The 67,192-nt window shown below is 53.0% G+C and overlaps 1 protein-coding gene across 1 annotated transcript; it reads right to left on the reverse strand.

The window, feature by feature from the left end:
• Positions 1-17,349: 17,349 nt before the first annotated feature.
• ANGPT4 (angiopoietin 4) lies at positions 17,350-56,165 on the reverse strand. Its single transcript, XM_065414615.1, has 9 exons — positions 55,851-56,165; positions 30,649-30,804; positions 29,688-29,809; positions 26,625-26,857; positions 24,169-24,284; positions 23,685-23,786; positions 22,680-22,846; positions 19,884-20,014; positions 17,350-17,510 (listed from the first exon to the last, which is right to left on the reverse strand). Exons 1-9 carry the CDS (start codon positions 56,163-56,165, stop codon positions 17,350-17,352), a joined length of 1,503 nt encoding a protein of 500 aa, XP_065270687.1.
• Between the last annotated feature and the right edge of the window lie 11,027 nt (positions 56,166-67,192).

Here is a 67,192-nt window from a genome sequence, read left to right on the forward strand (position 1 = left end):
TAGTCGCTATTAGTGTTGTGTGATTTGGTCACCTGAGCCACATGGTGTGGGCTGCTGCTTCCTGTCTGGATGACTGAGCCATTTGAAATGGGAGGACGATGGAAAATCCAGCAAAGGGCTTCTGTGATGAGCCTTCCGGGGAATAATCCTCAGGATCAAATTGGGGAAACTTTCAGGATTCACAGTGTTGAAATTTTCCGAATTGTGACAGATTTCAAAGGCCAGCGAAAGGCAAAGCAAGCCCTGCTGGAAGCCGTTTGCCCGGGATGTTTCCTGTTTTCCATCAAGCTGTGGAACCCTTCACAGTTAGAACTTTTCCGTGACCAGATACAGCCGAATCTGGACTCCTGCTAATAGCAGCGTGGCCTCGTGAGCAGTGCTACGCACTTTGCTTGGGGCTTTGGCCGGGGCCGGCGGGCCCCAGGGGTCTAGCAAACTCACATGCTGAGGAGCAGCTGGGAAGGATCCAGCTATCCGGTGCTTGGCGTTCTGCCATGGTCACGTTGGGCCGGGGTGGGCCTGGACCAGGCCTGGGAGGGGGGGCTTTATGTGCTGCATAAGGCTGATAAGCATTGAGGGGATGGATAGCCTGGTCCCAGCCCCGCATCTCAGCTCCAACTGCAGAACCCGTCAGACCGCATTGCTGAGGTCACAGGACCTGCCTGGGGCCCCAGTTTATCAGCTAATCCGCAATTGGCAAAACAAGGGATGAGGGGAAATCCCCTCTGACCCCAGGCTCCTGGCTCCGTGGTTCATTTTGCTGACTTGCAACGTCCGTGCTCTCCCAGGCCCATGTTGTTCCCCCCCACACCAAGCTCAGCTATCACACCCCACCCTGCTAGGTCCCTGCCATTCCAGACCCACCCCGCAGTGCTCCTGCCCCAGGGTTGCCAGCTCTGGGTGGACGGAACCTGGGAGGTGTCGTCACATACCAGTCTTTAATTAAAGCTTAATCTTTAATCCCTGGAGACTCCTGGACGGGCGGCAACTTCACACAGCGCTGCCCATGCTCCTCTGACCTGGCTGCAACCTCCAGGCCTGTCCGCTGTGCTCAATACATGTCACTTCCGGCTGGCAGCGTCCCGGGCCACTATGTCCCCCTGGGCCTCTGCCAGGCCGCACGAGAACTCGGCGGTGAGAGTTGCAGGCCTGTGGGTGCCCAGTGCAGGGAGGGGGTGGGGAATGGCTGAGATCCAGACTGAGCAAAGAAAAGGAATTCTGCTGAGCCCATGTCTGTCCCTGATCCTCCCCTGGCATCACGCCCGTGAGACGGGGCAGTAGAGTTATTACGCGCAGCACGGGAAGCACAGAAGCCCCTGTTCCCTGCTGGGTCTTTCCACTTGCCCAGAAGCCCACAGACCCCGCAGCAAGTTCTCAGGGCTGTTTAGTTTCAGTCCCAAGGGCTGACAACGGGGAGATGAACTGGTAAAACTCGATCTCCGGAGAGATGGCTTCCCACTGCAGCAGCGCTGTTTCTCACAGGGTGATGTTGGGTATTGCCACGAGGGATCAGACCAGTGGGCCACCTCGTCCACTGTCCTGTCTCCAGCAGTGGCCAGCACCAGCTGCTTCAGAGGCAGGTGTAAAACACTTGTAATGGGCAATTATGCCATAGCATGTGCCCGAGGGTGCGCGGTTCCTACCCCCAGACAGCCAGTGCTTGGCGTAGGGCCTGCGGGGAGAGCTGTAGCCCTCATGGATTTTTATCCGCTCCCCTGGCTTTTCAGGCCTTATTGAGACTTGATCATGAATGAAGCCACCCAGCGGTCGTGATGCAGACACGTCTGCTGGGGTGGGAGTCTGCTCTGCACTTTGCAGCTAGAGATGGCCTGAGAGCTGCATCCATTCATCCAAATGTCCCTAAACTACGGATCAAACGGGACACAGGTCAGGATCATCCCCGGGGCTTGGGTGTTTTTTATTTTTTTGTGTGCAAAACTGACACGCAAGCAGTGAGATTTCCAGAGCCCCAAACCAGCCCCAATGTTGCCGTTTCCTGAATGTCGAGGTGATGATGAGCCTCAGATTCCCAAATCCTCAACAGATGGATTCTAACTTCCCACAGGCTGAGATTCAGCCCTGCCCCGTGAGTCTCATGGAACTCAGAGCCCAAAGAGGGAGAAATCCCCTTCTGATATCACCCTGCGATGCAACCATTGCTCATCACGCTGTTCACAACAACAGCAATGTTACCTTGCGCTCCCCTGTGTGTCTGGCTAGCTACACTTGTTGCCTCTTGTCTTAACTTAGATGTAAACCCTTCCGGGCAGAGACTACCTTTTGGTGTGTGAGTGTGTACAGCGCCTAACACAAAAGGGCCCTGATCCCTGCATGGAGCCCCTAGGTGCTACCACAATGCAAACAACAATAATACAGATTTTAAAATGTTATTAAAGTGAATGTTAAAATTATATAATACACAGGCTGAGAAAAGAGTGTCTGTACATCTGGGTAAAGTGCTTAGATTATCCACAAATACAGAGTTTGGTTTTAAAAGTCATATGATACATATAGTGCATAATCAGCAATAACCCATATTTAGGTGAATAAATTTAAGAATACAGTTTAGATATTAGCATCCAAGTATTCGGGTACATCACTCATGAGAAGTTGTACAGAGATTTGGTTGTGGAAAGCGAAATATATCAGTGAGTGAAGATTGTCCCTCAGGAATTGAGAATTTAGGGTAGGTTGTCCATTTAGAAAATACAGTCTATCAAGGAAGTATTTCAGTCAAATTATCTGTACGTCCCATGGGCATCACAACGGTGAAACTTTCTGCTGGGCCTCTGGGGCCCTCTAGTGGCAAGAGTTCAACCTTCACGTTTATAACAATGGTCTGAACATAATCCAGTGTGAAACCGCTGCTATCTAGTGCTCAGACAGGTTCATTGCATCTGCTCAAAGGGGTATCACTGGGATGGTCTTTAGCACTAATGTTTCAAGGCCAATGCAAAAGGGAGACGCTTGCAATATTTTAAATGAATTCAAAATAATTTGGCAGGGCTGCCCCACGCCTCGGAATTGAGGGGGAATTTAGGGATAACGTTTGGGTGGGGGGTGGGAGGGAAGATAGTTCACCTGGTCCAGAGCCCGCAGTGTGTGTGACTGACAGCACAGCTTTAGTTAGTCACCGATCACAAGTATATAAAGGAGGGTTTTTCCACAGTTGATGTGTCTTGTAGATTCATTTCAAACAGGAATAGGATGGATTGCGCTCCTATGAGTTTACTACCCTCTTAGATTCACATTAAGACACAGGATCAGACTCAGAGAGAGCAAACCAGAGCACATTTTGCCAGCTTTGGGAGTGAAAAGCTTGTACATTTTTAAAAATAGTTCTTCTGCGCTTGCTGCTGCCAGCCAGCACCCCAGGCCTGGAAAAGGGCTGTCACTGCTGCTATTCCGGCTCAGGAAGAGCTAGGGTGGGTTGGAAAGGGTTTTGTCCGGCCTGGTTTAACCCATTCCAAGTCACAAGCCAACAGTGCGTCAGATGGGCGTCAAATCCAGCGAGCAAATTAAATGACCCGGAGTCTCTCGGTCTGCAGCGGTCAAGCTGATGTGCATGTACATCCATGTGAATACACATACGGATGGACACGGACGCATGCAGCACCGTGCGCTACATGTGTTTGCCTTGCTACAGGCTAGTGGTGAGAAGAGGGGACTGGGAGCTGGGAAAGGTGGGTTCTGTTTCGGATTCACCACTGGCTGCCTGGGGAAATCTCTTCACTGGCCTAGTTTGCCCAGTAACATGTGAGTGCCAGAGCCACTTTTGTAATGCACTGTGAGCGCCGCCGATGTGCAATGTGTTGGTATTATTACAGGGGTAGGCAACCTATGGCACGCGTGCCAAAGGCAGCACGTGAGCCGATTTTCAGTGGCACTCACATTGCCCGGGTCCTGGCCACCGGTCCGGGGGACTCTGCATTTTAATTTAATTTTAAATGAAGCTTCTTAAACATTTTAAAAACCTTATTTACTTTACATACAACAATAGTTTAGTTCTATATTATAGACTTATAGAAAGAGACCTTCTAAAAACGTTAAAATGTATCACTGGCACGCGAAACCTTACATTAGAGTGACTAAATGAAGACTCGGCACATAACTTCTGAAAGGCTGCCGACCCCTGTATTATTATATTGTTCCTTTGTAGGGTTACCCATTGTTTTGACTTGGCATTAATCCATGAACCTACAGATGGGCAGGTGTGTGCGCGCGCGCACACACACACACGCACACACACACACACACATGCACACACACACTCTTAAAACCCACAGCAATCAGATGACTTTTTAATCTTTTAAGGGAGTAAAACCAACGTATGCCAGCAGAGGGCATCTTGGTCTATTCATTGTACTCAGCAAAAGCTCCACCACTGAGATGGTGCCCGGTTAACATAATGTGTACGCTCCTGTGGTTTCTGAGCATCTCCCAGGTATTAGGAACAGAAATAGCAATCTCTCCCCCTTCTTTCCTTCCCAGCCCGCAGGACAGCATTTCAGTCATTTCAGCATTTCAGTCATAGGCTGGTTGGCTGGTTAGTTGCTGTGTGTGTGTGTGTGTGTGTGTGGGGTGCGGGGGAGTGGGTATGGAGGTGAAGTGATTATTGACGGAAGCTAATGAGTTTTGTACTGAGTTCTAAGTTCAGTGAGGCTGTGATCTCTTATATCTAGTAGCAGTGAGTTCCAGAGTCCAGACCATGTTGAAATTCTGTCTCCCACACTCAAGCTCCTCCCCTATCATGGGAGGTTGTGGTCGCAGCGGGAGAGGAGTCTCTGAGGTACTGGGGCTGATCCTGAGGAGGGGTATCAGGGCACAGATCTTGAACAGGACTCTTTACTTCAGGAATCCAGTGCAGAGAGCGGCGCACCAGGGGATGAGCTCCCAGCTGTCTGTGTTGCTGAGCAGATGGGCAGCTGCTTTTTGCACCAGCTAGAGCTTGTTCAGGTCCCATGGCTTCATTCCTCCATACGATGAGTTGCAGTGAGGAAGTGTGGGACTCACGGACGCGTGATCACCGTGGCCAGGCCTGTACTGCTGGCGCAAGGCAGAGCCGGCTGGCCAGGTCCAGCTGGAAGTGGTGCATTTTGCTACCGTGGCAGCGAGGAGTCTGAAAAGGGCCCCAGACGGCAGGTCGACATTGCAGTTCCGGGGGCAGATGTTACAGAGGGAGCGAGTGCTGCAAAGAGGGAGGGAGACTGATTGCCAGGGCACAACCAGCAAAGGGGGGGGGGGGTAAGGGACCAGCACAAGTGTCCCCGCCCCCGCCTCTGAGAGTGAAGCCCTTGGAAGCAGCTGGATCAGAGAACAACTAACAGGCAACATTCGGAGTTACTCCCTGTATCTGCTGTGCTGATCTCCAGCCATTCTGGGAGCGGCTGAGGGCTTGCTGACGTTAGAGACAGGCTGTGTGGGCCGTGCGGGGCGTTCTCTTTTTCTTGGGCAAAGGGCCGTAGGAATTGTCAGCCCCCCTTTGCACCCCTGCCCTGGCTCCCTCTTCTCGATTGTATCAAACATAAGCTTCACTCGCCAGGCCCTCTCCCCATCTGCCCTCTCATTCCGTACAAAGGTCGACCCCCGTCTCCGGTCGGCCCATGCGCCAGCCTCCCTCGCCCACTTCTTCCATTTTCAAAGTAGCTGCTTCGTGCTTTCTCCCTGGCTGCCCCCCACGCTTGGGAGGCGCTCCCCACAAACACCCACAAAGCCCCCTCCTCCACCCTCAAATCACCCCCTTAAAACTCTCCTTCGCTGGGATGCCTACAAACATCTCGACACTGGCCAGGCTGCTGGTATGTTGAGCGCACTGCCCAGCGTGCTGTCCAACATTGTGTCCTGTCCTCCCCCCGCCATCTGTTTGATACGTCGCCTGTAAGCTCCTGGAGGCAGGGGCTGTCTGGCGGTGCAGTGCCCAGCACATGGGGCTCTGGTCTGCCACTGGGGCTCCTAGGTGCGATGATCATGCTGAATGATTAGAATACTGCTGAGCTGAGCTCTGCTGGGTCCCGGTTTGATTTTCTGTGCCAGCTGTCCTCGAGAAACGACTCCCTGGAAAGAGCTGGCAAGAGACGTTCCTTCTGCACCGACGTCCCGAGAGCATTCAGGACAGGAAGTCATTCCGCAATGGACTTAGTTAGCTAGCCTCTGTTCAGGCAAAATCAAGCGTGGACAATCCCTTTTCGCTATCACCCCCTAGCGCACATAGAAACATGTGTAACGATCATTCTGGGGATCAGGGTCACGCCCACAGGAGTGTGATGCGTGGCTCAGCGGAAACGGAGTGAAAATGCACCTGGAACAGGATGGCTCGTGCAGACACCCTGTATTGCTGGTGCGTGGAATAGCCAGTGGTTTGCTTCTTTAGTCTAGACAGCTCATAAGAGGAGACAGATGCTGCAAACTCCTTGGTGTCAGACGGTTTCTGTAGTGTGGCTGTGTTACCGCTCGAAGACCCGCAGAGAGTCTCTCTCCCAGCACACTTACTGGCAGACTAAGGGGCCAGCAGTCAAAAGAAATTTACTACCTGAAATTTACAAGCGACTCGAAGAGGCCAGAGGGACCAAAGCCTGGAGTGCTCTGTGGTGAGACAGGGTGTGCATGGGAGACAGCTTAATCTTGGACCCCAGCCTGCAGAATGATTCGATAGTGAATTTATGTTTCCTGGGAAGTTCCTGGACGCTTCCCCGTCTGGCTACTTTTCTTCCCCTAATAGGACGCTGAACTCTGCAAGCCCTGGAGACAGGTGGGAGATGCTTACTCCCTTTTCTGGCGATAATTCTGTTCAGGGTGCAAGTGAGCTACATCCCAGTGATCACACTGCGCACAAGTGACTGGCTGAAGCCGCACAGGCCGTTCTGAGATCAAGCCACCTGGGCTTCTGCCAGTGGGAGAAGATCACTATCCAGCACCCTCAGCCGTCTGGGGGAGTGGAAATGGGGGTAAATTGGGGCCTGTCATTTCTGTAACGCATTAAAAAGCACTAGCTGGCAAATCAAAACTTTTGCAAGCAACAGCAGCCAAAAGAGGCAGCGTGGGCTAGTGGTTGGAGCAGACAGTTGGGCGCCAGACCTACAGGCTGTCCCCAGCTCTGCTACGGATTCACTCTGGGCGGGTCTTGAAGTGAGTCACTGAACCTGTCCAGTTTCCCCATCCGTGCAGCAGGGCCGATAGAACCCATCTCTTCCCACCCCCAAGCGCTTTGAGAACAAAAACCGCCGGACAAGTGAAAATATGACTGCCAGTAAGGGTGACGTAGTCCCTTTTCTTACTGACGGATAACACCTGTGCACAGATCACCACTTAGCCTGGAGGCCTGAGCCTGCATTGGGCTGTCTGTGGCCGAGAACCAGTTACTTGGTCCTTTTTGCTATTTCTGGCAGAATCTGCCTTTGTTTTTTGTCCTGGAGTAATGCCAAACCGCACTGTGTCAGGGAGTCTTGGGGAGCGGGGATGTGTCCACAGCTCTGGACCTTCACAAGGATTTTGGCTCTTAGGAGAAGAGCTTTGTTCAGACATGGAGAATAAAAAACGAAAAGGCTGATTATATAATCCACGGAGCCCGTGGGACTGGGCTAGGCTGAAATGAGTTACAGACTGCTAAAGACCCCTTCGCTTTTTGTAATGCTGTGTGGTTGCTTATGCAACAGCAAGGCTAGCGAGACACCAGGAAGGCAGATCCCTGCAGTGTGCAGAAATGGGCAGCATCCTTTTAGCTCGTTTGTGAGCCCTGCAGTGGTGCTTGCTGTGTTGTGTCTTTGGGGCACCACCAGAACCTAGCAGGGTGCACGCAGCTAGGCTGGGGGGGAGGGGAGGGAGGAGGAGGCGTTGGCTGTTTGAAACCCAGTGTGCTCATGGGGTTGCTTCACATTATTGTTGGTGCGTAAGGAGCGAAAGACACAAGTTACCCCCTGGCCGTTCAATATTATCCCCTTGGCAACGCCAAGCTAGACACAACGTGTAAGCAGGACAGCCCCTCAGCTCCCAGTCAGAGGGAGAGATGATTACCACAGGTATCCGAGCAACCAGGGGTGGGGCGGCCCAGGGGGTTATCCCCATCTTAAGGCATTATTTACTCTTACTCCTTCCCGCTCAAACGTGGCTGTCACAAACACTCCCAGGTAGTCTATAGATTTAAGCTCTTTGGAACCAACTGGCTTGTAGTCTATGTCTGTAGAGTACCTAGCACATGGGGCCAGGGCCCAGGCCCAGCTGGGGTCTCTAGGCCCTATTGTAATACAAATTGTAACAAGCACACGGGGACTGACTGGTACATGGACCGGTGCTGTGTCTGCTCTCGCCTCCCTTTCTGCTAAGGTCAGGCACAGATTTGCCTCCTTGCAAGACTCTTGTTTTCGTTTCTGGTAACGTGAGGAACTCTTTCTCCTCGCGCTCTGAACTCAGGAGGGGGACACGTCTCTCCGTTTCTGCATTTCCCCTGCCCTACTGTTGCACAGTCGTTCTTCTCCGACTGTGTCTCTGCCACAGTCCATCTCGGGTTTACAGTCACTGACTCGGAATGTGGCGTGTGCTGTGGTTTTACACAGCTATTTGTCCATACAGCTTTTCCCATGCCCTGGTGAGTGATAGCCTTCTAGGCACAGAGCAATAGCAATCTCCCTTACTATTGTTTCTGACTTACATTGGTGTGTGTACGTGGCTAGTGGTGTGAGTCTCTCTAAGAGAGGCGTAGGCAGAAGCTGCAGCTTTTTATACTTAGGTGGCTATTTTGACCTTTGCCCTTAGGCTTGTGGCCTTCTGGGAGATGTAGTTTGGTAGGCAGGTGGCCATTTTGTTGCAGGCATTGTTGTGATTGGCTAAATTAACAAGCGAGGTTTTCCTAAGTGAATTTTTGTATCAAAGACGGGGAAGCGACTGGGTCTGTCTGCAGCATGAACCAGTTCAATGGATTTTTTATTGTTAATTGAGACGGCGATTTTAATTCTTGGGGGTGGGGCATTATGGGCAATTTCCTCCTCTTAAAAGGGCTGACCAGCCGGGGCGGGCCCCTGGTAACACAGCTGAGGTTCTGTTAGCAGTAGTGGGGTTGTGTTGGGATGTAGCAGTAGCCTCTACCGTAGAGGGTGGATTTTCTGTGATCTTCTTGTCACTTATATTAGTGCGAAGGGGGAGGTAAAATGCTCCCAAGGTGGGCAGTGGGGTTTGGCACACTTTGTGCTCGTGTTGCGCTGGGATAAATGACTACATGAGGTACAGGCTAATGGAGAGTTAGCCGTGAGGAGGGTCAGTGCTTCCTGGGATGGTACATTAGAAAAGAGCCCTGTAAGCCTTGTCTTGGGTTATTTAGTCTCACAAGCTTTGGTCACTCGCTCTCGTTTTATTTATTAAACAAAGAAAGTTGCTCTGCAGTTCTCCCCTGTGCTGGCTGTGTGATCTCCCCAGGGGCTGACCGCCTGGGTAGCAATTGACCAGGCTGCCTGAATGCAGCTCAGATCCACTTGCCCGGCTGTCTGGAAGTCTGAGTTCTTGGGGTAATTCCTAGAGCTAAGCCTGCGGCCAGGTGTGTGGCTTTGCACATTGGGTTCTGGGAGCCTTGCAGGAACCCAGCTGGGGTGCTGAGCAAACCTGGGCTGTTTTTCAGGGGCTGGGAAAGGATTTATGGTTTTGAATGGAAACTTGGTGACTTCATCCTGAAGCCAGGTTTTTCTTGTCCTAAGGGTTTTGCAAACAAGGCACATAGCTGGGAATCAGGAGACCTGGGGTTTGTTTCTGACTCTGCAACAGACTCACTGTGTGACCTTGAGCAGGTCACTCGATCCCTCAGTGTCTCCGTTTCCCTATCTGTAAAACAGAGAAAATACCCACCTCCGAGGGGGTCTGTGACCTTAAACGAAAATGCGTGTGGCACATATTGGCATCCTCCAATGAAAGGCGCTTCAATGCAGAGTTACAATTCCTGCTAAGGCAGAACTCAGGCTGTGCACACTCACTTGAACCAAAAAGAAAAAGTTTGCATCAGCCTCCTGCTAACTCAATCCATTATCTGGATGGGCTCATAACTTTATAAACTGCGAGAGCGCAAAGAGGGGAGAGTATGTCACTGACATGTCTCAGGAAATAGCCTGGCTGGGGCTGGAGGGCAGAGGTTATGGGACTAATGTTTTTAATACAGAAGAAATAGAAAGTGCTGTTTATTCTGGGAAAGAGAACTGTAAATCTGTGCTAAATACATTTTAGCAAGACAATGAGACTGGGGAGAGGGGAGGCCCCAGGCTGGGGTAGGGGTGATCCTGGGGATGTTTTGGGGATTCATGGAACCTCAATTTTTAAAAAACAAACACATTTTTTTTTTATTTCACAAAACTTTTTCAGGTTTCACCAAACCCATTTTCCTTTAATTTCATCCATTGCTTTTCTCGGAACATGTAATTAACCAGCTAGAGATGGGCTTGGACTCGAGCATCCAATCTGAACCCCCGTGCCTGAACTTTGGGGAAGTTCTGGTTCTGTTCTGGATCCAAACTACACAGCTTGGGCTTGTGTCTCTAATCCCAAACACGTGTGTGTTTCTACCGCCTGTGTCGTGCAAACGAGTGAGATGCTAGTTGGACAGTGATTCTGGCCCCGCTTCTAGAGGGACGTGGGGAATTCAAATAACAATGGGAAAAGCCCAGCAGTTTTGCTGGAGCTGAATGGACTTGAACCTCAGAAAGTGTGTTTGCTTCTAAATCTAGAACCCACGTGGCTTTTGACTCAATATTTGGCAAAGTAAGTTCTCTAAAGGAGATCGTTTTTATGTACAGATCTGATGGGGGGGGGGGCGCTGATATTTGACCACACCCCTAAACATGATGGACTAGCAGCCACTCTGTCAGCTGGGTTAGCATGTCTGAACTCTTCAGAGACTGCATTGCATTTGCATGGCTTCATTTCTGACAGTCAGGCCCTCTCTTACCGGACATCCATAAATATCCCCCTGCCCCGTCAGTCGGCCATGTCACCGGTAACTGTCCCGCCTCAATCAGTTAGCACGAGGATGAGGAGGCCGAGTGTCCGGCTCCCACTGCTCCTTCCCGTGGGTGAGCGGGGTTTGATTTCAAGGCTGCTGCGAGTCTGATGAGAGGACTAGAAGAAGAGGGGTTAAAATGGGTCTCAGAAGAACAGGATGGAGGGGCCAGAACATCTGCCTGCCGTCTCCTGTCTCTGCGCCCTGACACAGAGCACTGTGTGAGACTCTACCTGGGTGGGGTCCCCCAGCCCGGGGGAGGGAGGAGGAATCAAAGGGCGCTGTGCGAAGGCCCAAGTAAGGAACTGTCTGCAGTGAGGGGACAGAGAGCAGAAATGCAAGAAGGGAAGAGAGATTTGGAGGCAGAACGAGAGCAAGAATCCCGTATGCTGCTGTCTCCAAAGCCTTCGATTGCACTCTGTTTATTTCTCTTTCTTGGCTGCTGCAGGCCTGGGCTGGGGGAGTCTGTCCAAGGAGAAAGTCCCTGAGGGAAACCTCCCTGGTTCATGTATCGTGATGAAGTGCTGCAAAACCCTGTGCTCCAGTCCCCTGGATTCTCCCCTCCCCACGTTCCGATTCTGATTTGTACGATATTGTGTTTGGCTCTGCATCAAGCTGCCCTTTCCATCCAGGCCCTGCCCCTCTCTTCCCTGGGGCGCTTGGTAGGAATTAACAAAATAACCGGCTTCGGCGTATTTTCAATGACTGTCCATCTCTGGCAGAACTTCCCTCTGCCTCCCCTGCCCGCCCGCCCTTCATCCCCGGCTCCTCCAGGAAAGTGCCTAGAGTCACAGTTTCAATGGTTTATTTTGCAAGCTCCTAGTTAGATCTCCAGGTTTCATCTGGGCTGTTGCACACAATGAAAGGTGCAAGCTCTATCCAACACAGGTCAGCGATTCTCCCCCTCCCCTCCAACTCTCAGCAGCAGGGCTCTGGGCAAATGGAATGACTTGTGAGAGGCCGATTGGTCCTGGAGGGAAGGAAGCCCTAGTCTCCCTGTTTCTGGCTTTGTAGCTCTGTTCATCAACCCCCTGTATAACGAGCCCTTGAGGCGCAGAGTAGCTGCAAATTCTAGAGGAAGGATGCTCTGTAAGTTAAGCCACTGGACTGAGATTTGGGTTCAGTTCCTGGCAGTGCCACAGATTTCTTGTATGACCTTGGGCAAAGCACTCAATCTCCCTGTATCCTCAGTTCCCCGTCTGAGAAACGGGGCTGATAATACTTCCCTGCGTCACCAGGGGTGCTTTCAGGATCAATTCATTAACATTTCAGGTGCTCAGATGTTACAGTGACAGGGCTATTGAAGTGCCTAGTGGGCTGTAGCCCACGAAAGCTTATGCTCAAATAAATTTGTTAGTCTCTAAGGTCCCACAAGTACTCCTGTTCTTTTTTTAAGTTGATATTGACACCCTCTTGCTGATTGCTGGTAGATTTCATGGCCTTGGAAGGCGGCTCCCTGTTGGAGAAGAGATCAGTCATGTGGCGTCTGGGTATTTTCTTCGTTTATTTTCTGTATTTACACGAGATATACCAGTCCTAGAGTGTGTGTGTGTGTGTGTGTGTGTGTGTGTGTGTGTGTGTGTGTGTGTGTGTCACAAATGGTGCACACACCATTCCTCCAATGCTGTGTTGTCTGCAGCAAACTCTTTTTAGCCTCTAGTGAAAATTTTTGGTAACCCCCCTTAGCTGTTCCTTTGCTCCACATGTGTTCCTTAAGGGGATGTTCATGTCATTAAAATAAAATCTGTACCTGTATCATCTTCAGAAATTCCTTGGCCATGTTTTAATAGCAATGTTAGCTTATGAAATCTGAATATGAATTTGAAAGGTCAGATTTAGGTCATGCTGTGTATGCTCTGGTTACTTTTTGCCTCTCTCTGGGGCAATGGAAGCAGTCTGGTGGGTTTCACTTTTGTTTCTGGTCAGTTTCTGGTCAGTTTCACTCTAGGCTCTCCTGCACTAGCCCAGGGCTGCAATGTCTGAGCAGTGCTGCTGGGGAGACGATGGTTTCAAAAACCTGTTTCCATGGCATTGCCAAACGCACATTTCCTGGCAGCATTTCCATCGCGCTCCGCTTTTTCAGGAGCTTGTTCTGACACAAAGTTAAATCTGTGCCATTAATTAAGGTCAGTGGTGAAAGTGCCTCTCGGTCCTTTGCTGTGGCTGTCGGGCTATTCAGGGAAGTGCAGGTGCTGTCCCTGAAATGCTGCTGCGCTGTTGGAGTGCCCTACTGGGACATGCGCTGCACTGTCTGGGGCGCCAGCACAGCTGCGTCTGCTCGGATCCTGGGTCCGACCGACCTTTAACAGAATCAGGAAAATGAAACACGAGGGAACGCGGCCGTGTAAGAAATCTCTGACATCCTGTATTCCCAGGCAGGCTACAATTCTGTCAGGGAAGAGCTTGCCTCCCTTTGGCGGTTAATATCTACCATGTGAGGGATCTGAGCAAACATGAGGGAGGGTGGGGATGGGGGGGCGCATTAAAAAGGCTTGGGAGATAAATCATCCACTGAGGAGACATGAAATGTGATGGAATAACCAGCCAAGCTGAGGGCCACCTGGCATTTTATTGGACGAAGGCATCTCTAGGGCAAGGGAGACTTTGCAAAGCACTGCGTCTAACACTGCGACGTTGCTGTTGGGTGACGTCTCCTGTGCACTCGGAACGGGCAGAACCAGAACTGCTCTGACTCCACCGGGTCGACCGAAAGGGGAAGGGGAGATGTCAGAAATAGTTCCATTAAAGGATCAGAGAGTGCAGAGAACTGAGACAGCAGCTCCGTCTGACGCTTACTGATCCCGGTCTGCAAAGGGGACTCTGAAGGCGGAGGGGGGGGTACAGCTGGGAACTCCAGTCTGGCTGGGGGCAGCGAAGGGGGCAACGGAGAAGGGATCCGCGGTGCTGACCCTGCTGGGGAGGGTGGGAGCGAAGTGGGACGAGTCAGGCACCGCAGAATGCAGCATGGGTGCCAACAGCAGATGGATTCTGATTCTCCTCTCACACTGGCACGAGCCAGCTGTAACTCTGTTGAGTCTATGGGGAATGCTGTTTGTGGGTGTAAAGTCTCACGGGCCCTTCCCGTGCTAGAATCCCTAGTTTGTTAGGCCACAGCCAGAGAAAATGTGAGGACTGCAGGGGGCTACCCAGGGCCGAACTGCCAGTGGGCCCCATGCCTGCTGCTGAGTTTGGGTGCCCAGTTTTACAAGACTTCTATATGCAAACAGCTGGGAGTGGCATGAAAACACAGGGGCCTGGGCAGAAAACGTGGCCCACAATGGAGACGCCCTAGAGACCCTTCAAAAGACCGAGGGAAGTGGCCAAGCCAAAAGACCTTGTTGAGCTCTAAGGTCTCCACTAACCTCCGATAAACCTGCCCCCCTCTTCCTCCCTCTGGCTGTGCTTCCATCTCATGATGCAGGCAGAGGGGCTACGGAGGGTCCAGGGGGCGTGGGCCTGTCTCCCCTCCCGTCTTTTTGGGGTAGCAAAGCTGCCCTTTGGCTTCAGAACATTATTGCTCGGAAGCACTTGCCCTCCCACGTACGCTCAGCAGGTCCCAGGCTTCCCAACGAGCCGGAACTCGCCCAATCCACGGACTCAAAGGAGGGCAGACGAAAAGAAACCCTAGTGCCTTTCCGTGTCCCGTCCTCTCCCCACCCTGCCAGGGGGCTCGGGAGGGATGGAGCAGAGGCGGGAATAGGGTTGATCTGAGTCCTTACAGCTGCTTGATTAGAAATGACACTGCTTGAAAAGACACAGAGGCTGAAACAAAATAAACAGTCCTGGTAATGTAATAGTTGTAACCTTTAAAACTCAATTAACCAAGGGGAGTGTTTGTGTGTGTGTGGGGGGGGGTGAAGTGGAGGGGAAATGCCTCGATCGCTGAAATAGGACTGAGTGCGAGGGGACGAGCAAGCTTGCTGCCTTCATCCCGTGGCTCGCTCTGCTATCTGGGCTTGTTTGGGGCCAGAGTTTGATGCCGGTGCTGCGGGGTTTCTCCTGGAAGGACCCTGCTGCAGTGGTTTGAAGAGCCCATTTCTTGCCCTTTCTCACTCTCAAGTTTCTTCCTTTTCTGACAGGAGGAATCATCTGAGAAGTCAAGGGCCAAATTTGCCACTGCAATCGCCCGAGCTGGGTCTGCAGAAAATGTCCCTGCCGCTGTTGTGAGCACATGCCTGGCATTTGTTTGTGCAAATGGGAATTTGCTCAGGCAAACCAGGTAACTGTGAATAAGTCCCAATGTTTCATGTGGAGTGTCCCAGGCTGCATGCACAGCTGTGAGGCTGGCAAGCACAGATGGGTGCAGGAGCATATTTTATGGGGCATCTTAGTCCCTGGGTTTGAACATCTCAGCCCAAGAGTGGGCTTTGCACCCTTTTCTCAAGGGCAGTTTAAATGTCTGGCTCTGAAATGGGTCTGGCTAAAACAACATCTGGAAATGAAACAACATCCACCAAAACAGCCCCCAGAATCGGTACGTCGAGCTGGGGTGGGATTCCAGTTACCGGCCACTCTCCTCAAGACAGCTGATGTAGCGGCATCCCTGGTGCCCGCTGGGAGCTTCACTTGCCATTGGAACTATTGTGGGGATTCAAACGGAGATTTTCAAAGCCACCTCTGGGATTACTATACCAGTTTCCCATTTGCTCTAATGGGAATTAGGCGTCCAGTTCTCTTAGCAGCTTTGGAAAACAACCAGTCTAACAGGATCGGAGGGTCAGATGCCAGTTTAGCAAGAGACCACGTTTTCCTTATACCCACTTCATTCTTGGGATGGGATCTGCCTTCCTTGGAGTAAGATGGGATCTACTCATTCAATACGAGGCGTCTTTTTGCTGCTTCCTTGCTCAGACTGTAACTTTGAGCTTGGACCCAGATTAGTCTGAAAGGAGCGGGGGACTCAGCGACCATTCAGCTATCACCCACTTTTCCAGTCGACCTGTCGGAGACATGGAGCCTCCTACGGAGGGATGGAGAGTAAGGGAATAAGCAGGGCTTGTACTGCTGCTGGAGGCAACGCTGATCATAGTAAAACAGGACAACCGGGACAGTGGGTAATTCACCCAAAGACGAGCAAGAGGGTTATTGATGGTTACTATCAAATCCTTTATGTGGCGTTCAAACATACTACGTGCATTAGAATCCAGAGGCAAACCACCTCTCCCCTCGCATGGCAGCTCTTTAAACACCGTCAGCCCTTCGAATAAATCGGAATGTTACACCATGCTCTGGACTGCTCCCAAACCTTTTTTTTAATAACTTGTTAAACTGCTTATTGTATAATCAAAACCTGGATCTAAAAAGCCCAGCCCAGATACATGTACAAACTGTGCACTGCAACGGGCTGGCTGGAATGTCAGACCACTTGTCACCGGGGTGATTCAGCGGTCAGACTGAGATGGGGGACAGGGCTCGGGTGCTATTAATATGAGAAATTGATCTGAGAATGTCTGCATGTGAACTCAAGGAATTCTGCTTGCCCAGAGTGAGAGGGCATGGGGTGGATTCATCATCCATGCGGTGGGCTGGCGTCATGCTCAAGAGCAGCACAGTTTTCTGGGTTTAACGCGCCGTGTGCAGGACCAATTCCCAACTAAATCATCCCAGCCAGGGCTTTGTCAAGCCTGACCTTAAAAACCTCTAAGGAAGGAGATTCCACCACTTCCCTAGGGAACCCATTCCAGTGCTTCACCACCCTCCTAGTGACATAGTGTTTCCTAATATCCAGATGCTCACAGGGCTATCTCACCAGCCGGCTTTCTCCTCGTCAGCCAGCTTCTGCAGACAAGCGCCTGCCTTCAGGAGCCGGGTGGCCATGTGGCGGTTCAGAAGCAGGGGAAAACAAGGAAGGAAAAGAGTGGAGTGTTTCCTAGAAACATGCTAAAACCAATGAAAACCAGACCCCACTGCAATAACTCTGCATGCTCCGCACTATTCCCAGCTGCCGCTCGGAAGGTCCCACTGGCCCTGGGTGCAGCAGGCTCCCTTTGTGGTCTAGAGACGATTTCCCTGAAGATGATACAACATAGAAAAGAATCACACTGGTCTGGAACAAAAGCCCAATACTTGTAATTCACACCAATGGGACAGTTTAGTTTTTAGATTTTTTTTGCTGATTGTTCTTTCTTCTCCTCCTCCTTGGAGGCCCAAGAGTCCAGGCCCAGAGTCATCTCTCCGCTTAGCTCCAGGTCTGCCTCCTTTCCCTTCCTCTGGAGCCCCAGGCATTGGGTTACAAGAGCCTGCTCCTGCTAGGATGTGTCCCTGTTCCTTTGCCATCTGTGGCTGGTCTAATGGTCCTACCAGTTCCATGATGGATGGTTGCCTGCCAGTTCGGAGGCCTGGAGCCTGGCTTGCCCTCTGCCCCACCACGCTCTGGGGCGCTAGAAGTCTGAAGGTCTTATCATCATGCGTGTGCCTTTTAGAGAGTAGCTGGGCCCCTGGAAATAGTACCACCTGATCCCGTTGAGCTTCCGGACATTGTGCTTGGCGGGATAATAGATGCCGTTCAGGTTCGACAGACCACAGGCGTCAAACCACCAACCTGAGTGGGGGACATAGAGGGGAAAGGTTAGAGAACTCGCCAGACCGAGTCTGGCCTTCGGACAGAGCGTGAAACTTCTGGGCTCTGAGTTCAGATTGGTTCTAGCCAAAGGCTTGTTCTTGAGCGCGTGCCTGGTCGTCATTTCCCCGGTAGGCCTAGCCGTGAGGCATGAACAGTGTAAAACCAAATGCACAGGCTTCCACCTGGTTAGAAATACACAGCCCTGGGGACTTTTCAAATTCAATTGGAACTGGGTGATTTTAGGAAAAAAATGTTTCTTGATATTGGACAGAGAGTTTTTCAAAAATCAAACCATAAGAAAGTGGAAAAAAAGAAACCCAGCCCTGAGTTCTCCTGCCTGCAGCCAAGCCAGCTTTGCCGTTCCTCGGGCCGGCTGATCGGCAACTCGACCCTGCTCCCTCTGGCGTCAGTGGGGCAGGGTGAAGCCCTGTGTGAATTACAGCTGTGCTGAGAGGCCGTGGCTAAGATCACAACACCCTGGACGTAGGTGCTGTACACACACGGACAGGAGCAATGCAAATACGAGAACCCCAGGTATCAGGAGCTACTGTGCAAAAAGAAAGTCTAAGGCACTGGAAGGACAGGGTTGTCCCTGACAGTATCCTACCACTGGCAGAGTGTGGTAACCTCGTCCTGTGGATACCAACCCCTGGGGTATCCCGGACCATGTTCCAGCCGTTAAAGGGTGTAGTAATCGGCACATTTTTCCTGGCCCGGGAAGGTTATGCCTCATGGCTGTGATTATGCGTGTTCTTGCATCATAAGGGCAATGGCCTTCAGAGAACCGCCTGGCATCCGGACAGTACGCTCCTGGTGGGATTATTCTGGCTTTGAGATTGTCCAGACATGGGTTCTTCTTGTGCTGTCGCTGTGCCAGGGCAAGTCTGGTTGGAGCGGGAGGTCCTGGTTCTGGCCCATCTCCATCGTCTACAGAGAATTCAGTGCCCGCACGAGAGAGCAGCAGGAGACAAAGGGCCAGATCCGCCGCTGCTGTAAGTCTAATGCAGCCAGTGGGGCTCCGCTGATTTACACCAGCTCAGGATCTGGCCCATGGGGAACATTCTGACACGTGTGGATTTTCCGTGCCCCCGCGTCCCGCCTGGTGAGGATCCCAGGCTCTGCCATTGGACGGGCACGTACGTATCCATCCAAACGAATTCCTGGGGCTCATTTCAAGGGCCCCAGCTCTGCTCATGTCTTTAGTAACAGCCCCAGACAAACTAACCCGGATCCGGGCAATCGAACCCCTGGCTGAAACAATCGGAGCTAATTCCCTGATCCAGGATCCCCTCCCTGTCCCAGCACCGATGGCTGCCTTGAGCCCGGCACTCATTTGCTTGAAGAGTTGCCAGTTGGCCAGAAGCATCGGGCCTCTCTCTCTCTCTCTCCCCATTCCTAGTCCCAGTGTCGCCCTGGCATGTGTCTGATACACAGATCTGCTGGCCCAAGGCCACAGGGATTTGCCGCTGCAACGTGGGGGAGATCTGGTTGTACGGAGGGGGGGACCAGGTGGGACAGAAGGATGCAGATGAAGTTCCCAGCCCTTCTCAGACAGAGCCCTGGTGATCTGCAGCAAATGAACTTTCTTCAGGCTGTTTGGCTATTCCTCTCCCCCTGTCGTGTCATGCCCTCCTTGCTCGCCACCCTTCTGTCCCGGTCTCTCCCCATTCTGATCTTTCCCCCCTTATTTCTCTCCCCTCTGCTTCCTTGCCATTTCTGCTCCTGAAAGCAATCTTGGGACAGGGCTGCCCTGGCACCTGGGGGGACGGCAGCATTTTGGAGGCTAGTTGGGTGACAGGGAGTTTGTGGGTGTCTCTCTCCAAATGCGGGTGACTTGGCAGCCCTGCATAAAGCCAGGTGGGGAATGCTAACAACTACAGCCTTCGACTGCCTGCAGAAAGCACAAGCCCAAAGCTAGGGCTCCGCTGCTGGGAGGGGAGAGAGACAGACACTAGTCACGTCTCTTAAGGCACCTCTGGAGGGTTCTCAGATACTATGGGGATGGCCCAGCGTAAGAACCTGACTAGAACAGAGCGTGACAACAATTCGACCCTTGGCTGCAGCAGGCGATCAGACTCTTGGGCTCTGTGCATGTCTAGGAAAATTGGGTGAAGAGTGACGAGGGAGAGCTCTCGCTCCGACGTCCGTCTGTCTGTCTACATCCCTCCCTCCCTCCCTCATCACTACGGTGTATTTCTGAGACACTGAACGAAGAGATTCAATAAGAATGGAGCATTCCCAAGAACCCAGCCTCAGTTGCTCCACACACTCTGCCCCCACCAGTCCGCCACAGTACACAGGGCACGTGGGGAAGGCTGGTCCCAGCCCCCCCTGCACCCAGGGCCCGCTCACCTCCCGACAGCATCTGGGCGCACTTGCAGAGGCAGTTGTCGTTATCCGAGTCGCGGGTGCTGAAGTTGGTTCCCTGGAGGACCAGGCCGCTCTGCTGCCCAGCGGTGCCGCTGTAGCCCTTCAGGGAGATCCTGGAGGACCAAAGCAGAGAGAGGGCGAGACAGGAGGCAGAACGAGGAGAGGAGGCGGAAGAGGAGAAAACGAGGCAGAGGACGAGAATTACTTTTCAAACTCCTGTCAACGTTTCCTGGGATTTATTTAAGAAAACGGTCCCCTGTGTCCTTGCAAATAAAAACAAGCAGAGGCAGATACGGCAGCAATCCCACCCCAGAGTTTATCAGCAGTGCGGAGCGGTCCAAATGTTCGAAACCCCCGCAGGCTCCAGCCGGCCGCCAGATCGGGAGGTGCTGTCAGAGCTCACAAGCTAAGTGGGGGCGGGCTGGCTGGAACTTATGGCAAGGGTGCTGTCTGCAGCAGCGCTGAGGACTTGGTACCCAGCATTGTGCCTCTGGAGGGGCTGGCACAGAGAGGGCCTCCCCACTTGTGGTCCTTCTGTCCTATACAGAGTCCCATGAGTTCGTCAGGGCTCAGTCCCACAAGGTATCACGTGCTCTGGTCCCAGGCCAGCCAAACACTGAAGCACAGGAGAGGCTCCAACGGGACCAGGCGCTTTTTGAAGTGAAGCGTGTATTTTAGTGTCTTGCTGGGGCAGGGCCAGAGAGCCGAGCGCCTGGCAGGACTGAGGCCTGAAGATACTGTGATACTTTTAATGGTGCTTTTAATACTGGTCTCCTGGCCGAGTTTCAGCCTAGATTGTTGTGCTCTGCCTTGTGACTCCCTGCTCCGGCAGCTTCAGCTGGCTAGTTTGTACCTGTGATGCTAATGAACCACTGGAGCACTTGACCTAAGGCGGGGAGAGGGGGATTCTCTGTCCCTGGCAGATTGGATGTTTTCGGCAAGCTCTGCTCTGGGAGCGATTGTGGGGACATTGCCTGGCCCGTGCTATGCAGGAGGGCAGAGGAGATGCTCACGGCGTCCCCTTCTGGCCTTGGAATTTAGGAATCGTCGTCTTCACTCCCGGTCCTAACCTGCTGCGCAGGGTTTCAGGGGGTGGGGTTTGATGGTGGGCAAAGCAATTCCTCTGCATCCTACATCGCTCAGCTGCCTTGCCACTTGCCTTTGACCCCCTCTGGTGACAGGCGTTCTAGAATCACAAAGTACTGCTGTTCTAATAGGCAAGCTCAGGCGATTATTCTCTGCTGCTGATGTTTGCAGAAGTGGAGACAGCGTCAGTCACAAAGGAAGAGAGCTGATGGGCACATACAATCCCCCCGAGCTGCCCCCCACCCCCGTTTGTATCTTTAGTCGATTGTGTTTGGAATGTGCCTGCGCTGTGATCCAGGTACCCCGATGGACCCATCCATGACCAGAGCTGCATAGCCTGGGGCAACCCCTATCCCTCATTGCAGCTGGATATTATTGGGACAATTAAAGGCTTAGCCACCTGACTAGGAGTTACGCTAGGTAGGGTCACATTTTGAGGGAGGTTAGGACCCAGTCAGGGCTCAGCTCTGAAGCAGGGATCCCCAGAAACAAACCACAGACCCGGAGGCCCTCTTCAGCCGGGGCTGGGCTAGCTGGATTTGCGTCTCATCTTCACACTTACTAAAACTTTACTGTTCTGCTGGGGCCATTTTCATAATAGGGGGTTTGGAGAGAGGCAGCCAGGGGCTTGTCCTCAGTTTCCCCTAGACAGGGAGGGAAGTATGAGACTCCCAGAGTTGGTCAGCTCCCCACCAGGCCCGTCAAAGTGCACCTGCTCTCTTTCTCATTTTGCTTTTCCCACAACACTTCAGTGAAAACCCACAAAGCCTCAGCACTGTGTTGATTTATAAGCTGAGCTTTAAAGGTTGCCATTGTTTCATGACTTGATAATGGCTCTGGAGCAGCACGTCAGTTGTATTTCAGAGCACGTGGTGGAGCTTGCTTTCTTGCTGTCGTTAGATTTTCTCGCAGTGAGGCTTTTATTTTCGCACACACATTTGTTCTCTGTTGCAAGCGCAGTTACAACAATTGTGTGCACAAAACTGGCAGCTGCTTATGCAAACAGTCGCTTATTGCTTGATCCTGTGAGGTGCTCCGAGCACTTTGACGTCCGTTGAAGGCCATGGGAGTTTCAGGTACTCAGCACCTTGCAGGATTGAACTCTAAGACGCAGCTGTGCAAGTAGTGACCACAATTACACCTGGAAAAATACATGTGCAACTAACTGCACACCCAGCTCAGGCCTCGGTGTAGGCAAATGTGGCTTTTTGCAAAAAAGCAAGAAAAAGAATTTTTTTCCTAATGCAATTTTATGCATTTTTTTTCCTTCAAGAAAATTTATTTTGGTTTTCAAAAGGAGAAAAAATGACAACGTAGCAACATTTCTGACCACAAAGTTCACACAGAAAAATCACTGCAAAATTGCCACAAATTGGCAAAATAACAGTGAATGCACAAAATTTCATTCTGCAGCCACTTCGATTCAGAGGCTGCGGAGATGAACAGCTTGGTAAAGCGGGTGGAATGCAAAACCCTAGAAACATCACTCCCAATGTACTGATTCCTTGCCCAGCTGCGCTCTCTAGCCCAGCCTCTTCCACAAACGTTGGGGGACCACCAGCTGGTGCTGTGATTTCGGCTTGAGTAGGATTCACATCGATCCCAGGATGGCACTGGGGGAGTTTCCTTGTCTAAGTGGGGTTTGAAGAAAGACCCAAGGGAACGTTTCATTGGTCAAGGTCCATATCCCACCTGTAAAGATGACGCTCACTGCCCAGCTGGAACGTCTCATAATGGGCGTAGGCCTGGTTTCCTTCCCAGTCCAGGAGCTCCACTCTCAGCGAGTAGGAAGCCTGGCTTGTCAGGAGATGCACAGCTTCGTTCCCCAGCCAGTACTCCCCGGCAGGGTCTCCAAAGCCCTGGGGAAGAGGAGAGCCAACAGTGGGGAGGATTTAGACTGTCCCCCTGGGCTGTGCAATGTCCGTTGTGGTCAGCAAAGGGAGGAGGCAAAACTCCATCAGCTTTAGAAATACCGGAGCAAATTCTGCCCTCACTTACAGCCCTGCATCCCCAGTGAAGTCACAGGGCTGCATGGGAGTAATTGGCCTGTTTATCGACCCCTGCTAATCCAGGATGGAGCTGGGAGAAATGTTTCAAATTTCAACGTTTTGATGAAATTTCTGAATTCAGGGGGGAAATGTTGACATGTTTGCAAAATTCCCCTCTGTCATCCTGTCTAGAGCTGGAGTCTTCTCTCTCCTTTTACCCTGGCAGCCAGCTCTTTCCATTCACCTCTGCCCACCAGCTCTTCTCTGCCTGGCCCTGGGACTCCGATCTCCAAACCCGCCCCACAGAGGTCTGTGGTCCTTTCCTGCTATAGCTCTCTGGACTCTAGATGGCAGAGCCGCGAGACCTGACGTGGGTCATGGAGCTTGTCCCCCTGCAAGCTGCAGAACGCTGCCCTGCAACATCCGTCTCAACTACTGTCTTGTGTCCTCTCTTTGTGCATGTGCTCAGTGGTGAGGCCGCCTTCCCGGGAGTTTATTGCATTGCCTAATTGGTTACACGGTTAGGTTTTCTTCCCACTGGGTCTGTTCTTGCCTAAACGGAAGGGAGCTCTTTAGTTCCACCCAGTGCATGCCTGACGTCCAAGTGTCCCGTCACTGCACGACCCCCCCTCCCTCGCCCCCGGGGTTGTCAGTGGGTCAGTGATTGAACAAGCTGGGGAGTGGGGGGGGGGGCAGGATGAGGTCAGACCTGTTTGTATTCTTTCCACTTCCTCTGGAAATTCACGCTGCCATTGGCTCGGCGCTGTATCACCGTCCACCCGCCTCTGTCTGTCTCCATATCACAGAACACCTGCAGAGGACGCAAACCGCCAGTGCTGCAGGGAAGGGAGCCTGGGTGGAGCAGCACAGACGGGTTGTACTGTGCAGGGAGGGAGTCAGGCCAACACAGGTCTTGTGGCTACGGCATGGTGGGGCCACGTTCCCGTTGACAGGGGGTTTTGCGAGTCAGGACTGAGATGCATTGAGCAGACTTTGCGAGGACCAAGAAGTGGCCTTGCTTTGGAGAGCCCCAGTACTGACACACGAGGGCTGGCGTGGGAGAGGACTGAGGAGCAATGGCATGGTGGCAGGTAGGGAAGCTTGGCAGACTTGCCTTTGACAGGGCCCATCTCGCTCGTTCTTGGGCGCTCAGGTCCATTTCAGTGCAAGGCCTGAGCCTGTCAGTCACTCACCTTCCTGGGTTCCGTCATGTTGGCGACGTGGAGGGTGTAAACCCCACTGGCGTTAAACCCGGCTTGGCGGGTCTGAGCACAGTCCTGGGACACCTGCTCTTCCTTCGCGAGGGGAGCTGGCAAGGCAAACAAAAGCAGCAGCGAGTGAGCCGCAAGCGTCTGTGATGGGTTTTGATCTCCTGGGCTTAGGGTAAGGAACAGAGCAAGAGGGATTCTCTGTCTGTTTCATGCCCTGAGCACAAGCCCGGGAGCCAGGAACACCCCAGATGGTTCTTTTATTTGTATGTTAATCATTTGTCATCACTATTCTCTATTAATCGCCCCTTCAAAGCCTCCAGGGCCCCTCACAGTTACAACCCAAACCTTCTTAGTCACCAAACAGCTGCTACAAGAGTAAAAACACCTTTAAAAGGAGCCAAGATCCGATACAGGGGAAGGACAGGGGTTAGGAGGGTGTCTGTATAATACACAAGGAGCCGATGGCTTCATCCCCCACAGCATTGTACCCTGTGGGCCATTTGCACTCGGGGAAAGATGCTTCCAAATCCGACTGGTGGCATTTGACATTCCACGTCACCTCTGTGTGCGTGACAGCGCAGGGGGCAATGGGGAATCTGGCCTCAGCCAGGTGCAGACTAAAAACCAGCTTCAGGAAGAACCATTCAAAGGTGCTGTCTACATGCAGGGAGGTCGAAGGTCAAGAGAATGAACCTCTGCCCTGGGTTCCATTGCATCTAAGGTGCTATCCCCTGCTGCCCTACGATGCATCAGTGGGGTCTGGCTGGGTGGCATCTGAGCTACAAGCAGATGCTGCCTTCCTAGCGTCCGTCTCCGTGCTTGCAGCAGGCAGACTCCGAGCTGCGTTCCTCTGCCGCGCTGACTCCCCGGCCAAGACAAGGGCTGGAGTCAGACTCGGTTCACTTAGAGCGTTAGGAGCCAACGATCCCTCCCGGGGGAGCCAAGATAACGTGAAGTTATTTCTTTTGTAAAGACTGGAAAATAGAAAGTGTCGTTTGATTGCCTGGCTCCATCTCAGGAAAAGCCAGCGTGCTTCAAAAATAAATAGGATGAAATCTTAACAGCCCTTTCCCCATAAAACCATCTTATGGCATTAGCGTCTTGGCTGCGACGCTGTCAAAACACTGAAGCCCATTGGTGTAATTTTTACTGCCTCGCTGCAAAGGGGGCAGGAGCTACAAGCGTCGATCCTGCAAGCTGCAGAGTGCTCTTGCCGAGGGCAACGGGTGCTGAGTGTAGGCAGGATCTCCCCAGGGTGCTGAGCATCGTGCAGGAACAGGCTCTTGGAGACCAGATAAAAGAAGCATGAAAGCAAGTGTGTTAGAAGGAACGTTCATGGCCTTAAAGTGCGCATGCTTCCTTGAATGCCCCTTTGCACTGCCAGAGGGACTGGAGGGACAGGAGCCCTAGTGTAAGTGAGAATTGGGCCCCCTGTAGCACTGTGGATTTGCTCTGGGTGGTTGGTTGTTGCTCTTTTCTCCTTGGGTTAGATGTTTGTGGGTCTAATTGATTCTCTTTCTTTCTTTCGTGGTCTCTTTGTACATCTGGGTGAGCACAATGTCTGTGCCACCTCGGGGTCACAGATCCCCAGACTAAGCTTGAGGATTTAACGTGGGTGCGGAAAGGGACTACACAGAACAACGTGGATTAGTGCAAAAACTTTTTGCTGTTGGAATCTTGGGCACTGGATTGCTCTGTGCCACTTGTGGACATATTTAAAGCAAACCCTGATGGTTCAGAGCAGTTTTCTGTCTGTCTGTCTGATCGATCGATCGATCGATTGATTGATTGACATCTATGGCACTTCTAATGTAACCCTACAGTAATTATTAGAGAGGGCCCCTAACTCCACAGAAGTTGGGATCTAGATTCAGGTTTAAATCTGAGCATCTCAGCTTGCTTGCCCTGCTGTCATGGGATGAGCCAAAACCTTGGTCCCCGGCTTTTCCATCAGCCGCTGCCTGGGGTGCATTGTTCTGAGACCAGGCGGAAGGTGGTGCTGGACAGACAGAATGTCGAGCAAGGCAGGGGCAGGGGTAGCAGAGAGAGGACATTTTCCAGGTTTCTAACCCAGCTTCTCTGAACACCTACAGTCACTAAGCAGTTTGAATTGAGAGGTCTAGCCATCAGTTCTACTGGCACTCCTGGCACTGCTGTGGGGAAGCTCTCACTGCTGCATGAACGGGGCGCTGGTCAGAGGAACATCACAGGGCGAGGTCCCAGCTAACACAGGACGCTAGTGTGGGGAAGTTTGCACTCCGTGTTATAGCTCCTACTGACCGGGAACGGGGCCGGTATCAGCGGGGAGTTCCAAGGAGCGTTAGTTGCCCACAGACTCCGGGACGTGCTCTCTTCTCCAGTCAGTGACACCCTGGCTGAAGGCCAGGAGGTCTATGCAGCTCTGGCAAGCCCAGGGCACTCCTGTGGGATGAGCTCACCTTTGCCCTGCGAGACCAGCTGGACCAGGCTCTGGACTGACTCGAGGAGCTGCAGCTGCTGCCGCTGGAGCAGGCTGGTGTTGCTGTTGGCAGCGTGGAGGGACTTCTCCAGGTCCTCAATCGTGTGGCTCTGGTGGCTCACTAGGCGCTGCAGCTTCTCCTTCTCTGTGCGGATCCCGTCCAGCTCTGTCTGGTGCTTGGTCTCCATCTCCAGCACCCGCGCCGCTAGGACACTGCAAAGGGACAGGCCAAGAGAGGAAGGGTGAGGTGCTTGCCTGGGGGACCGCACGAGCCACACAACACCAAGGTTAATAGTCAGACAGCTGCTAGGGCCTGAGACAAAGCCCACTGACATTCATTGGAGGCTTTCATTGACTTCAAATGGTTTTGGCTCAAGCTGTTACTGAGGTTCTCTGTGTGGTTTGTGGGGCCCCCCAGAGGCTATGATGGTCTTTCATGAGCATGACCATGGGGGGCTGCTTTATCATGGGAGCTGGAGACAGTTCTTCATCCCACTAAACCATTCCCGATCTCCCGCTTAACTCAGCCAAGTGCCTCCCTCTTCCTAGATACAAATCTTTCCACTGTAAACCAGCTGAGAGAGGCTATTCAACTGAGCTTGTGCTACTAAAGAGAACTCCCGATCTCCATGGGTTGGGTGGACATGGAAATAGCTGCTGAACTTTCTGCTAGCCAAGGCAAAAGCTCCAGTGTTGCATTTGTAAAATAGTGCATCCAGGAGTTAGTGCTCTGGCTTCCCAAAAATATGTTGTCTATGCAAATAGATATGTGCACCCTCAAAATGTGGTAGATGAGTGTCCAGCTAGCTAATATGCCTGGCTAAAGGTCCACTTGTGTGTGCATTTTTTGCTGGTCATGTCAAAAAATGTGTCTCTAATCCTTGTTCATTAGCCTGTGCAGAGAACGATCAGATATCATCCGATCTCGCATCATGTTACCTGACCTGAGCCGGCGTTGGAAAGGCACAAAGCGGCTGCAGGAAGTGAGCAGCCTTGAGAATGCCATCGAGTGAAAGGGCTTGTTGACGTCATTAGGCCTATGTGAACCAGAGTTCTTCCATGTTTAAACTCTGTCCTTCCATGTTTAACTCTAATTGACCTCAAAAGCCAAGGACAGAAATTGGAATGTGTAAACAGCCAGTTATCAGTTACGACCTTGCTCATACCAGGTACCAAGTGATAATGATGAGGTTTGCATGTTTCTAGCTGGAGAAGGGGTAATAAACTAAGGGTAAACAGGACCAAATAACTGTTTAGAGGAGTGTTACTAACAAGCTAGATTTATAGCCCTAGAATGATTTAATTGCTTAAATGTATAAACATGCCTTCGGTAGAGAGGGGAGGGGGAGTAGAGGAAGAGATAGAGGGGGGGTGGTAGAGAGGGGTGGATGGTAGAGAGGGGGAGAGGGTGGGGGCTTAGTTGTAAAATGTATAAGAAGAGAGAAACTGTTTTTGCTGGTGTGCTTGATTTGAGACTTGCCTGTCTCCTTGCACCACTTTGGGATCTCAAATAAACTTTGATTGTTTCTCCACCCCGGTATGTTTATTGGCGCGAAGCACACCGGGCAACGAACCCCGCTGTTGCTGTCCTCGGGCCTCTGTGCCGGCAACAGGCTGATATTTGGCATGGGAGTTGCTGTTGTAGCCCCAAATCATGGTCTTATTCCCAGGGCTCCCGCCCAGAAATCTCTGCCTCCTGCTTTGCCCATGGAAATGTACCACCGAGGAGTAGTGAACGGACTAGCTCACCTGGATTAATCAGTCTTGGTGACTCATTTCATTGATCTGGATTCAAACTATTCAGACCAACCTGCCAGAGGTGATGAACAAAGTACAAAAACCTGGCCCGCTAGGTCATTTTCCATAGGCTGTAATTTTCCGCAGGGTTTAAAATGGCCAGCAGTACACCGAGGGAGCTGGCCAGCATTTGGCTTGTTTGATAACATGCGCAGTGGGTGCATTTCAAAAGTTCATTCTGGTTTTAAAGCTATTCCCCATCCCAGTGATATTTGCTGTCTTTAAAGCCGGGAATATGGCTGGAACCCACCCAGGCTGCCTCTGGGAATCTGTAGGGAGCTTCTGCCCTTCTGCCTGGCTTCGCCCCACCCGCTCTGGGATAGCTATTCTGCTGGGGGCAGGTTTTCAAAGGCCCAAAGGGCAGTGGGGCCCGACTCCCATTGGAAGTGCCTGGGAAATGGGTGCCTAATGCTCAGGTAGCTTGCAAATCTCCCCTCTGGTGCTCTTGTTAGTGCCACCGCCCCCACTTCTCACCCTTGTTCATTGATGATTCAGGCTGGGGGGATGATAGGCCCACCTACCCACGGCTCCAGGACAGGGATAAAGTCCTGACAACAGTTGGGCCTTTCTCACACAGAAAGGAGACAGCAGTGAGCCCCAGCTCCATTAGCATGAACCGACCCTCGCTCTGGAGCTCGGTGGTTCTGGCAGGGACTCGGCGGCGGCGGCAGCAGCAGATGAAGATGAGACAGCTCCACCAGCGACTGCAAATGCCGAGCAGCCCCCCTTCAGCAGCAGCCCTGGCGCCGAGCCCACCCTGTGAGACTGTCCGGGAGCGAGCCAAGAGCAAACAATCCAAAGCCGAGAGAAGGGAGCGAGGCACCTAACACGGGTAACCATTGCGTTTTCCAGCCCACCGTGTGCATCAGCTGGGCGGTCAGAGCCCCGGGGAAGCAAAGAAGCAGTGACATCAAACGGGAGTCAGCACCTGGGAGCATGTGGAGCACACAAAGTGCCATGGTGGGGCGTGACCCTGAGCAGGGGAAGAGAGAGACAAACCAACAGGAACTGCATGAGGTACTGGGACACGGTAGCCGCCTGGGGCAGGTTCCCACATGGTCCTGAAAATAATTGTACCCTGACCGAGGTCACCATAAAAAGTCAGCGTTTATCCCTGGGGCCAGGAGTGCTGCTGCTGATTAAAAGATCCTCCTTCCTCACCGTCCTTTTAAACATCTTAAAGAGACAAGAATCGGGCAAGCGAACCAACGTGACACCTCAGCGGGGCCGAGGCTGAGAACCATACTTGTTCATGTTCTGCAGCTTGTGAATTTCAGTCGTCTGCAGCAGCAGCTGCTTCTCCAGCTTGTTGGTGGACAGGGAATTCTCCAGCAGCTGGATCTCGATTCGTGCGGTTTGGTTCAGAACCTGTCCGAGGAGCAGTTGGGAAGAATAATTAGTGGGATCCCCCTTCTGTCTCCCAAATGCTCCCTCCTTCCCCCCACTTTAACCTGCCCTGATTTTTCAGCAGCGTTACCAGTCACCACTGATGCACTACACCAGCTCCAAGGGAAACCAGTTTAGATGGAGCATCTATTCAAGCCAATAGAATGTCCTACCATGCATATTGGCCACATTGGAGGAGAGCGTATCCTGGTCTTTCCAACACAACGGGCCATAGGAGTAATAGGGAGCAGAGACTGATTGGACAAATTATGTGATCCCTGTTGGTCACGCTAGCCTAAAAACTTCGCACTCAAAATCCATGGTCTCTGCTTCTTTTACATGGACCACATCAACTCCATGAGTGGGACTGTCAGAACCCTGTGGGGGGCGTGGGTGTCCCCTTCTCATTAATTTTCATGGGGATTGAGCAGCCAAATCCCTTCAGAAATCTCAGCCCACCCCTAAGGCACGTGAGCCAGGAGTTCTTTGCGACTGATCTGCCCTGTTGGCCATCCGAGTCCTGCACTCTGCAGACGGGAGCCACGCGTCATGGCTTGCACTTCACCCCCACCCTTTATCTAAGCAGCCCAAAGCTCTTTACAAATGTGACTGAACTAAGACGGGGGGAAATAGCATCCCCCTTTTACAGGTAGGGAAACTGAGGCAAGAGGTGACGTGATCTGCCCAAGGACAATCACACAGGGAGTCAGTGGGAGAGCTGGATTAGAACCCAGGCCTCCTGGCTCCCAACCCCGTGTCTCCCTCAGGGCAGCCATGTGTGTATCTATTATGAGCCGTTTCCCAGAATGCTCCTGCTGTACCTGCGCTTCCACAACCGTCAGTTTCCTGCTCTGCTCCGCCGTTTGGTTCAAGAGGTTGGTACCAATCTCCAGCATGGTGGCTGTTTGGTTCTGAGCGACGTTCTGCTGGATCCGGACCATCTCCGACTTCACGTTCATCTGCACGTAGCTCTCCAGCTAGATCGGGGGCATGGGGGGGAAGCAGTCTGTTATTATTACACGGTATCAGAGCTCTCCTTATCCCCAGCCCAGCTTGACACAGACACTCCCTCTCTTCAGTCCATGGCAGCAACGTTTCCCTCCCTCTGGTGAAATCACTCCCAGCCCCGTGAAACACCTTCGACTCCCTGCCATCCAGCTGGTGTTAAGCCAGCCCTGGTGCTACTCGTCAGAATGGTGGCTTGGGGAGGAGAGAACATGGGGCTGTCACAAGCATTTCACCCTGGCATAAACTCGCTTTGCCCTGTGATGTTTATCGGGAGGACAGTGTGTCCTGGCCGCAGCCTGGCCTACTGGCATGAGGAGGTCCCCTTGGAAAAATTAATCTCACCAAGATACTTTGGCTCAGGAATTGTTGGAGACTTGCTGTGTCCTTAAGATCTCTCTCTCTCCCCCGCTCCCTTTACTACTCTGAGTGATGAAGAAAGGCCCCTTCTCTGTGCTAAGGAGGGAATGTGCACTTGTGATCACAGATCTACCCTCCCCCGTGCTCGCACTCTGCAATAGCCAGGTGACACACTGGAAGTCTCGGCTCTTCCATGACTTTGAAACATTGGTAACGGGTTTCGATGGATGCGGGATCAGACGTGCTGAGGGTCTGGGGCCGTCCTCAGCTTCATCTGGCAGGGTGGGCACTCGGCACGTCTGTAGCTCAGGCCCCCACAACCCAACGTCAGGCATGTGAAACTCACATGGGGCAGCCCCTCCGCAGCACAGCTCCATTGAAATCCATACAGCTTACGCTGATTTACACTAGCTGAGGGCCCAGCCCAGTGCCGACCAGCCTGTGGAAAACTGGAAGCACAAGAGCGATGGCATTCTCCGGGAGATGTCAGATTCCCTGTGCTCGTCCTTGCCCCATCCTGGCCTCGCGTGATGGTGGTGCAGAGTCCTGCCACTACTGCAGCCTCACGCCACGTCAGCCCTGCTTCTTGGAGTGCAAGTTGGGCAATATGGAAACGTGAGTTGAAAACAAAAGTCCACTTATGCAAATGCATCCCCAGGGGTTCTTGGAAAGAAAGCTGGATACATGTTCACGAGGCGTTTAGACCCAGGCCTGGGTAGCCACCTACAGTGATTCCGGGCTCTCCGAAGCGGCTCATATTTGGCCCCCATGTAAATGGTAGGCTTGCTTGGCCATGCTGGGACCCTGAGAGATAAGCTGGAAAACAGGAACCCTAGCGCCACAAAGGCCTGAAGACGGACAATGCTTGCCACATGGATTATGTTTTAACTCTCATGATTGGGGGCGGGGAGGGGCTGACTCACCATATTTGAACATTTGGGGTTGGCAATACGGAGCTACCACTTCACCAACCCTACTGAGGAAGGGCCGCTGTCTCTTTAGGGCTGGGTGGGGATTTCAGCCCTCAAAGCTCCCATGCTGCTCCATCACCATCTCCACACCTGGATTGTTCAACACAGTGAATGTATGGCCTTACCCTACACAGGTCTTGTTTGTTTCATTATTTTATCATTTCAACACGGCCACTGGGAGAAGGGTTTATTTCCAGGCTGTCTAACGATATTTCAGTGGTTCCCCTTCCTCTCCCACCACCAAGTTTTTAAAAAGAAATGCCGCCTGGGTGTGTGTGTGAGAGGGAGAGAAAAAAAAGAGAGAGATCCAATTTTAAAGCATTGCATCCGGCTGCATGGGAATGGGGCTGGCTCACAGCAGGACTGCACTGATCACTCGGGAATAGCATGGACTGGCCTCCCGGCATGCCTCTGCGTGTGTGTGTTAAACGCAATGTCTGCAGGTAGAGGGGGTTCCTGAAGAGAGCTGGAAAAACAGGGGGTCACCCAGCATACAAATAAAAGGCAGGTTTCCCTGGGCACAGATGAGCAGAAGCTCTGGAATTTCACCTCCCCCCCGCTTTTGTTTTTGTCTTTTGCTGACTGTGCCCAGCTCCAACAGGAACAGCTCTCCTGGCTTAGTTCTGCGGTGATGCCCCCGCCGGTGTTCACGTGTGTGGACAGAGAAGCAGCGTGGGCTAGTGGCTCCAGCACTCACATGGGACTCAGATCCCACGGGTCTATCCTGGCTGACCTTGGACAAGTCTCTTCCCCCCGTAGGCAGGTCTACGCAGCCAGCAGTAAGCTGGGCCGACAGGCTCGGGCGACTGCAGTAAAGACGGTGGTGTAGATGTTGCGCTTGGGGCCTGGAGCCCCCCTCCCTCCCCGGGCTTCAGAGCCGTAACATTTACACAGCTGGTTGTAGTGCGGGAGCCCAGTCTGTCGACCCAGGCTCTGAGACTTGCTGCCAGGGACTGCCACTTGCTGTGTAGACGTACTGAATGGGTCCCTGCTGCACCACCCACAGGTTGTCCGTCTCGTGTATGCCGGGTCTGAGCTCTTTGCCGGCGAGGACTTGTCTCTTACTCTGTGTATGCACAGCACCAGGGCTTAAATTCTCACCGAGTATTTCCCGGAGTGTCGGGGCTTCAGCCCGTGGGAGGCGCCAGGACTCAGGCCTTCAACCCCGTGGGAGGCACCAGGGTTTGGGGTTTCAGCCCCGAGGGAGGCGCCGAGGCTCTGGGCTTCTGCCCCACAGGGCACGCTGGAGCTCCGCGGGTTTGAAAATATTTACCGGGGCTCTGCTTCGGACAGCTCCGGCTGAATTTAAGCACCTAGCAGAGTGGGGCCCAGATCTTGGCTGGGGCTGCTAGCCACTCCCGTGATACAAATGCTAACAGCAATAAGAAAGGGGGAGGGTCGGTGAGACGCCAGCCTAAGGGCTCGCTGTGGCTAACCTGGCACCCAAGGGCCTCGATGACCTTTGCTGAAACACGGCGCCTGGTAGACATGTGGAAGAGACGGGCTTACTGAGACATTGGCTTTTGCCCCCACTCTGGGCTCTGCTCCCTGGATCACCACTGTTTAAATTACCAGCAAACCAGGGCTGGACACACACTTTATTTATTTGGGGCGAGGAGGTTGGTATATTTTATTTTTGTCTCCCTGCCAACGGAGCGTGGAATGTTTTGTTTATATTGCTCGTTCTCCTCCACTGACGGTCTGAGAACAAGAGAAGACAATTGTACAGCTGGAGCTCGGAGATGCAGTTCAGACTGTTCCCTCTGCCGTTCACCCTTTCGTTTCCAGTTTGATCTGAAGTGCTGGATTTTGCCTTAAATTACCAAGGAGATTTTGGGGCTTTTTCCAAGGAGATTCTCTGTAGGTGTTTGGAGGTGTGAGGGAGTTACCCAGCTGGGCCACCTTGCACTTATTTACATTTGGAAGAGTGTAAGAAATGGGATTGACCCTCGGCTTTCCCATCTTCATAGTGCAATGTACCAGCCACCTCTTCCCTGATCGCTGTGCCCTGGGCGATGAAGAAGAAGAAGACAGGAGAAGAAGTGGAAATGAGAAAAGGACACCTATGAAATCAAAGTGCTGGGAGCTGAGCTGACAGGCAGGGGATGGTAGAATCTCTCCCTGTTTAGTGTTTAGTGATTCTTGGCTCTTAGCCACCTGTGACAGGGTGGTGTTGGCAGCTATAAATAGACCCCTCTTGGGATCCTGCAGCCTGGTCCCTTCTAACACGCAGAACACAGGGTCTGGCTAGAGTCGAAGGGAGCTGGGCAGTCCGATTGGTTTGGAAGGACAGTGGGGATCACTGTCACCAGCAGGGAGTGTAAGGAGTTAAGGAGGTAATCAGCTCACCAGCTGGCTAGCTGGGATAAAAGGCTGAGTGGGGCGGGGGGGAGTGGGGGGAAGGCCCCTTCTAACTGCTGCACTGTGCTTGGATCACCAGGCAGGACATAATAGTAAAGACACTTAGTGAGGGTGCCCTGGCGGAGTGTGTGCTGGGAAATCACCAGGGGGACTGACCAGGCAGGGTTTCCAGGGCTGGAGGGGAGTACTACATCCAGGGGTGCATTCGAAATGCCGGGCACTGGGGGTTTCAAAGTCGTCTAAGGGGATTAGGTACCCACGTTCCATTGAAATTCAATGAGATTTGGGGACCCAACTCCCTTGGGTTCCTTTAAAAATCCCACTGATGTAGATACAGCAGATGTGGGAGGTCAATAGATAATAGACCGTTAGAACTGATCTAGGAGGTCAAGAGATAACGCACCGTTAGAACCAGCTGCTATGCAACAAGCGCCATCACTATTAGGAATTATTTGTTATTTGTATTACGGTAGCATCTAGAGTCCTGAGTCAGGGATCAGGGCCCCATTTTGCTGGGCGCTGTTAAGTCTAAAGAGAGAAGCCAGACAAACCGATATAGACAGGCTCTAGAAATGACCAGGCACAATCTGTGCTACATCTCAACGGGGAGAAGCTGCCGGTTACATTTCCCCAACCCGCTTGTCCCGTTCTTTAATCAAGCCAGCCCCATTCTTCTCCTCCCTCCTCCCGGAGCATGTGCCCCAAGCAGGCCAAAGTGCCCTCCATTCACACCCCCCCCCAGGCTGGAGTTTTTCTGTCCCCGCCTCCCCACCGTCTGTGCTCCGTGGGTTAAGCAGATGCAGAGTGGCAGACCCTCGCTATTGCACTCGGCTCCAGTGACACGCCCTAGCGACCTAGACTGAGCCAAGTCCCCGATGGTGTCGCTGGTTTGCAGCGTGTACCCTGCAGCCCCGGTTCTGGTGCAGGGGGGAACAGCGACTCTCCAGGAGGGGAGCCGCTGTGCTTGCATCTCACTGGTGACTGATCTATTTGGGGAAAATCAAACAAACGGAAATCACTCTGGGAACAGCTGGGAAATGTCTCTTTTTAGCCACTCAAGATCAGGTGACACCAGCCCCGCAGGCATTGGATGGTCTTTGCCAATGTAAAATAAATATGTCGGTTCTCTAAAGGGACCCCTTGGCCTCACTGGATAGAAGATACTAAACACTTGCTGTGAAATCCTGGCCCCACTGAAGTCAATGGCAACCCTCCCCCCCCCATTGAATCAATGGGGCCAGAGTTTCACCCAGGATATTTTGCTTTGTGTCTCAGTGAGGTGGGAGCAGAGGCAGGATTCACAGTTGGCCGGGGGCTGGGAACATGGAAGGCAGAAATGGAAAAGCCCTGATTGGGCCAACGTCACAGAAGTGGACACTAAATCTGGGCACCTGAATCCTCGCCGAACAATGGCAGCTGGACGGAGAGACACAGAACTGAGCGGGCAGCCTCTGAGCCAAGTTCATTTATTATCTGCATATGCAAATCAAGCAGCTAGCCACCTCACACTCTGTTTTGGAAACACAAACTCCGGGCTGTTTTGTCAGCTATCTCACCTCTCGATAGTGCGGGACGTTCCCTACAGAATGTCTCCACTTGCTCTTTCAAATCAACTTCCACCCCCTTCCCCGGGAGACCATTCTCTGAGCCAAGGGCTTGTCTAGACCAGGGAAGTTGGCACCGGTGTTAGCAGCGTTGTTATATTTGGGCCAACCCCTAATGGGGAGACCCTGCCCAGGGGCAACTGGAGCGTTTGCTGGTGTGACTTGTAACTAGATTGGTGTCCCTAGCCCAGTGTGAATAAACCCAAGCTAGACAGGGCTAATGCACCTCATTCCAGTTCATTTCACTCTAGTTCAGTCATGTATAAACCGCTGGAGCTCGTCATACTGAGCACACACATGTGTATGTGTGTCATCCTGTGAATGGATGAAATATACACGTCTCCATGCGTGTTTGACGTGTTTCCATACATGTTCATCTCCATGTGAGTTTCGGAGTCATTCCCAGCTCTCTAGCTGGCTATGGGCCGAGGAAGGGAGTGTGGAAAGTTCATATGCAGAATATTTGCCCTGCTGGCTGTCTGCTGGCCAGCACTGTCACAGATCTCTTAATCCCCTTGTAAAGAAGCTCATTTATACTGAACAGCTGTACACGATCCAGCCAGGAACGAGGGTGCAGCCACATCTCTGATGCCTGCACAATTCCTTTGTGGGGATCTTTTTAAAGCTGGGAAGAAGCGTGGAGTTTGCGCTACAAATAAAAATCAGATGCTACTTCCTCTTTCCTAATCCACTGGGGAAATGCCTCTCCCGAATGCTTTCTATTCTTAGGAGGATTTCACATGAGGTTTCCATTCAAATGAATTCCAGGGTGCACGTTTTGAGCAGGGACGTGATCAGAAACGGCACATCAAACATAAAGTTGCTAGGCCAAAGGGAAGGAGAAATCGGAAATGTGTTCGACCCAGCTGTGGTCACAGAGCTGGGAATTTTACCCTGGTGTGAAAGGAATCCAAGCTCATGAAAAAGGCAAAGGGAATTCTCTTGGGAGAGAGCCAGATTTGCAAAGTCACACAGACAGGATAGCCTGGGGGACTAGCAGGCTACGGGTATTGTGAAGGAATCTCCCATTGGTTCTGTAGAGCAGAGGGGCTGAGGACAGTCAAGGCTCTGGAAGGTGGGCTGGCCCTTTAGGTATCCTGAGCCCAGTCCCTGGATGGCTTTGAAAATCAGGCCCGAGCACTGAAACCTGACTTGGAGTTTAATAGGGAACCAGCCGAGTGAGCCCCCTCCAAGGGTGAGAGAAGTTCGGGAGCCCAGTCGTATTGTCAAGGATACGACCAGCGGCCACATTCTGCAGCAGATGCAGATCTGTCCAGGCGGCTGCTTTCAAGCCAAGTCGCACAGCATTGCAATACCTAAGCCTGGCGGTAATGAACATGTGTATGACTGAGACCCTGTCATCATCCCACAGGCCAGCATGCAAGCTCCCAGCTAGCTACAGATGGCACAAAGCGCTTGGCAGCCAATGCTATGGGAGAGTCCTGAGCCTAAAGGGACCCCTACGCTGCAGGATTCTTTGAAAACTTGGGGACAGATGACCTAGGCTGGAGGAGATCTGGTGGCAGCAAACTCTTTGAAATATTCCCCTCTGCCTATTAGCATAAGCCTCCATCGTGCTTGGGTTTAGCTTCATCCAGCTCCTCCTCCTCCTCATCCATGGGGGATGTCCGCTGGACATGGGGAAAACTGGGTGCTGGCAGATCAGCCCCACTTCCTCCTGTTTACGCGTCTCGTGGCAGAGCAATGGCAGAGAGAAATTGAAAGTCGATGGGATTTATTTCGATCGTCAGCCCTGTGTTTGTGCAGCGCCTGGCGCCGCAGGCCCCGGAGCACTACGGCAATGCAAACAATAAAGAAGAAGAATCCTGGGAGCTAGGTGCCAAACTCCAATCTGTGCTTTAGAAAATGTCCCCTGGACTCGTTGAATGGGAGTTTCCCCGGGGCGCTGATCCTGCCTGGGTTGTTGCAGTTTGATGGGTGAAGCGCAGCATGTGTGGACCACAAGCCCTGCAGCGTAGTCAGCAGTCCCCTCCATCCTGGCGGAGTCTGGGCCAGGTTTTAGAACCGCTCCTCCCTGCTGACTCTGGGAGGCAGAGGCTATGTTAACTAGTTTTCCAGCCGGATAGCTAGGAAGAATAAAAGTAAAAACTATTTCCCCTACTGTTACTCACACCTTCTTGTCAACTACTACAAATCTTTTTTTTCTCCTGCTGATAATAGCCCACCTTAACTGATTAGTCTCGTTAGAGTTGGTATGGCAACACCCATTTTTTCATGTCCTCTGTGTGTATCTATCTTCCTACTGTATTTTCCACGCCATGCAGCTGATGAAGTGGGCTGTAGCCCACGAAAGCTTAGGCCCAAATAAATGTGTTAGTCTCTAAGGTGCCCCAAGGACTCCTCGTTGTTTTTGCTGATACAGACTCACACGGCGACCCCAGTGAAGAATACATGGTGAAGAATACATAACCGAGATCTGTCCTTTCTCTGCTGGGAGAGACTCCCTATGGTAGGCGGAGTTCAGGTGCTCAAATAAACTCTCTGGACTTCCTGAGTCCTCCAAACTGGCCTGGGAATGACCATGAGAACGGGCCCTGGTGAGTCGCCCGGTGCCAGTGAGAGAGTATCCTTCCTCGCAGTATTTCAACACTTCCGCCTCTAGCCCTGGCTGCAACCCGGGAGTGAAATCCCAGAACTTTAATAGAGCGGGGTTGTTTCTAGTTCAGGTCTGGAAATGGCCAAAAGCTGGGTGGGAGAAGAGGGGGTCTTATTCCCCCGAATCAGCCCTCCTGTCCATACCACTGACTCATTGTGTGATCTTGGGCAAAGTCACCCGGCCATCTCCTGGCCCTGTCCACCCGGTGGGAAAAGGGAGGGACACTAAGTGAACTCAGCTCTGCTGGGGAAGGATTACCCCAAAGGAATAGATGGGACTGGTAAGGAGCTGGTAACAGGTGCTACACTGGTGCTTGCTGGACTGGAGAGGACAGGGCAGCTGCAGTGAGGGGAATAGTCCTCTGTTTTGAGCCCTCTGCACTTGTTTTACATGAAGAAATATTGCTGGCAGCCACTCCAGCTCTCGGCTTTGTGAGCTGATATATCCCTCTGCAGATATTCATGGCAGGGGGCTTTGGAATCCCGGGGCGGGGGAAGCCTGGGGACACGAGCAAAGGGGTGTTTTGTTTTTGCAAAGGCTATTGAAATCCCAGAGCGATGTTAACTCGGGCCACTGGGACGCCCTCTCGGACCACTGCTTTTGGACAGGCTTCCCCAGGCTGCATATGTGCTAAGGGGGAAGAAGCTTCCTATAGCCAGGAAGCAAAGAGAAGCCGGAGAGCCATGTCTGGAAAACATTTAATGAAGCTGAATGATTTCTGGAGAGAGTCCCTTCAACCACATCGTTAATCTTGTTGCTTCACAGGGCTAGGGAGTTTTTGGTTTGGGGTTTTGAATAAACAGCTCTCTTAGCTGAAGTACAATACGTCCACATGGGAAAAGCCAGTGGGGCAGAAACAATGGCCGATTTCAGAGTGGGAAGTTGCGGGAGACCCTTGGCGTCTGCCCCGGTGCGATTTTGGGGGAGATGGCAGCACACGTACTGGCTGGTGTCTATTTCAGGAATCTGGGGAACACCCACTCAGTGAAGAGCCAACCGCCCAGAGGGATCAACTCTGACCCTGGGCCCAGTTTGAAGCTTCGCTCCAGGGAGGAGCTGGGGAAGCAGAAATGGGGGTATGCCACCCCTCCAGGGAGGAATGCCAACTGCAGAACCAGCTCAGCTGCTTTGGCAGAGGATGGACGCGCCCCCTGGCTCTGAGCAGGCAGCTGGAGTAGTCACTGGCTCACTCGGTCTCATTCAGCTCTGGTTCAGCTGCAGTTTTTCCCGTACAAAGAAATCTCGAGTAAAACCACAGAAGCGAACTGTTCCTGTCTGCACCCACTTTGCTGCTGAGTGCCTGTTGCAAGGGGTGTGTGGGGGGGGAGTCAGGAACTGCATGGTGCAACGCATTAAAAGGCTCTTTCATGCACATGCCAGCGGCGAGAAGACAGTAGAGAAACTGAGCGTGGAGGGTGACTGGCCCCGCAGGCTGAGATCCCTGCCTTTGAAAGCAGCTGGGGCATATTGGCGGGTCCATGCACCAAAGCTCAGGGTTTTACACCGAATTCCTCTCTCCCCCAGTGGGAGGAGCTGGGCCCTTTAGCTCAGGGCTGAGGTCTGCCGGGTAGATGGTGTTAAGAAAGCACGCACCGGGGTTCCCACAGCAACCAAACACTATTGTGGTTTTTGTAAAGCAGTCTCTCTTGGAAGCAGAAATGTTATACCAATAGAATAAAAACCAGCAGGATCCAGTGGGCCGGGGAGGGAGGAAAACTATTGGACACTAGAGGTTGTACCAAATGGACTCCTCAAAAGTGGGTATGCCTCACCTGGGCAGTGTAATTCTTTCCTGAGAGAGACGGAGCAGCTGCCCTTGAGCACCGCCAAGCACTTCCCAAGCCACCGGAGCGGGAGAGGCTCAGCTGCATCAGAATTTCAGACCCTCTCACTGATTTACAGCTGGCTGGAGAGAAGCCAGGGAGAGTGCAAAAGCGTAGGACTGCGTTATCAGAACCTCCCTGGAGGCTCTGTCCACCCGAGCCAAAAAGATCTACTGTGCTTTGCCTGGAAGTCAGGCACTGTTTGTGCTGAGCTGGGCAGCAAGAAATTCTCACCAAAATACTCTTTGATAAGTAGGAGAGACACAAACCCCTTCCCATGGTTATCCCATGCTGCCTGTCAACGGTGTGACTGCTTAAGAAGCAAGGCAGTGGCACAGGAATTCATTTCAAAGGAATTCCTTGTGGGGCAAGATGCAATTCAGTGTAAGAGGAGCTAGATCTGGCCTATAGATGGTATTGTACCAGTTCTGCTGGTCTTGGAAGAGGCCAGACGATGCGTGTGTGTACTGTCCATGACTGGCTGCCTACCTTTCTATCACTTTCAAGAAGCAATCTGTGGTCTCTAAGCTCCTTACTGCTAGTGGAACAATCAAATTGCAAGAGCAGATTATAATGCACCTCTGTCCAAATGGTTGGACTTAGCCTGTGTGCATAAATCCCACCAACCGGGAACGCCTATCTGAACCCCCCCCACCCCCCCAAAACAAGCCAATGGAGTTTGAGTTCTACTACACGAGGGTCATCTAGTCATGTAGTCTAACCTTCTGATTGCATCAGAGCTCTCTCTTCTCTTCTCTTGCTCCAGCCTGACTTCGTTTAGGCTGCGGTGAGTTAATGCGCAGTGTCGTTGCCAATCAAAGCTGGCTGAGGTGGGTGGGCACCAGCTGAAAAGTGCAGAGAAGTCTCATATGGCGAAGCTTCTGTCTATTTTCAGCAAGCTGCTCTGATGTGAGTAATGGCAGCTCTGCTGTCCCCAGTGCTCCATGTGGCATGGTTCCTGGCGCAGAGGGAATATTTCCTTCACTTTCCATAGATTCCCTGTAAGAGAATCTTTCAGAGAAAATTCCCTTTTCCTGCAAAGGGCTCCCTTCCTTCCCGTAACACACCACAAATGGATCATGTGTTGGCATGTCAAACTGCTTTCCCTCTGCATGTGAGAAGGGTCACAGGCAAGCTTAGTGACCAAGGGACCAGCAGTGATGGAGAAAGGAGCAGAGAAGAAAAAGGGAAAATAGTGAATGAATCCAAGAGTCTCATGTGCATGACAGCAGGAGCTTTGTGTCTTAGGTCATCTGCTCCTATTGATCCGTCCCAAGTGAGGTCATCACAGCTGGTTATGGTCGGAATAATTTTGATGTCACAAGCCAAGGGTTATGAATGTAGGATCTGAAGCCGATTCTGGAACATCACTATCACTCCCGGTGAAAGAGTAGAGCAAACAGTGTAAGGGAACTGACCAGGGCGGAAGGAAACAACGTGTGCAGCAAATGGTCTAGATTGGAAAGGGAAGTAGCATCCCAGACAGCCTTAATGGCGTAGCTGCCTCGGATACAAGACCAAGTGTGGTGGGCAAAGGGAATGATCCAAAGGGCCCAGATCCAGGCTGTTTTTTCCCAACCCAGGGTAAACATCAGCACGGAACTGCCACGACATAACAATGAAACACACGGATCACAATGAGTTAGAAAAGCCAAAGGATGGAGCCCAAAGTGCGAAGACCATCAGAAGGCAGGTCTGAGCATTACGATAACTGCAGGGTTTATGGTGCAAGGCAAACAACACGGGGGTGGGGGGCCACCCAGCCCAGGAAGGCTTCACAGAGGAAGTGGTCTTGCAGGTGGGGAGTGGAAGGGGAACAAAGATGGGTGCTTGGCAGGTGGGGAGTGGAAGGGGAAGTTAGAGAAAACTGGCTTTTGATAACCACGATTATTACTTATCAATGCTATGAGTTAGGTTCATGGAGGGTAGGTCCATCAATAGCTATTAGCCAAGATGGTCAGGGATGAACCCTACGTTCTGGGTGTCCCTAAACCTCCAAATGTCAGAAGCTGGGACTGGACAACAGGGGATAGATCACTTGAGATTCTCCTGGTCTGTTCATTCCCTCCGAAGCATTTGGCACTGGTCTACTGGGCTAGGTGGACAATTGGTCTGCCCCAGTGTGGCTGCTCTTATGTTTTTATGTTCTTGTGAATGTGCTTGGTGCTTAATTTTCCAGATTGCAACTTAGATGGATACTTCAGAAGTTGTGCCTGTGGCACCCAAAGAGTTACAGGAGCCGGGTTCATGTAGCTGAACAAAACAATCCCCACCACGAGAAAGTGTGACTCAGAGTTAGTTGCATGCTGGCAGGTTGCTGCGTGTGCACTGGGGACAGGACCTAGAAGTTGTTGTTTACTCTTTTTAGAGCTTGGATTGGCTACACGGTTGCGGAACCCGAGCTACTGGTTCCACTAGCCCTTCTTGTGTAAATCAGGAGTAACTCCTCCCAACGTCCATGGGTGCACAGGACACCAGAATCTGCCCTTAGGCTTGAGGGTTGGGCTGCAGACAAGGCAGACTTTGGAGTCCAAGCACACGCTCTGCCAAGATTCAAAACCTCAGAGAGAATTGCTGCTGGCCAGCCAAGAAACCAGACAATAAGCAGGGAAGGTCAAGCGGGAATGTGGGACAATGACGTTCTCCACCAGGATTCAGCGGAGCTGAAAGGGCTGAGGCAGCTGCAGGGTCAGAGACAGGGCACAGCCGAACTGGAAATGCCCAAAAGCTGCAAAGATGGGACAGGATGGCGCTGAGTGAGTTCCCTGGCCTGGCCGCTCTTGGGCCCCATTCTCCAGCCTGTTGCCCGAGTGGAGAACCAGGCATGGTTTGTCTTTCACTTGCCTTGAAGCAGCAAACGAGGCTGAGATGTGGCTGGTGCCTCTGCAAATGCTCCCATGTCCTTTGCTGAAATGTACTTGGCCATTGTGTACAGCAAGTGACTGGAGCCCAGAGGAGCAGGATGGTTCCCCTCCGCCAGGGTGAAATGACATTCGGGTTGTATTGGCACTAAGGAGCCCAGTACTCAAGGCCTAACTGTGAGCTAGCGGGGGCAGGGGGTGCAGGGAAGAGCATCCAGTGCTGCAGCCTGGACCCTGAGTCTGAACCCGGGACTGTCCACAGTACAAGTGTGGGGCGGGGCGGGGCGGGGGAGAACCGACTCTTCTGCACTGATGAACAGAGCTGGGGTAAGAAGAGGGAAGGAGGTGCTGGGAATCCCTGGCTTCTTGATTATTAAACTAGACTGTCTCTCTCCCCCCCCCCCCCCCCCCGCCCCACACACACACACTTCCTTTTCTTGTGCACTAAATTGATCCTGTTTCTAGCAGAGAAATGGAAGAGGCAGAGGGGCTCATTCAATACCCCTGGCAGGGCTGAGCTGGAGCGGTGCATAGAGGGCAAAAAGCTCCATAGGACCATCAGTGTGTGTCCCGCAGGGCAGGGCAAGGACTCGCTGTAGGAATTTCTGTCTTTCTTTCTCTTAAATTGCCCTTACACTGAGGGCTGTTTCTCTCGGTCCTCTAAGAGGCAGCTGGAAATCGAGCCTGGTGCCAAGTCCCTTCTGTGAAGACACCAGATGTGCCTGGGCCCAGCACCTGGAAACGTTCTGCTGCTTCTTCCGCCCAGTGTGCCTGGGAGCTCCTGCCCGCTCCGGGCACCAGGCCAGGCTTTCGCCCCCAGGCTGCAAGGCTCCCGGTTCGAATCCCCACCGTGGTATGACCCAGCACGCTCACACAAGTCCAGCCACTGAGTCAGCTAATCGGTTACATCTGCTCCAGTGTCTGGCCACCAACTAAGAGACAGAGCAAGTGGTGACCAGGATGGGAGCGGCTCCCACGTGCTGTTCCCAGAAGGGGAGGAAATGGGAAGACAAGCAAAGTGTGGCTCCCAGCTGAGCCAGGCCCAGTGCTGCTCCTCCAGGCCTAGCCAGCTCCGCGGTGGCCGGGAAGCAGCCCTGTGCCTCTGGCCATCACTCAAGGGGTTGTGCTGAGGGGATGAGACAGCCCTCCACCGGCCAGTAGGTGACACCCAACAGCCAGGACATGGCTCTGGGCTGGGAGCTTTGCTTCTGAGTCGCTTCGGGCCTCGGTTCAGTGTCACGCTCCAGGCCTAGCAGCTGAGAGGCCTGCTCTGAGCACCCTGCTGCTGGCCCTGGAGCCCAGCACTCTCCCACGAAAGCTAGTTATGCACCTGAGAAGCTCATTCTGGCTGAGTCCCCTTCCTGCTCCTCTCCCGCCCACTCTGGCTGATGGACACGGTGCGGGAACTGCAGGCACGCAAGCTGGGCAAGCTGCAGGCTTTTCTCCCTGTCTCTGGGGATTGGTCCTGCTTTGAGCAGGGGGTGGGACTAGATACCTCCTGAGGTCCCTTCCAACCCTGAGATTCTATGATTCTGCAGTGCCCCGATAGCCATTAATCACTCAGCCTCCTGTTGGCGAGCACGCCCCGTCCTAGCCCCAATCCCCCCACTCGTTCCACTCACAGGCTCCACTACATGTTTTTGTTTGAACTAAAATTAATTTCTCCCGCGCTGAAAATAGCCAGATGGGAAGGAGGGCCCAGCTGCTCCGACGGCAGATAAAGCAAGAATAACAAACCCAGCACGTCCAGCACCGTTGAGAGAGCAGTGGTGTGTTATTCCTGGTGATGTCCAGCATTCCTGGGGATCTCAGAGCTGAGCCGGGACCCGGTGACGTTAACCTTGCAGGAGAAGGTATGGTTGTTCAAAGGAGATGCTGTAGCTAAATGCCTACGAAGAAGGATGCAGAGGCTCTAATGAGGAGACAGCGTCTGCCTCTACGGACACTATAGGGATCTGGGGTTTGATTCAAAAGAGAGAACAAGGGAGAAGGTAAATCCAGCAGTGGAAGAGAGGAAGGGGGATGGGCTTTCTCTCAGCCATCCATTCATTCCCAGCACCTCCTCCTCTCACCTGTTCTTGTCTCTTCCTATTTCCCCTTATCGTGGGCTCCTGCACCATCCCTTTCTCCCTCCATTAGTAGCAGCCGTGGGACCTGACAACTTTCAGATGTGCCAAGAAGTGCCCTTGCTAATCCCCTGGGGCACTCTTTGTAAAAGTTGAGCTTTGCCCCAGTGTCCTTTGCCAAAATGGCCTCTTTCTGTGCTGTGGTGCTGTGTGCTGGCTGGCAATCTCCACCCCAGAGGTGGTCGCATGGCACTTAAGCATCTACGTAAAAAGGCCAAGAAAGATTATCAAAAATGTTAGGCTGCTGGGTCCTTGTTTAGGCATCTAAGTAGGTGCCCTGATTTGCAAGAGTGCTGAGTGCACCCAGTAGCACCACAGGACTCAGCACTTACGAAAATTACGCCTCAGTATGGACGGAGGAGTCTAACGTTAGACATTGATTTTTGAAAATCCTGCTCAAACCATGAGGCACACACTTATGTGCCTAGGCTGAGATCTGCAAGGCTGACCAGAGTCACACAAAACCCATTCATGTCAATGGGAGCTGTATGGCTGAAACTCTTAGTTTTGAAAATCTCACCCTTGGTCCCCCTACGTGCAAGTGTTGTACTTGTACACACAGTCAGGAAGTTGCACACGCATGTTTAGTTAGGTGTCTTTTCGTGTGCAATTCCCCAGCTGGTGCATACAGTCACAGTAACTGTGCATGTGCAGATTAGGTCACGTGCATGCATTCTGCACCTGCATGCCTAAAGTTTTTGAGAATCTGCACTTAAAATACAAAGAGCTCTGAAATCTCATTTTGCCTTTAGAAAATGTTGTGTCTTTTGCTTTTTACACACCACCACCACCACAAAGGTACCGCAAGGGGTCCCAATAACTGTGTTTACTAAATACACACAACACACAACTGCTGCTCTAGCTGGTCTTTGGCCCGCAGAACACAGTGAGCACCACCAGAGGGTTCACACACTAGTTAAAAGAACACAACTCTATTCCTACACACTGTAAAAAACAAACAATAAAGCGATCCTTCTTCCCAGGCCGTGCACCGTTGAGTGTGCCTTGAATCTCGTGGTTTGGGCACCCCCTCATCCACACTAAGGGTATCCGTCACTAGTGCCTTTGCACACAGCTGCAGGCGCAGAGCGCCAGATTCCCCCCTCCTGAGAACTGAGCCCTAATGACAGCAGCTGAAGGGACCTACGAGCCAAAGCACGCCTTGAACTTTCTGGGTAACTGGCAGACGCAGTGTGTGTTTTGTTTTCAAAACCCAGTGCCGCCTTCTACCCCAAGTTTGTTTATTCAGGCTTCGGATCCAATCAAAACAGGTTCCAGTTAAATTAGAGGGGGGAAAAAAACAACCCCAAAACCCAGTCCCTTTCCGGGAATTGCTGTGCTGGGACGAGGTTATACGGGCATCGGCCTTTGCAGTTCCTCGCTCAGGCCCTGCCACCCTCCCCTCCGTGGCTGGGTCGTTTCTGCAAAGCGACCTGGGAGTCAGGGAGATCTGCAGGCCCCTCCCCTCTGTCCCCCGCTGCTATTAGCAGTTCTTAGCATTACACGACAGCCAGAGACCCCAGCTAAGATCGAGGCTCGCTGTGCTAGACACCACGCAGCCGCGGAATGGGAGAGAATCCCCTGCCCCAAAGGCCTCTCAAAGACCGTCGTCTTATCTGGGGATACTGAGGCACAGCGCGCAATCACCGCAAGCTCAGCTCTCTCCTCGCACGGGGCTGGGCAGCCTCTGATCCAGCGGCTAAGGTCTCAAGGAAGGGGGGAGGGTCTTTCCCTTTATCCTGTTGGGTTGGTGCCCCCCCCCCACGCTCATCCTACCACCGATTGCATCCGGGTTCCCAGATGGGGTGCTTCTCCGCTGCCCAACAGCTGCCCAGATGTGCAGCTGCACCGCCCCCCACTGGGAATCTTCACCAAGGCTAATATTTTGGCCCTGCTCGCGGGCCAGATTCCAGCTGCACTGCCCCGCCTGCCCCTGTGCTCCGGCTGCCCTGAGCTCGCCTCGGTTCTAGCGCTTTAGTTTTAGCTCTGCTGGGAGGAGCCCTGACTGATCCATTCACACGCGGTCAGGCACATGAGCAGTGCCGGCAGCAGTCCAGGGCCGGGCACGGAGATGTGACTCCAACCGGAGGACAGGGAGTTGCAGGGCGTGTCACACAGGCCAGCGTGCAGAAACCCCCGTGAGGTGGAGGGGAGTGGCTGGGGCAGCATCCAGTGACATGAGTTCTAAAGGATAATTGGACAATGGTATGTATCCATTGTACCGGTATGTGTCCACAAGGCTTTCCATGTGGCCATGCCAGCTGCTGCTGTGTGGATATATGAAGAGCAGGGCTAGAAACAAGGGGAGAGAGGTGTGCCTGCATCTCTCCAGAGGAAGAGGGGATTTCAGTTCCCAGCTAGGACGGTGGGTACCCTTCCAAGGATGGCTCTGAACAGGTTTGCAGCAGGATGGAGTTGTGGGGAGTGTGGGGCGGGGGAGAATTGGTTCACAGACCCCCTTCAGTTCAGAATAGCTCAGGTTTGAACTACAGCTGGGGGACCCACATCCCAACCTCTGGGATGCCTCCAAGTCCGGGAGTTTGGTTTGGCCAAGCCTAGAGCCAGGGGTCAGAGGCGACACTTGGCTTGTGATGACAGAAGAACAGCGTGACGGCACAGAAGCTGGGCCATGCTCACAAAGCAGCTGTGTCCTGAGTATCGAAGCAGTGTGATAACCTATCCCAAGGCATGTCAGCATCCTCAGTGCCGCAGCTGTGCTAAAGGGTCAGCTTGATCGGAGCTACCCACATGCTAAGGGCCCCTCTGCCTCTGATCAATGGGAAACTTTCAGGCAAGGCCGGAAATTCAGAGACAAGCCACGGCCTGGAATATGCTGGGGCATCTATAGGGCTTCTTGTCCAGGTCCAGTGGTGCTACTTCACACTCAATGGGTCGCGGCATCGCTTCCTACTCTGGGAGGGAAGGTGTAGCCAAAAGAAAGCGGGAGACGCGGCACCTGGGAACCAGGATCTCGGTAAGAACCGTGTCCCCCCCAAGAACCCAACACGATCTTGCTGGAGTACTTTAGAACATGCTTTGCCCGCAGCAAAGATGCGGCTGTGGGAATAACAGCTCCCGACAAACGTCAGCCGTCTCACCTCACTGGCAATGGGCAAACACCACACGGCGCCAATGTAAACAGGAAAGAAAGAGGCCAGTCTCTGCTCCTTACCAAGATCCCTTGCAAGCTAGCAGTGTGCCAGGATGTTCTGTGCCCCAAGAGTCTCTGACCATGCGCAGGGGGAAGGAAAAGTCTGAAAAAAAGCCTTTTAATAACACAACTTTCTGAAACAGTGCTTCCTAATTTCCCTGGATGTGGCATCGTGTTAGGACACCCAAATTAGGGTGCAGCAGTCAGAACTGGGGACTGGGATCCAGGACTCCTGGGTTCAATCCCTGCCACAGCTGCACTCCATGGTCCTGAGCAAGTTGTTTAACCTCTGTCTGACTCAGGCTTCTTCGGCCTAAGGGTGCTGGGAGATATCCTATCTCCTAGAACTGGAAGGGACCTTGAAGGTCATCGAGTCCAGCCCCCTGCCTTCACTAGCAGGACCAATTTTTTGCCCTAGATCCCTAAGTGGCCCCCTCAAGGATTGAACTCACAACCCTGGGTTTAGGGAGGATTGGTTAACCGATAGGAAAAGGGCTTTCAAATGCAGGGCTGGAAAGAGCTGGAGAAAGGCCAAACCTTTGGAAGCCTGAAGGAATTTCACAGGTGATTGGAAGGAAGTTTAGTAAAAGCCCCCTCTGCCTGACACCTGCCATGGGTGGGTGCTACTGAAATCTCAACCCCAGGTCTCTTCCTGTATTGGGCATAGACCAGAACCTGATCCCTTCACAGTAGCAAATGTAGAATCCCATTGTATGGTGGTTCTCCAGAGCTTTTCATTTGCCTGAGATGACAGTAGCATGTAAACAGGGCCAACGCCTACCTCATTTACCTAGATACTAAATATAAAGAATACCTAGGGAATACTGGAAGTGCTGAGGCACTGATACCTAGTTATCCACCTACATTTTTCGAAGAGATGATCACCTGACATGCACCTAATATTGGACTGTCTGGCTCCAAATGTCCAGTGCACATTGCTTCAGGGAGAGCGGTGCACCTCACCCTGCTGAATGATCACCATTCCCTTCATCATCTGTTTCCAGAATTCCGAATCAGGGAGAAATTCCTAGCGTGTAGCACCATATGCACCCTCAGCTAAGTAGTGCCAAGCCTGAATCAAAATCCTACGTCCACACGCCCACTAATGCTGGGAAATGTCAAACCCGGGTCCAAACTGTGCAGCTCAAGCAAACGCTAAGCAAAGGAATCGTTCCATTGAGAGTGCATATTCTTTTCTGGTTTAACACTCTGGAGTATTTTCTCTGCCCCGGGTTCTTAGAATCCATCCCGTAGTTTTGTCTGGGCTGGCTAACTGCTTGGGGAATGTCTTCCAGGAAAATAAGAAAATAAATGTGCCACATCTTGAAAGGGTGCTCCCGAATTCAGCAACTCACGTAAATACATAGATCACATGGCGCACGATGCTTTCAGAGAAAAAGCTTTTTTTTTCTTCTTCCAGAAAAATTATTAATAACTTTCCAACCTTCTGGAATGAAGGGCCATGTTTGCAGTTTAGTTGGCTCACTTTAATGGGGGTGGGAGGGAAGGTTGGGAACTCTGGCTTTAAGACACAGGGAGGAAAACAAGTGAATTTTGTGAACAACCTTAAAGTGTTAGAAGATCAAAGCTCTGTGCGTGTTGTCTGGAAGCAGAAATTTCCCTCTGACTGTGCAGTCTGGCAGAGGCAACTGCAGAGGATGTGCAGGTATTTTTATTGAACCTGACTGGAGCACTCCGGGCAGTCATTTCAGATTTAGCTGGAGAAAGGCTCTGGACGCAGAGACGGCCTCGGTCCCCTCTTCCTCTTCTCACCAGAAGATCCCCCACCTTGTTCGCTGTTCCCTTGCTGCAGCTCAATATTTACGGCTCTTTAGGGACCCTGTCCCTCACCCCCGGGCCAAGAAGGGATGGAGCTATTTTGGGGTCTGACGCAGGCAGCTGTTTGCACTGCTGCCAGATGTGGGGGTCAGATGGCTCTTTGGAGAAACCGTTGAAAGGAAAAGTCTCTTCTTTGCTGGGTCGCTCTTTCCTGTCACCCACTTTCGGGTCTCTCTGGGACCCGAGCTGCAAAATTCAGGCCCACACAGAGATTTCACCCCCTCCCCAGCCACCTGGAGCGGAGATTTTGGTTTGACCCATGATAGGAACTAGGCTTGAAACTCAGATGTGGAAGGATCCGAGGCTGGATTCTCATGCCCCCAGCCAGAGTCTGAGGGTGTCCAGATGTGTGTGTGTGTGTGTCGGGGGGGGGGGAGGTTGGTGCAGGCCCATCCCTAGCTGTGGGAAGGGGGGGCTGTAATTTAATCTCTGGGGTCGCAGTTCCTCTCTCACCTTCCTCCTCTCATTCTCTCCCTCCATCCACACGCATCTGCGCTGAGTACACCCAAACTGCTTCCAAATGACAGAGGCAAGCAGCACTACAAGATGGGAACTCAAGAGAGACCCCGGGCCTGATCTCCCCCACGCCCATGTGAATCTAGAGTAGCAGAGCTGCCTGTTTGCTGGGGTACATCTGCCTTGTCCCCTCCCTCTGCCTCCGGCTCATTCCTTCCTGCTTCTGGAGGGCTGGGGTTCGGTCTGCACTTGCTGGCTCAGCAGGCACAGGTGGACGAGGGCGTCCGTCGGTGTTTTTACCTGGGTGCTGCCACTGGTTGGGAGTGAGATCGGCTGCAGTGGTTCTCGCTCCCGTGGGTGCTGCCCTGGAGGTAAGTGGGAACTGAGTGTGCACACGGGGGGTTCGTCTGTACGGGCTGCTGCATGGAATCTCGTCTCCTTTTCCCGGGAGGCGGCACAGATTCCTACCAGGCCTCCGAGAGGGCCTGCTTTTCACAGTGATTTTCCAGGCACGGTCCGATGCCTTGCTGGGGTGGGGCTTTGCAGGTGGAGTGTAGTCACCCGTCCCTTCTGAAACTGCACAGTCTGGGCCTGGATTTAGGGGCAGCAGACCCTGGATGACACTGAGGCTCAAGTCAGTGACAGGGGCCAGCCACAGGTGTTTTAGTGCCTGCAGACATAGCCCTAGGGCCTGGGAACCTCGGGCAGGGTGGGGAGAGGGAAGGCACTCTGCTAGCGGGACTGAGGTTTCATCCCTGCTGCTGAAATCTCATCGGTGACATCAGAATGGCCATACTGGATCAGATCAACGGTCCATCGAACTCCGTAGCCTGTCTCTGAGACTGGCCAGTGCCAGGTGCTTCAGAGGGAATGAACACAACAGCGCAATCATCAAGTGCTCCATCCCCTGTCAGCCAGGCCCAGCTTCTGGCTGTTGGAGGCTTAGGGATACCCAGAGCACGGGGTTGCATTCCTGTCCATCTTGTCTAATAGCCAGTGGTGGATCTATCCTCCAAGAATGTAGCTAATTCTTTTTTGAACCCAGTTATACTTTTGGCCTTCACTAGATCCCCTGGGAACAAGTTCTGCAGGTTGTCTGTGCATTATGTGAAGAAATACTTCCTTATGTTTGTTTTAAACCCGCTGCCTTTTAATTTCATCAGGTGACCCTGGTCCTTGTGTTATGGGAAGGGTAAATATCACTGGCCTACTCACTTTCTCCATACCAGTCCTGATTTTATAGATTTCTATCATATCCCCCCTTAGTCATCTCTTCTCTGAACAGTCCCAGTCTTTTTAATCTTTCCTTGTATGGAAGCTGTTCCATACCCCTAATCATTTTAGTTGCCCTTCTCTGCACCTTTTCCAATTCTAATATATCTTTTTTGAGATAAGGTGACCAGAACTACGCACAGTATTCAAGGTGTGAGCATAGCATGGATTTATATAATGGCATTGTGATGTTTTCTGTCTTCTTATCTATCCCTTTCCTAACGGTTCCTAACATTCTGTTAGCATTTTGACTGCCACTGCACATTGAGAAGATATTTTCAGAGAACTATCCATGAGGACTCCAAGATCTCTTTCCTGAGAGGTAACAGCTAATTTAGACCCCATTGTTTTGGATGTATCATTGGGATTATGTGTTCCAATGTGGATTACTTTTATCAACACTGAATTTCATCTATCATTTTGTCACCCAGTTTAGTGAGATCCCTTTGTAACTCTTTGCAGTCAGCTTTGGACTTAACTATCTTTAAGTAATTTTGTATCTGTAAATTTTGCCACCTTACTGTTCCCTCCTTTTTTCAGATAATTTATGAATATGTTGAACAGCACAGATCCCAGTACAGATCCTGGGGGGTCCCTGCTATTTACCTCTCTCCATTGTGAAAAATGATATTTATTCCTACCCTTTGTTTCCTATCTTTTAACCAGTTACTGATCCATGAGAGGACCTTCCCTCTTATCCCATGTCTGCTTACTAAGAGCCTTTGGTGAGGAACCTTGTCAAAGGCTTTCTGAAAGTCCATGTATATTATATCTACAGGATCGTCCTTGTCCACATGCTTGTTGACTTCCCAAAGAATTCTAATAGATTGGTGAGGCGTGATTTCTCTCTACAAAAGCCACGTTGACTGTTCCCTGACATATTGTGTTTATCTTTGCGTCTGATAATTTTATTCTTTACTATCATTTCAACCAGTTTGCCTGGGGCTGGAGCTAGATTCACCGGCCTGTAATTGCTGGGATCAGCTCTGGAGCCTGGCGCCATGAGGGAGCCTGTCTCAGCCATATGAAGGGCTGCAGTGACTCAGAGCTGGGGTTTGCTGCTTTGGAGACTTTACTGACAGCTCTGCTTAGACAAACCGAGTCCTGACAGGGTCAAGAGAACCGTCACTGTCTGACGGCTGGGGAAAGGGCATCAAATAAGTGAGCATCTTGAACCTCTGCCCATTTCCCAGGCAGCATTCCCACGTGACGAGGTATGTGGATTTCACAGCATTCTCATATGCTATTCCAAGGGTGGATCCTCCCACCCTGAGGGTCAGAGTCAACATGAAACTGCAGCAAGTTTCCTGTGGACAGATTTTGTTGTGTGCCAGGGCTAATCCTGGTCCCATGGAGATCAACGCGAGCTTTGGCATTGTCTTGAATGGGAGGAGGAGGAAACCAGAGTCAGCTTTCTGGTGTGAGGGTGGCTCAGAGCTCTCCTTTGCTAACCATGGAGGATCTTGTTCCGGGCTTGGCTTTTGCTCTGGGACTCCAGCCATCTTGCCACCCACGTTGAGCTTGAGAATCAGACCCTAAGTACAGCCTTCAGCCCCCTCACGTCACCTTGGGGGGAGGGGGGGTTAAGCAGTAACGGGTCGATAGAGGCTCTCACTACAGCGCTCTCCTCTGGAGCCAGATCTCAAACACCCAGAAGTTTGCTGTTTTAGACCTTGGGTTTGGGTTTGGCCCAGTATAAAGATTTGGGGCCATTTGGATCCAATTCTGTTTTCAAATATCCTCCCCATCGAAGCTGAGATCTGGAGTGAAGTGTCCAGGTTGCTGTCCGTCGTCCTCTGGAGATCCTGTCCTGCTCTGAATGGGCAGGAGGGTTTGAGGGATCCCATGGCACGCACCTCTTCTCTGATGTGCGGTGACACCCCCAGGGCTGATCCGGCACAGAGCAGGTGTGGAGTACTGGCCACCCTGGGCACAGAGAGGAGTGTTCATGAAGTGTCCCGTCAGCATGAGGCGGGCACGTGTCTCCATGGACACGCCTGCACTCAGTCACTTCTTTCCCCTGCCTGCCTGTGAGTACGGCAGTGGGGCTATGGGGACAGGAGGCGCCCCGCCCCTCCGGGCAGAGGAGCAAGCCTCCAGTTTAGCCTTAGTCATGTCACCTCCTCTTGCGCTTTCCCCAGAGCCCAGTACACCCACACCACACACAGCTGCGCTTGCACTATCCATGCCAGAGTGTGAGCATTTCCCATCCTGCCGGTCTTCGGTCACGCGAGCCAGTTTCCACTTTGTGACAGGCTCTCCGCTCACCCCCCAGTGGCTGTCTGGACTAATTGGAGTGGGGAGCTCCCCTGGGCCGAGTGACAGCGGTGTGAGGAGGGGAAGCCCTAAGCTGAGACCAGGAGCACTTCACCCCCTGGAATCAGAACCGGGTTTATCGCTCCTCTGAGCTAAGAGTTGGTGGGTGGGGAAAAAAATCTCATTTCTGACTCCCACTCCAAACCCGGTGGGTTCTAGAGATCCGGAAAGAGCTCCAGCCTCTAGCGATTCTAGTTCCACCTGTTTCTGGCAAAACACTGGTTCTGGATGGGTCGATGTCATTCCCCGGGCAGGAGGGACTGTCAAGCACAACCCTTTGGCTGTGATTTGCAATGCCTCTTTGGGGATGCGGCTGCCTCATGGCCAGGAATGTTAGTGGGAAATTGGTGTCCACGTTGACCAGGTGGCTTTGACAGTCGCAGCCTTTATTGTTTGCCTGACACAAGCATCTATTGGGCTAGACACACGTTTATTGCAGTGGCTGTTCTCACAAAAAGCAAAGCTTCACGGAGCTCCACAACGTTTTGCAAAACCTCGCGTTTAAAAAAATGAGACGTTCCAGAGGTCTGACCTAGTCCCCGTCCCTCGCTCTGCCAGAATTCCCCAGGTGTTTTACAATAAACCAAATAGACTCGGTGCCAGATCCTGCATGAAATCAATAGGTGAGCCGAGGGTACGATGAACGCATGGCAGGGCTACAGGCGACAGAAATCGTGTGAGAATACAGCACCAGTCAACATCAAGATGAAACGTTAAACAAGTACTAAAGCACTAAACAAGCCTTCTGGACTCAAGGGGGCCCGATTCTGATCGGAGGGCTCCCCCCGTGAGACCCCACTACGCTCAGTGAAATTGCACAAGAGATGAACCTGGCCAGAGGGATGGCAAGGGGCATAAGCCAGTGCAGAATTCAACCCAGTGTTTCCAACCTGCCTTGAAAGGAGCTAACTTGGGGGTCAAACCAGGAGCTATCCCATAGCTCTGGTGGTGCCCAGGCAGCGACAGTCCTATCCCGCCGAGGTTCAGGGCATGGGCGAGAATTCATGGGGGCAGAAGCTCAGGAAGGTGTTTGGGAGCCAGATCATTAAAGGGCTTGGAAGTTGGACCCAAACCTGTGCCCACTGACTCATCAAACTCCCTCTGCCCATCATCCCTCCATTCACCATTCCACTCCATGCCCATCACCAGAGCGTCAGGGCGCCTGCCCTGAGGGCAATGAGACGAGGGGCATGGCAGTGGTGGTGAGAACCTTCTCCCCACTGTGGCCCCTCCCCCCCCCCTGGCCAGGTGCGCCCCTTACCTTCAGCAGCCACTGGGTGTTGTTCTCTAGGACCCTCTCCAGCTGCTGCACGCGCTGGGCGGACCAGTTGTGGGTCTGCAGCGTGGCGGCGGGCGAGTCCCCCTGCAGCGTGTTGGCGCGGAGAGTCGCCCTCGTCGGCGGGCAGGGCTGCGGCTCGGCCTCGGGCAGGACGAAGGTGTAACTGCACTGCCCCTGCTGGACCCGGTGGGATCGCCGCCTGCTCCCGCCACCTGTCGCCCTCCGCTGGCCGCCCTCCGCCCAGAAAGCCACCGTCACGCAGGCAAAGGCCACCAGCTTGAGATTTACACTGTGCATGGTGGCTCCGAGACCTCTGCTCCAGCTGCTCCACACGCTGCCCCGGCGAGACCCCACACTCCCTGGTCCTAGCCGAAAGCTGCAGAGCGGGAGGGGACAGTCTCTGCAGGCTGCAGTTTTCAAGCCACTGTTTGCACAGAACAAGTTATTGGGCTCTTTAAACCAAGTCTAAATAATGTAATTTTGGCACTTCCTCCGTCCTCGCCCCTCGAAGCAGCCCCAGCCCTCCCAGCCCTTTTATCGTTCTCCTGGCTATGCAGCAGCCTTGGCCCTCTTGCGGGAAAAAACAGTGTTTAAAAACAATACTTCTGTCTTTTTTCTTTCTTAGCCCACTGCAGGGAGCTCAAGTTTCACATGTAATCATCAATGTTGAGACACACACACACACACACACACACACACACACACACACACACACACACACACACACACACACACACACACACACACACTGCCTCTGTCCCTCCTCTGGGCTGCCCCCCCCCCTTCCCCTCTGCCTGGACCCTGGCTATCTGCCTGCTCCTCTGAGGACCCATGGAGTGACCCCAGCAAGAAATGAGAAGAGAAACTCTCCGATCCTGCAGGCAGGGATGAGGTCTCTGCTCAGCTCCAGCCCCGAATCCCACCCCACCAGCCCCCACTTCAGATTCTCCCCCATGGTCCCAGCACAGCCACATTTCCCAGTCTGTCCCTCCCTGATCAGCACCAGCTGTGACCCTGCAGGGTGCAGGGAAGTGACATTGAGGCAAATATATTTCCCTGCCTGTTTCTATTTATACTATCTGAGGAGGCTGGGGCCTGTATTTAACTGAATCCGCTGCAAGGAAAGGCCGCTGGGAATACATCCCAGCCAGAGCTCGCCCTAGAGCTTAGGGGAACACGGACTCCAGCGAGGGCACTTCACCAGTGATTTAGGGTTCCTTAGAGATGTCGTTCGGGTCGTCCCCGGGGCTGCCAAATCCTCTTTAGAAGTAAAACTCCTGTCCTGGAGGAACCAACGGGAAAGGAGCAGCTCGTCCCTCTGGCATGAGCAAGAGAACTCAGAACGCTCAGCCATGCGATTCAGGCAGGGCCACACATTTTGGGAGCCTGGGGCAAAACCAGGCCCTGAGCTCTGAGGGGATGTCCTGGGGGGCAGAGCAAGCCCGCCCTGGACTCACCCTGCAGCGGGAGTTCTGTCCCTGCTCTGAGTATCGCGAGGGTCACAAAGCCACACAGATTTGGTCTATCATGGAGGGGCAGCCAGGCCAAACCTGGGTGGCGCCACAGCCCCATGCAGCAGGTCATAACATCACTTGGTGTGGGGCCCTCTCAAATGGTGGGGACTGAGGCAAACTACCCCTTTGCCCTGCCCCCACATGGCCCTGGATTCAGGGGGCCCAGGACTCCTCCTAGGACCATGTCTAGAGTGACCCAGTTCTTCTGCCAGCTGTTTTCCCAGCAATGACTCTGCTTATTTGCATGGGGCTGCAGTTTGATCCCTCTGTTTGATATTGTTTGTCTCCTTTTGCTTTGGGGACTTTGAGGGCACTTTGTAATCCAGGATGTTTAGAAGGATTCCTGCTTTATCTCGGCTGGGAGCGAGGAGCCGGCTTGGTGGCTGGGGAAGGAGGTTTCTCTGAAAACATCCACTCAGTGTGCAGGGCAGTCAAAAAAGTCAACAGAATGTTGGGACTCATTAAGAAAGGGATAGATAATAAGACAGACAATATGATATTGCCTCTATATAAATCCATGGTACGCCCACATCTTGAACACTGCGTGCAGATGTGGTCGCCCCATCTCAAAAAAGATATATTGGAATTGGACAAGGTTCAGAAAAGGGCAACAAAAATGATGAGGGGTATGGAACGGCTTCTGTATGAAGAGAGATTAATAAGACTGGGACTTTTCGGCTTGGACAAGAGACGACTAAGGGGGGATATGATTGAGGTCTATAAAATCATGACTGGTGTGGAAAAAGTAAATAAGGAAGTGTTATTTACTCCTTCTCATAACACAAGAACTAGGGGTCACCAAATTAAATGAATAGGCAGCAGGTTTAAAACAAACAAAGGAAGTGTTTTTTTCACACAACGCACAGTCAACCTGTGGAACTCCTTGCCAGAGGATGTTGTGAAGGCCAAAACTGTAACAGGGTTCAAAAAAGAACTAGATAAGTTCATGGAGGATAGGTCCATCAGTGGCTATGAGCCAGGCTGGTCAGGGATGGTGTCCCAGCCTCTGTTTGCCAGAAGCTGGGAATGGGCGACAGGAGATGGATCACTTGACGATTTCCTGTTCTGTCCATTCCCTCTGGGGCACCTGGCACTGGTCACTGTTGGAAGACAGGATACTGGGTTAGATGGACCCTTGGTCTGACCCAGTGTGGCCGTTCTTATGTTGCTGAATTCTTGTCCTAACCACTCCAGCCCGTGTGCTTGGTCTTGTACTAAACATCCATTGTCAGCACCAGGCCGAGGTATTCTGGTGTTTTGCTGCCCAGGGCACACCCCCTCCCTCCTCCGAGCAGCAGCCGGGAAATCTCCCCCCCCCCCCATCTTGATTTGCCATCTCTGGAAGCTGGCAACAAGGGTGACCGCTCTGTTCGCCCGCCCCTAAAGCTGGCTCTGCCCATAGTCAGGATCCATTTGTAGTGACACCGGGCGTTTGCAGGGGATGCGTCAGCCCTGCTCTTAGCTCACTCCCTTAAACGCCTGGCAATCCTGCTGCAAGCTTGGTGGGCCTCAGTTCCCTGTCTGTGAAATGGGGATATGACAAAGGAAGGGGTGCTGTCTTTGCAGATTGTAAGGTCTTTTGGGCAGGGGTTTTTCTCCCCCTGGGTGTGTACAGCATCCAGCTCCGCCCTGGCACTCTGCATGAATGAGCGTAACAGTTGCAGTGGGGTGGGGCTGGCCCACTGCGCTGCGGATAGCAGGGGGGAGCGGTTTCCAAGGCTGGTTTAACCCCTGAGGAAGGGATGCCGGTCTTGCCAGAGAGAGAGGGTCCAGCTACCCTGCAGTCAGGAGGTGGGATTGCAATTCAGGCAGGGGCAGGGGCCAGACCCATCCGGGACCCCGACGTGTCTTTCCCACTAGCTTTCGATCAGACCTCCCCTCACTCTCGCCCCCTCCCTCCTCTCCAAGGTCCACTCGTCCCCCTTCTCCCCCCGCCGGTTTTTCAAACCACTCCTTAAACAAACACGGGGGGGCAGGGCAGGGGGCCCAAATTCCTCTCGTTAGCACCCTGTTTGCATTACTGCTGGGAAAATTACCCAGGACACCTAACGGGCACTATCTGATGGGCAGGAGGGGGGGGGAGGCCTAGCGGTGACACTCCCTGGTAATTAGCTATAGCACCAGGCCAGAGAAGGGGGGACAGATCCCTGACAAGAGCTGTCTGTGCCGCCGTCTGCCACAATCCCCTCTGTGCTGCACCGAGACGGGTCTGTGCCTCGTTACATGCGGCTGCTTGGCTCACTGCTCCCTCCCGCCTGACCCGCACCACCGCTGCGTTCATCCTCTCCCTGCGTGTCAGACGACGACGGGCGTATTTCCTGAGCCCCGGGCCAGGAGGGCACAAGGCTCTGCCTGGGTATTAAATACACCTGCCCTGGCGCAACTCCGCCGCACTGGAGTGTGTCAAAGCAATCACAAACCGTGCGCCAGACCCAGCCGGGCTGTGAGAAGAAGCCGCGCCAGCGACGTGAGTGGATTTGTGGCCATTTACACCAGGGGAGCTTGGCCCATGCACGCCTTGTGGAAGACTAACGAGCCATGCCGTCGAGGGCCCAGGCCTGGGGTGATGGCAGAGTGCCCCGTACGTCCAGCCGCCCGTGCCCAGGGATGGGCATGGCGGGCAGAAACAGTAGTCCAAGTGGCGTGAAGCCCCTTTGTTCACCAGGCCAGCCCTCGCCTCCTTTCTCGCTGAGCTTATGAGGGTGTTTTTGGCCCCTGCCCACTGCCATCAGACCCTGACCTCTGCTAACGGGAGATGTCTTCACAGTGGCCCTTCGAGCAGGCCAGGCTCTCCGTGTCTGGAAGGAGAACAAGCCGAACTGTCGTCTGATGGTGTTTGTGTAGCGGGGACCCCCGGCTGCCTTGGGGAGCAGTGACCTCAGCTCCCCCCCAGCCCCCTGGCTCAGATCAGAAGATAAGAATGGCCATCATGGGCGGCAGGTAAGGGAGGCTGGGGGAGGCTGTGCCTCCCCAAACAGCCAGGTGTGGCCCCACCCACACTCGACCCCCCACCCCCAGGCGGTGCTGCTGGGCTCCAGGGCCTGGGGCCACGCTGCCTGCCTTCCCGGGGCTGGGGGGGGGGCTGCGGCAGCTGTGGGCACTAGCCAGCCTGGGGTGGGGGTGGCGGCCGCGGTGGGGTGACTCTGGGTTCTGGGGAGCGTGGAAGGGGCGGGGCGGGGCTGGGGGGCTAGCCTCCCCCAGCCAGCGGTTCATGCACCGCCCATGACAGCCAGACTGGGTCAGACCAAGGGTCCATCTAGCCCAGTATCCTGTCTCCCGACAGTGGCCGGTGCCTGGTGCCCCAGAGGGAATGAACCGAACAGGGAATCCTCAAGTGACCATCCCCTGCCGCCCACTCCCAGCCTCTCGCTAGCCCTGCCCAGAGCTCTGCAGCCACAGAGGAGCCAGCGCACGGAAAGGTGCAATGGATCATTCCAGGAGGCTGCGGCCTGCCCGCCAGCCCGTGAACGGGGCTCTGCCTCCTACCGACTCTGCTAGGCCTCTGGGGCTCGGCTTTCGGCTCCCTGTTGGCTTTGTTGGCCCGGGAGCCACGGCCAGATCCACACGGCCAGATCTGGGCTCCGTGCAGCAATTGCACTATCCGGCAGCTGCTCTGTACTGGGGAGGCTGGATTTCATGTTCCTCAGACCCCAGCCCTAGCTCTCTGGGGCACGAGAAAAGCCCACCGAAAATGCAAACACAAATATTTGAATTGCAAACACTTGACCTCCCCTGTGCTGGGAGCAGCTAGACTCATCCCTCCTTCACTGGCTCTGCAACTGGGACATAACCCTCCACCACTGCCATTGCTGGGGGGGAGGGGGCGTCTCTCCTCTGCTGCAGGGCCCCTGCCCCCCTCCCGCCCGCTAACCCATATGGAGCAATCTCTTCCTCCCTCTGCTGCCTAGAGACAGGCCCCAGCTGCAAAGTTTGGATCTGGATCCAGGCGTGAATTTCCCCAAAGTCCCGGGAGGCTCAGAGCCAGGGGTTTGGTTCGGCTCGTTGCAGAGCTGGGGGTGGGGGTGGGGGGCGTAGCTGTGACATGTGGATCTGCGTTCGGATCACAGCTCCCCCAGGCTCACTCAGGGGTGTCTGGGCTGCCGGGGTCCGGTTCAGCTCACTCTAGCCACAGAGTTCACACCCTGGTGGGAATTTCTCCCAAGCCGAAGGATTTCCAGCTCTGGGGTTTGGTTCAGCCCCGGGGGCTCACCCACTGCCCCCCACGAAGGGCTTGGCGCTCCTGTGCGAAGGGTGCTACGCTGGAGCAACCCCTTGCTTCCCCGTCCCGACCTTACTCTGCTGAGCAGACGAGCAGATAGTGCCGAGAGGGAGATGAAACCCCATGTTCGCACAACCCCCTACCCCAGCCCTCGCACCCTCCGAGATGCTCGGCACAGCGGTTCCTTCTTGCAGCCGGCAGTTTCGTAGGGTTTGCTGCCCTCCTCTGTGCATTATGCTGAATCTTCCCCTTTATTTCTGGCCAGCCCAGCTGGGTGAGTGTCACCCACCCAGCCACACTAAGAGCAGGTCGCCCGCCTGCAGCATGAGGCGTGGTGCTAGCTTGGGCCATGAGAACCTGCTGGGCCGGAGCCTGCTCCTCTGCATCCTTTGTGACCAGCCGACCCCTCGTCACAGCTCCCCGACCACGCCTGAGATCGGCCCTGGAGTTAAAGTAGCCCCAGCCTTGGCGCCTGCCTCGCCCCAGGCCTGGCAGTGGAGTCCAGCGTGTGATTAATGACACCTGCTGCGGTCAGCGCCAGGTTATTTTTAAACCACGTCCCCCGGGGGCGAAAGGGCCCCTTACAGCGCCAAGCTGTCAGAGACCAATGGACTGAGCCCTCCCAGTCGAGGGAGAGGGGCATTAATCTCTGTCTGTCTTTTCATCTGACACCCCTGGCCAGGTTTTCAGTGAGGCTAACCTGCAGAAACCTGTGAGATTGCACGCCCAGTCTGCATGTGCTGGCTCTGCCCTTATGCACAGATATCGGGGTGTGGTGCAGTAGATGGGCAGTGCTGGTAATTTGCACACACAGCGACCCAACTTGTGTGTACAGCACTGTGCACCTAACCTGCAGCTGGCCCCCGGTTTCCCTCTGGTCGCAGGACCCTGTCAATACCGCCGGGGGGAAGGGGGAGGGCCGATTTATAAACCAGCCTCAGTTCTCAGTGCTTGGCCGTTTCTGTGGATTCCTGTCATTTCACTCAGACCCTGATCTGCCTTTTCTCAGGCAAAACGCCCACTGATGTCATTGGGCCAAATGAATCCCCACTGATGTTTCCCAGGGGATGAATTTGGACCAGGGAATTTTGCCAGAGTAAGGAGTGCAGGATTGGGTCCTCGTCAGCCCAGACTTTCTCTTTATGCCTGGCCTACTTCTGCACCCCTTCCCTAAACACCTTTCTCTCTCCCTATAGTCTGTTGTAAACATAGGCGCCTTGGGCCCCTCTGAACTACTTGTGTTCAGACACTCTTTCAGACCCATCTAAAATTAGTGTCTATGTCTCACAAGCTCATGCACCCAATTGCATGGCAGTAGGGGCACGCAACTCATGTACTAACGCACTAGATGTGTAAATAGCCATGAAAATCCAGGATGCGCCTGCGGTCGTCATGGTAATTGCACACCCAAATGAGGCACATAGGGGCATATGCATTTTTGTACCTAGTGGGGATCGGCCCGGGGTGGTGCTGGATAACAGCGTCCTCCGTTTCCTGGGTGTTCCTCAAAGCAGCTGAGGGTTGGAATTCTCCCCTAGTCCCAAACTGTCTCGGGTTGGGCTGGACAGCAGGTCTGGTTCTGACCTTACATCCACTCATTTTACACCTCCGGGGAGTCAGGCCTTGTTTACCCTGCTGTAAGTGAGGTCAGGATCTGGCTTCAGATCTTTTAATAACCGTTTCACAAGCTGTCAAGAGTCAGCTGCAGAGCAGGCATGTCACTGATTTATTGGGCAAGTCTGTGCCGCTTATAAACCTATGACGACCTCGTTTCAGGGGGCAGCCAAGGGCAGAGCGCCCACCCTGCCTTAAAGCCTACTGGTTTTGCCTCCTTCCTGCCTGTGTTTCAGAATGACGTGCTGAAAAGAAGAGCTAACGGAGACTGGCTGAAGGAGCCACTCACACCGGCGAGAGAAATCGGAATCAGATGGGAACAGCTGGGTCATAGACCTGCAGAATCAAGTGATTCTGCTTTGTATGGAGACAACTCGATGGAGATGGCCACTCACCTAAGGACGCACGGGGACAAATTCTGCTCTCCATGATCAGCCAGCCTGGAACTCTCCGCTAACCACAGCAAAGAAGCTCAGGAGAGAAGCGGCACCTAGTACGCCCCAACCCTGCAGCAAAGCTGGGAAGTGGCCCAGAGTCAGAAGTGATCTGCAGGAGATGGAAAGGCATGGAGGCCAGGGGATGAGGGTGGAATGCTTGCAAAAACGATACTGCTCTCCAGCATCCGCCAGCAATCCCCAGGGAGGGTCTAGCTAGCCAAGGAGGGGGGCGGCTGTTTGGGGTGGAGTAACTTGTATGAACCTGACAGTAAACATTCCCCTGGTGAGACCCAGGATGGCAGCACTCGATCATTCAAAACAGCCCCAGTCACTGCCTCATGTCTGGGGTCCAGCGGCTTAGGGAAGCACTGGGCCTTAGCAGACCCTGAGCTCCTCCCCAGTCTAGATCAGGAGAGTGCATGTGCCCCATGGGACAGCACAGCTTGCTCCCCGCGGCACAGCCAGCTCCGCTGGGCTTCCTCCCATGTCGGGGTGCAAGGAAGGAGCTGTTTCTATGCTCCCCTGTTCACAGGGATTGCACTGGGCCCCTCCCTGAGTGGGGTGCAAGCAGGGGGCTGTCTCTGCCCCCAGCAAGCCTGGGGCAAGCTGCACAAGGGCCAGAATGGACCAGTAAATAAAATCCGGAGCCCCCCGAAATGTTCAGCAATGCAAACAATTGCCGGATTCATCCCAAGCCCGGCAGACACAGGTGTGAGGGAAATGCTGCTCATTGAGGGGTCCGGACGCCTTGGCCACGCAGGGTCTGAGGGGTATCACGCCACTCGCAGCTCTGCATGCACTAGGCAGCAGCAGGGACTCTGCTTCCAAACTGGGGGCAATGTGAAAACTAGCCCCTTCCGCCACGCCCAGCTATGCCTCAGTTTCCCCATCTGTAACATGTGGATAACGTCCACCTCATGATGCTGTTGTTTGGCTTCTAACCTTAACCATGCAGGTCTCTGCAATCTGCCACTGGGAAGCACTGGAGCATATTATCCAAAGCGACCCCCAGGCTCCCACGTCGTCTATAAGAACTTAGTTTCAATTGGAGAAAGAAAATATACAGTGTTAATAGGGTGACCAGATAGCAAGTGTGAAAAAGCAGGATGGAAGTGGGGGTAAGAGGCGCCTTTGTAAGACAAAGACCCAAATATTGGGACTGTCCCTATAAAACCGGGACATCTGGTCACCCTAAGTGTTATTAATTCAAGATGCTGAATTTAGGCAAAATCCAATTTGGCTCCATTTGGCCTCTCTGCTGGGTTGATGTGCTCAGTAATTGTGACATCCGATGAGTTGGATTATTCATCCTGGAAACTGCTGGGCTTATGAGCTATGCCTGAGTTATACAACAGAGTTTCATGTCAGTTATTAATCAGGCCAAGCAGCCATTTTTAGTGCTTCCCAGGCTACAAAGCGAGAGAGATGATCCTTTAAATACTACCAAAGCCATCTGCTATTCGCAATAAAAATATGCTGCTCGGGAACAGGAAGTAGGTGAGGATCCATTTGCTGGGGAATGTGATGGATCAGTTCTGTACTGGAAATGGGCATAACACTGGGGACACGGCATAGCAAGAGCAGAACCGATGGCATCCTTTGGTGGGATTAGAACCGGTGCGATGGCAAAACTGTGGACACTGATGGCTTTTATTGGCTGAAAATAGGCAGAGGCTTGGCATGTGCATGAAACCATCCATTCCCAAATTAAACCATCTGGAGGCCAAGCAATCCATGGGGTAATCCAAAACATGCCAAATGTACAGCTCCCAGCAGATCCAGGCTGTCACATGGTCTGAACCCCGAAACACATTACCTGCTGGGCTGCCTCCAGCTCCCATTTCAGTCAACAGCGAAACTCCCATAGACTTGGAGGAGAACAGAATGGGGACCGGCACCGGCTGCTGCCACCGTTCCGAGGGCCAGACTGGGACAACAAAAGTGAAGGCGGGTGCATTTTGTGGAAGGAGGCACAGCAAAGATCAGGGTTATTCTGAGAAAATGTGTCTCAAAATGGTGCCCTGCAGGTCTGTAGGGTCTGACAACACCTGGGCTTGACGTCACACGTTTGACTTCAGAGAGACTGTTCACAGCCATGGCTGTTTGCAGGACCGTGGCCCTAGAGATGACTGTGATGAGGTGCCTAGTCACAGGTCACCAAGGGACGAACTTGACTTGAGCTTCCTTCTGCCCCTGCAGTTAGTGAGAAGCAGGGGAAAAGAGGGCCTGTTGGAGAGGCCTGGGGGGAATGGCTTTGGGAAGGTCAGGCTCTGTCCACAGGGCTGGGTGACCCCCGAGCCGGGGAGTTTTCTGTTGACTTGCCGGTTGTGTTGACTTATTTGACTTTCTTCTCATGAAAATTAGCCCGCGAGGCTAAGAGCGTGCGGGCTACGACTCCTCGTTCTAGAGTCGCTCCCTCAGCTCACGGGGAAATTCTCTGCCTTCAAAAGGGAGGTGACGCTTAGAAAGATCAAGGGCAGGAAAAGCTTTTAACGGTTGCTCCGGTTTGGACACGTTGAGCCAAATGCTGCATCATCACCCCCCGCCCCCTGGACTTCAATTCTTCTCCCAACTGCACCTGAACTGCACCAGGGGCTCCAGCAAGGATGTGTGGGAAATGGAGCAGACTTGGCCCTAGGCATCTAATCTGTCAACAGAGATTGCGACAGAAGGGAGAAAAAAATGCTGGAATCAAAGATTTCCCGTTACATGGCCTATGTTAGCAGCAGGGGTTGTTCAGGGCTCGAACGCTACCAGGAATATTTCCAGAAATGTGTCAAGACAAGACACTGCCTGCCCCCATCCTGTCGGCCTTGCACAGTTCAGCTGGCTAGCAGAGCATCCTCACCAGCTTCATTCATCTGCCCCGTGGGGGATATTTGGGTTGGCTGCTCCTCTCGGCTCTGCATTGGGAGCTGTAGGAAGAGAAAACTCTCTTGCTTTCTGCAGCAAATTCTCCAGGAAAGTGCATGGAAAACAGCCTGAAGGAATCTGCGGGGTTATAGTAGCAGATGGGAATTTGGAGGAAAGATTTGCACTCAGAGGTCAGGCCCACAAGGGACAGTCAGCAGGGCCGGCTCCAGCATTTCTGCCGCCCCAAGCAAAAAAAAAAAAAAAAAAGCCGCGATTGTGACCGGTGGCGGCAATTGAAAAAAAAAAAAGCCGCGATCAGCAGCGGCAGTTCAGCGGCAGGTCCTTCGCTCCTAGAGGGAGTGAGGGACCTGCCGCCCCCGAATTGCCGCAGGGGCCGCCCCTCTCCCTTGGCCGCCCCAAGCACCTGCTTGTTAAGCTGGTGCCTGGAGCCAGCCCTGACAGTCAGGATGATTTAGAAGCTACACATCAAACACGCTCTCACACACAGAGATTGTTGGCTGTCGGGCTTTTCCTACCTGAACCGGGGATAAAATGCAAAGGGGCGCAATATGGAGAAAGCCTCATTTGCATATTACTCTACAAGCATGAAGTAATTCAGCGTCATCTGCAGCAAGGGAGCGGTAAGGGAGATATTAGGAAAATCTCTCTTACTCTAAGGGTGGTGAA

The sequence above is a fragment of the Emys orbicularis genome, chromosome 12 (genome assembly GCF_028017835.1).
Source record: "Emys orbicularis isolate rEmyOrb1 chromosome 12, rEmyOrb1.hap1, whole genome shotgun sequence".
In the NCBI taxonomy this organism is placed as follows: Eukaryota; Metazoa; Chordata; order Testudines; family Emydidae; genus Emys; species Emys orbicularis.

What these genes read in the sequence shown, in the direction of transcription:
- ANGPT4 (XM_065414615.1), bottom strand. Translation starts at nt 56,165, where the DNA reads ATGCACAGTGTAAATCTCAAGCTGGTGGCCTTTGCCTGCGTGACGGTG. An exon ending in AGTGGAAAGAATACAAACAG is followed by an intron (nt 22,847 to 23,684) that starts GTCTGACCTCAT and finishes CCTCTTCCCCAG; the next exon opens with GGCTTTGGAGACCCTGCCGG. An exon ending in AGTGAGCGTCATCTTTACAG is followed by an intron (nt 20,015 to 22,679) that starts GTGGGATATGGA and finishes TTGGTCCTCCAG; the next exon opens with GATCTCCCTGAAGGGCTACA.